Source organism: Otolemur garnettii, unplaced genomic scaffold (assembly GCF_000181295.1).
Source record: "Otolemur garnettii isolate 467f Iridium unplaced genomic scaffold, OtoGar3 scaffold00079, whole genome shotgun sequence".
Classification (NCBI taxonomy): domain Eukaryota; kingdom Metazoa; phylum Chordata; class Mammalia; order Primates; family Galagidae; genus Otolemur; species Otolemur garnettii.
Window position 1 is genome coordinate 258,635 of NW_003852474.1, and position 59,422 is coordinate 318,056.

General features: G+C 39.4%; 1 protein-coding gene across 2 annotated transcripts; it reads right to left on the bottom strand.

Annotated features, from left to right (window-relative positions):
* Positions 1-21,994: 21,994 nt before the first annotated feature.
* On the bottom strand, positions 21,995-46,498 carry SLC5A7 (solute carrier family 5 member 7). 2 transcript variants are annotated; one of them, XM_012807934.1, is made up of 8 exons: positions 46,275-46,498; positions 42,180-42,293; positions 41,214-41,369; positions 34,756-34,904; positions 30,220-30,326; positions 25,297-25,450; positions 24,042-24,259; positions 21,995-22,917 (listed from the first exon to the last, which is right to left on the bottom strand). In XM_012807934.1, exons 6-8 carry the CDS (start codon positions 25,448-25,450, stop codon positions 22,288-22,290), a joined length of 1,002 nt encoding a protein of 333 aa, XP_012663388.1. In that variant the 5' UTR covers positions 30,220-30,326; positions 34,756-34,904; positions 41,214-41,369; positions 42,180-42,293; positions 46,275-46,498; the 3' UTR covers positions 21,995-22,287. The 2 variants fall into 2 exon arrangements, with proteins under 2 accessions (XP_012663388.1, XP_003794355.1); XM_003794307.1 differs by having other exon boundaries at positions 30,220-30,363.
* Between the last annotated feature and the right edge of the window lie 12,924 nt (positions 46,499-59,422).

Here is a 59,422-nt window from a genome sequence, read left to right on the forward strand (position 1 = left end):
TTCAGCATAAGGTTATTTAGCTTCCATGTTTTTGTATGAGTATGCAGATTCTTGTTACTGAGTTCAACTTTTATTCCATGATGGTCTGAGAAGCTGCAAGGAATAATTTCTAGTCTTTTAAAATTGCTGAGGTTAGACTTGTGACCTAATATGTGATCCATTTTAGAGTATGTTCCATGGTCCAATGAGAAGAATGTGTATTCAGTTTTGTTAGGATGAAATGTTCTGTAATTATCTGTTAAATTCAAATGTTGAATGGTTAAGTTTAAATCTATATTTTTGTGCTCAGGTTCTTATTGGAGGAGCTATCCAACACTGCCAAAAAGTGTTAAAATCTCCGACTACTATGGAGTTGGAGGAAATCAAGTTGCTCATGCCTGTTAGAGTGTCTCTTATAAATTGGGTGCATAAATATTAATATTTGAAGTCTCATCATATTGAGTATTACCCTTAGGAAATATAAAATGTTGATCCTTATCCTTCCTTATTTTTGTTGGTTTAAAGCCTATTTTATCTGTGAATAAAAATTGCAATATCTGCTTTTTTCTGCTTTCCATTTGCCTGGAATGTAGATGATCATCCCTTCACCCTGAGTCTATATTTATCTTTTAAGGTAAGATGAGATTCTTCCTTGCGGCAGATATCTGGCCTGAATTTTTGTATCCAGTCAGCCAACCTGTGCCTCTTTAGAGGACAATGTAAACCATTCACATTAATTGGGAATATTGATAAGCCTGATAAATTTTGGCTATCAAGTTTTTCGAAAGTCCAGTGGACATTTTTAATCCTTTTCCCACTGTGGAAGTTGTAATTTGATCAAAAGTTTCTTAGTGAGTTTCCTTTTGTGGTGGAGGATTGCACTGGTCATTATGGAGGATAGGTCTGAGAATATCCCGGAGAGCTGGTTTAGTTATGTCAAATTTCTTTAACATGTTAGTGTCATTAAAGTATTTATGATGGAGAAATTCAACTGGGTTGAAACTCAGTTTAGCTGGATACAGGATCCTGGGTTGAAAGTTATTTTGTTTTAGGAGATTAAAAGTTGATGACCACCCTCTTCTAGCTTGAAGGGTTTCAGCAGAGAGATCTGCAGTCATTCTAATATTCTTCCCCTTGTAGGTTATTGTTTTCTTACGTCTGGCTGCTTTCAGAATTTTCTCCTTCATATTAACTTAAGTGAAGTTAATTATAATGTGCCTGGGGGATGTCTTGTTTGGGTTGAGTCATGCTGGGATTCTGAAACTGTCTGTTATCTGAATTTCAGAATCTCTTGGCATGTCTGGAAAGTTCTCTTTCATAATCTCATGAAAAAGAGCCTCTGCACTTTGTGAAGCAACTTTGTTACCTTCAGGGATTCCTATAAGGAGAATATTACTTTTCTTTGAATTATCCTAGAGCTCTCTGAGAGGATGGTTCATTTTTGCACTCCATTTCTCGTCCTCTTTGAGAGTTTGGGAGCATTCAAAACTTTGTCTTCAAAGTCAGAAATCCTTTCTTCTGCTTGCTCCATTCTGTTATTGAGGGATTCTACTGTATTTCTCAGATCTTTGTGAGCTGCAAAATCTTGTCTCAATGTGTCAGTCTTTGGTGATTTTGTCTGTGAATTCATTGAATTCTTGAGATAACTTTTGAAATGCTCCTTGAACTTCTAATTCCAACTTTGCCTCTATTCTCTTAATCTTATTTTCATTCCAAATTCTGAATTTGATTTTTGAAATCTCAGCCATCTGTTTATGAATGGAATCTTTCATTGTGTCTGCCATTTCCTTCCTTGAGAAAGGTGATGTACTCTGGTTATTCATGTTACCAGAGTTTTTCTGCTGATTCCACCCCATGATAATTTTACACCATTTGGCTAGATAAGAAGAAGTTGGTTTGGGGACTCTAGGAATAGTGTGATTAACCAACCAAAATCTGGGACTAGTATCTGTACCTTTTCCCCTAGAGTTTTTCCAAGGACCCGTACAGTGCTCTGGCCTGAGAAACTGGGGGCCTGCTTGGTGTGGTGGGGCTAAGTGGCTCTGTCTTATTTTCAACTGGTCTCTGTCCTACCCTAGTAAATCAGTTACTCTGGGTTGAATTCTCAGCTGTGGAGAAATACCAGAAATTAAGTAGGCAGGCAATAATTGGAAAAGGAAAATCAAACCTTCCCACAACCACACAACCACAGTACCACTTTGGATAGTCCTTGGGTGATCAGCCCAGTTCTAGAGGTCCAAATCAATTGTCCTAGTCATCACTGATCTCAGGTAGGAGAGTTCAAAAGGTCTCCGGTGACTAGATAGCAGGGGTCTGCTGGTAGTTTAAATATGACTCACTGCAGTGCTCCATAAGGTCAGAAGGAACCACCCAGCAAATAAATTAGTCTTGGAAGGTTGATGCCTCCTTCCCCACCTTGCACCTCTGTCACACCCAGTCACTGGTAACCCCACAGGGCTGTGACCCAGTTCCCTCCAATGAGCAGATGCTCAAGGGGTTTGTGCCTGCCTGAGTCACAGGGAAATCTATGTGTCCTGAGCCAAGCTGCTGCTCTCTGCCACTATCCAGCAGGGGGAGGTGGGATGTGACAACCTCAGGTGCTTAATGGAGGCTGGGGCGGTTCACTCAGTTCTAGCCCTGCCCCTGATTGATGTTGTTGGCAGAATAGAACAACTTCCCAGAATTTATTTCTGTCCCTGCTATATTCCCCTGCAGATCAGATAATGTTTGAGTTCACAGAAACTGCAACTCAGCCCCAGTCTGTACCGCTATTTGGTCTCACGGAGGGCATGGTTAGAGCTCACACTCAGCTGTCAGTTCAAGCCTCTGCCTGCCTGCCTTTGTCTCAGCTATGACTGCCTTAGGGCCAGGTGCATCTTCGGCTAAGTAAAGCAGTCCTCTGGCTCAGGCCCATCCTGGGAGTCTGCCATCTCTGCGCTGTGTATTCTAGTCCCCATACTCCGCCCATGCCAGTACTGCCTCAGGCATACCCTTTACTCACGGGGCCTGCATTTCCGTCCTGGATCTATTCCGCCAGTGTCTGCCACTGGAGAAGATGCCTGGCTTCCTCTGGTTGCCCAGAGGGACAGGGAGTGTCTGTTTGGAATATCCCTGGAGGGGATAGGGATAGGGATAGGGCATGAGCCCTATTGTTCCCTCCACTGTGACTGCTGCTTTTTGCCTCAGGGCACTGCTGCTTCTGTATGGTTCCCTCTCAGTTGATCATCTTCTCCTTACTCTTGTGCTGCAGAATCAGCACAGACTAGCAACAGCCCTTGCCCTGTCCACACCTCTGGAGAAAACACCCAAGAATCTGGACTCCAAGGGGGACAGGCTTCCAGACCTCAGGATGAGAGTGGAGGGGAATGCTGGGAGTTTAGAATTGCAAATAGAGAAAACATACAGTTTTATACAGTTTTATGCCTGGCAGGAGAGTGCCATGGCACCCTAGTAGGGGAAGAGGGTCCAGTTTTTAAAGTGTCTCTCCCATGGAATAAGATGGGAAGACATTTAAACTCTGTCCACTTGTTTATATGGAGTATACTGTGAGCCCATCTCATGGAGGAGAGGACTCCCATCTGCTTGGTGCTTGGTGATGCATTTTGTACCTTTTGTTTGTATCCTTGGGTTGCAGCTCGTCTCAGTAGGGTTGATGTGCATTCTTCAACCTTCTCTCTTTGCTCAGCTCCAAACCATTGGCTTAGTTGCTAAATTTCTGTCTTTTAACTCTCCTTCTGGATGGGAGCCTCTGTGGAAAGCTGGTTCCAGTTGGCCATCTTGCCTCCACCCCCCCCATTTAATCTAATTTTTAGTGGTTTTCTTCATTTACTTACTAGGAAGCTTTTTACATATAGAAAAATGTATATCAACAATAAGTAATAATCCATTATCCATATTAAGAAATAAAACAGATGGGAGCAATGGCTCATGTCTATAATCCTAGCACTCTGGGAGGCTGAGGCAGGTGGTTTGCTTGAGCTCATGAGTTTGAGACCAGTCTGAAGAAAGGAGAGACCTTGTCTCTAAAAAAACAGCCAGAGATTGTGGCAGGCACATGTAGTCCCAGCTGCTCAGGAGTCTGAGGCAAGAGAATCTCTTGAGCCCAACAGTTTGAGGTTGCTGTCACCTATGACACCATGACACTCTACCCAGGGGACAAAGTAAGACTCTTTCCAAAAAAGAAAAGTAATACTCTGTCCAAAAAAGTTAGAAAGAGAGAAAGAAAACACTATATGATTGATTCTTTTTATATGGATTATGCAGAAAAGCAAATGTACCTTAGAAGGTAGTTTGGTATTTGTCAGGAGCTGTGGTGGCAATTAGGGGCAAGTACAGTGCATCACAGGTGTCTTTCTGGAGTGATGAAACCATCCTAAAATTACATCATAATGATGGTTGGACAATTCTGCAAATATATTAAAAATCGCTGAATTGTACGTTTAAAATGAATGAAGGAAATTATTGGAATTATTACAGCAAAACAAATAATTTGAAAGTGGTAACCTTAAATTCTTTGAATCAGTAGCATATTACCAAGTGAAATTTTTCAAGAAAGAACACTTTAAAACCTTTCAACTCATCTCCTTGAACAGTATTACTGACCAAGCTTATCATAATTAATAACTACTTGTAATCTTCTTTAGAAATAGATCAGGAAGTGCAAAAGTTTCTGGTGCAAAAATATCAAGTAACATCTTCTCCATAGTTTCAGCCATTCTTATGCACCACAGGACTACTTAACAAAAAGAATCTAAGTTGTGGGTGGTGTCTGTAGCTCAGTGAGTAGAACACCAGCCCCATATACTGAGGGGGGTGGGTTTAAACCTGGCCCCGGCCAAACTGCAACAACAAAAAAATAGCCAGGCATTGTGGCAGGTACCTGTGGTCCCAGCTACTCAGGAGGCTGAGACAAGAGAATCCCCTAAGCCCAAGAGCTGGAGGTTGCTGTGAGCTATGATGTAATAGCACTCTACTGAGGGTGACAAAGTGAAACTCTGTCTCAAAAAAAAAAAAAAAAAGAAACTAAGTTGTTCAGTCTTATTTTAAAACAATATTTTAATGAAACTAATTTTTTAAACAGTTTTTCTTTCTTTTAGTGATTCAAACTTCTATGTTTATAAAATCACATTTATCACTGTTTCTGAGTGAACATTATTCAAGCAAACAAATTGTATATGTGAAAAATCACCCAAGAAGGACACAAACAATGCGATCATAATTGGAAGATAGTAAATTGAAAAATAATAGTCATTTTGTCTAGAGTGTTTTTTGTGATGTGCTTTACTAATAAAATCAGAAGTTTTTCAAAGAAATGAATAAATTAGAATTATATATAATTGATCTTTGGTTTCTACAATTAGCCAATAAAATTGTCAGCCATTCAAATTATATATGCTTGATCTTTGATTTCTACAAGTAGTCAATAAAATTTTCTCCCAGACTTATAAAATTGAAAAAATGATTCTTTTTGCAAATCCAGAAATTCTCTTAGTAACCTCAGGGGTCTTTTTCCTTGGCTGACCAAGTGTGCCCTGTGCTTATCAGATAGTACCTATAAGGATGGTTTCCACTTGTGAATTTATGAATATCCCACTGAGGAAAGAACCTGAAGTCCTCAAGTCTCTAAGCATCTGAAAGTTTTCTAAGGACTGCATTAACATGAGTGTGATGATGTCTTTAAGGTAGATGACTGCCTTCTTTCTGCTCACATCTGCCTCTGTATGATCAAGCCCCAGAGTGGCAGATGTGTTGTTCAGTTTTCTTTCTTTTTACCTCTAATTAGCTGAAATATGTCTAGTATGCAACTATAAATTAGGCAAAGGCAAGCAATCTGATGCTTTGCATCCACCTTTCTGTTCAATTCAATTTTTGACACATTTATAAGGATCATAAATTAGGACACTTCTCCGTGATGTCTGAAACCAATAGCTTTTTTCTACAGGCAAGAGGCCAGACAGGGTAAGTAGCCTCCTGATGAATGATGGATGAGTTCATGTATCCAGGAGGCTGTTGCCGCAGGCAGAAGGGAGGATAAGTGCACAGAGCATGGACTCCTGTAACTATGATGGTGATGACAGTAGTCAGTTGTGATAAACAATGCCTCTGTTTGGAAAATTAAAAGTATTCTCATTTTTTTTTCTGGATTATTCTATTAACTATTTGGGTTTTATAGCTGCAACTGAATGTGGTTTTAAGAGATGTTTTTAGGAGAGTTTTAACTGAATGTAGAAAATAAAAGAAAGTTGTGTTCTTAAAACATTAACAATGTTTGTGTACTCAGGTATTGGGAAACTGCATTTTGATGAAAATGCAAGTGTATATAACTTCCCCTTTCCTAAATTATAGAGTGAGCTTTTTATGAGTTTGTTCCATGCATCCTGCTGATCCAAGGTGAAGACACAAGATTGAGGATGATGGAAATTACCGGATTTTTTTCAGCCAGAGGACGAGCAGGTGAGGCAGACTCACAAAGAGAGGCTGGTCAGAAATTTTGAGAGGAAGAGACAGAGAAAGAGGATAGGACTGGGCCAGGCACTGTGGGATATCATGCACATATGTGGATACTGCTTGGCTTTATGTAGAGTGGAGTATAATTTTCTCTTTGAGTAAATACTAAGGAATTCAGTTGCTAGAACTTCCATTACTTTTTTTTTCAACCAGGATTGTGGGAAAGGGAGATTTAATTTTGCACTTTGCTTGTAAATAAAATTTTCATTTCATGTGGAAGATTTCTTTTACTGAAATCAGTATGGAGGAACTCTGTTGAATAGTAGGCACCTGAAGGACTGCTGATCATCCTGGACTGGTGTGTTCCTGTGTGGAGCAAGGACACTTGGAAAGTGGGAATAGGCTGGCATTATTTAGGGGCCCAGGAGATCACAGTTGTAAGTGACCATTCCAGGGCTCTCTTCCTGGGAGGAAACTGAGAAGAGGAAAGTAAATGCTACAAACTCCAGCCCCCACCACTGAACCTGGGTTCAGTTGACACTCACTGTCTCCCTCTTTGCTGTCAACACCCTTCACCCTCAGTTAACATGTCTGCTGGCTTTGGTGGCAAACTCAGTGATGTGCCCAGACCCTCATTCTGGGGGTGGGGGAGGTCGAAGAATGGGCCACCATGTCCTTGTCAGGCTTGTTTTTTGTAGTTGTTCCTATATTTTCACAAGAAAGCAAGCCAGTACCAAATGCAGGAAAGTAATCACTTGGGTGTCATACAGGTTTTCCCTGCCCTCCATGGATAGCAGCAGAATTACCTCTTCTGGAGACCAGCATCCATAACCCCAGTCAGGAGGGCAATAGCTCACTTGATAATAGTAGCTCCACATGCCCAGGTGGTGGTTGTGCTTTTTAGTTCAATGGGACTCTTGCTGTGTCCCTTGGCAGAAATGTCCCTGCCTTTGGAAATCAGGATTTCCAATTCTGAAGATCTCAGAGCTACAGAGATGGGAAGCAGGAATTCCTTGCCTAGTCAATAGGTGATTAGCATCGTCACCCCTGCTTCCCTTCCCTCCGATACCCACTCATTCTTCCTACTGGGAGCACAGCACCATATAAAGGTCTTTGACTCAAGGTATATACTATGTCCTGGAGGATGATACCTTGTCCTGCGTAAGGCATCTCTGAAGCAATGTTCAGCCATCCATCCTGTAGTTTGTTTCCACACTCTGCCAGGCAGGCAGCTCTGGGTGTATAATATAGAACATGGCCAGTGAATCCTATGGTCCTGGGCCCTCTCCCATACCTCCTTGATATAAAGTGAGTCTCATGGGGATTTCACAAGGGATCATTAGGACCTATTGTCAGTGTAACAAGTACTCAGTAAGACCTTGGGTAGTGTGTTGTCAAAAAGTCAAAGCATACCTAGGATAAATGTCTGGTTTTTTTTTTTAAGATAGTAATTAAGAATACAATTTTAGGTAAAATATCACATGCTTTCATAAATCTTCCAGCACAGTTTCCATAGTAAAGATTCTCTGTGCACACCATTTTCATTTATACGCAGTTGTATTATACATCATACTTGAGACTATTTCACTTCATCAACTATTAATATATACTGTAAGTAAATACCAAGCCAAAATTTAACTCCAATGATGACAAAATTTCAAAATTTTAAAAAATTCTTGAAAGCATGTACTGATTTGTTTAATTGCATATTAGGGACTATAAGCAGCAATGCTAAATTTATAGTACTCAAATGAATGTAGTTAGTCTAGTCACAGTCACTTTGATGTAAAAGTCTAAATAATGTCATTAGATTTTCTTAATGTTTGTAATTTGTACAATTGAAGGGACTATTCTTGGATTGCAGGGGTGATTGTCAATGCCTGCTGAGAAACTGTAGCTGAGTTAGGATCAAAATCCTTAGTTCTTGGCTACTTCTTTATTCTCTTTTTGCTAGGTAGTGCCATATAGTTCTATGACATTAAATACTACTTTTATTATTTTTTTATATAACACATTTATAAAAGTTGTCAAATATGCAGTTATTAGAATTATCTAAATATCAGTTACAAAAATCAGTACATGTCTGGGCCAGGCGCAGTGGCTAATGCCTGTAATCCTAAAACTCTGGGAAGCCGAGGCAGGTGGATTGCTTAAGCTTAGGAGTTCAAGACCAGCTTGAGTCAGAGTAAGTCCCTGTCTATAAATAATAGCCAGGCATTGTGTAGGGCATCTGTAATCCCAGCTACTGGGGAGGCTGAGGCAAGAGGATCACTTGAGCCCAGGAGCTGTGACACCAAGGCACTCTACCCAGGGTGATAAAGTTGAGTCTCTGTCTCAAAAAAAAAAAAAAAAATTCAGTACATGTCTGTTTTTACCAAAATGAACTGTTTGCTCTATAGAGTAGAAGAGGCCTGATGAAATCAACCTGCCAGCATGTTGCCTGTTTCCTCAAGGAATGATGCCATGTCAGGCCTCTGTGTTGGTCTTTGTTACCAGCAGATTAAGCATTTCTGAAGCATACTTAGATCAGCCTTGGTGGGAAGGAGCTTGTGTTGTGGGTTGTATCAGAGGCCTCTATCTGTTGCAGTGGCCACTTGATTCATGTGCTCAGTGTGTGTCCCTCAAAAGTTCCAATGTTGGAAAACTAATCCCCAGTACAACAGTGCTGGGATATTTGCCCTAATAAGTGGTGGCTGGGTCATGAGAATGGTGCCCTTGTGTATGGATTAATGTTGTTGCCACAGAAGCAAATTAGTTATGGAGAAAGTGAGTCTAGCTCCTGGTGCCTCTCTCTGCTTTGTGTGCTCACTCCAGCCATCTGCTTTCCACTACGATCCTCCCTAGATGCTGGCACCATGCTCTTGGACTACCCAACTTCCAGAACTAGGGTAGGGATAGTTCAGCTAAGGTCACTGTTACGTTATACTTCTTTATAAATTACCCAGGCTGTGGTATTCTGTTATAGCAGCAGAACATGCACTAAGGCAGGAAATTCACACTGACAAATGGGGCTGTTTCTGTAACAAATATTTTGAAGCCATTGAAGCAGCTTTTGAATCAGGCAATGTGTAGAGATTGGAAGAATCTGGAAGTGAAAGCTATCAACATCCTGTATTGCCATGATCAGAGAACTAAAGGGAAATTTTGGGAAGGTCTCAGGGGAAAAGTTGAACTGTAATGAAAGTGTGAATCTTTTTAGAGATGACTTAAGTGGTCATAACCACAATGTTGTTAGAAATATAAACAATGAAGGCTTTGTGATGAGATCTCAGGTGGAAAGGAGGAGCAAGGTATTAGAAACTGAGGAAAGGCCATTCTTGTCACAAAGTAACAGTGACCATAGCTGAACTATCACTACCCTAGGATTTTATGGAATGCAGAACTTAAGTAATAAACTAGAATATCTAGCAAAAGAAATATCTAAGTAGCAAAACGTTCAGGTTGATGCATGGCTACATTTAACTACAAAACGTGAGAGCAAACTAATGAATTAAAGAAGAAATATACAATTAGAAAGAAAGCAGAGTGGAAAAGTGGAAAATTTACAGGCTGACACCAGGTCAGCACTGGAGAAGCTGATGACAAAGGCTGGCTGGTATTACAGCTACTCTTTCCTTATGCCGCTTCCAGGGTGGAAGTTTTCTGATGAGGCACTACCTGGACAATGTGAACTCACTCTCACAACGGTTGCTAGAAACATGAACAAATAGTGGCCCAGAATTGCCATTTTAGACAGTAGAGGAAGGGAATAAGATGCTCTGTGAAACAGGCTTATTAGAGTGGATCCAAGTAGGGCTGGGAAGGCATCAGATGGTGTTTAAGGACGAGGTTCAGAAGATTGAAACCATAGAGAATATGTCATGAGAGCATCACTGGCACCACTGAAATGTTTATTCATGATTCCTTTTGTAGGTCTAAGCAGATGATTCATGATTCCATGATTCCCTTTGTAGGTAGCAAAGGCTCACTGGTCAGCAGATGCATGGAGGCAAGAAACTGGCTGAGTCCTAGGGTGTGGAGAATTCAGCCAAGATTCTGCCATTTTGTGACAAGAATGGCCTTTCCTCTTGTTTCTATACCTTGTTCCTCATTTCCACCTGAGACCTCATCAGAAGGCCTTTACTGTTTATATTTCTATCAACATTGTGGTCAAGATGTCCAGGTGGAGATGGCTCAACTGTCAGAAGGCAAAAGACACAATTCTTGTAAAAAGCTGCAAGACTGGGTGGCAATCAAAGGAGTTGACTCACAGAAAGGTACAGAGTTAGAGACCCAGTGTTCCTGTGTACTGGGCAGTCTGCAGAGGAGGGGTGAGGAAAAATGCTGTTCTTTGCTCGCAGAGGGGAAGGAGGTGTTCTCTTTACTGCTGGGTTTTCTAGGACAGGTAATGGGTGTGGGTCCTAATTTTGGTGCTTAAATGAAAACCCTCTGAAATTCAGATATCACTATGTGCCTTTTATGACCTCTCAGGTCATAAGGCTTCAGAATTCTGGGCCTTCATTCCTACTGAAATATAAACAGTAAGAAGATAACACTCTAGTCTCCCTCACATCCTTAGGCACAAACTAGGGCCCAGTCTGGGCTGCCGCCATCTGGTGTTCTCAGGAAGATGAGCAGGTTTATTACACTTTCAGATCAGATGGAATAACTAGAAAAATGGCGACAGAGCTAATTTGCATGGTTTGTGCAGTCTCAGAAAACCAGGTTTCACATAGGAATCTTGTCCAGGGAAGTTTTGTCTGCCCATAGAAATATGCAATTATATCTGATGTGCAGACTTGTGTAAACCGTGCTCCCAAGCAGTCAAGACCCAGAGCAGATCCATTGTGAGTTGCTCACCAGTGATTGCTCCATGTGGTTCTTCTTTGTCAAGACTGTTTTAACTGTTTTTGTGCCTGTGTTCTTTTTTCTGTGGATTACTTTGAACACTTCTAGAGTCGTATTTTGATTTGCTCATTGTGGTTTTGAGGATATCAATTTGTATGATTTTCTAACTGGGGTTCCGAGTGTTAGGATAGACATATACAGCTCATCCCTGCATATAGGCATTGATGTTTCACTACTTATACTGAAGTATAGAAACCTTCATTTAGGTCCCTTTGTCCTTTCCACTCAAATATATAATCATCTTACACATTTCTTCTCCACATAGTGGGCACTGCATCAGACAGTGTTACAAGTTTTGCTTTGACACTCAAACAAATAATCCTTCATTTGAAAATGTTTTTATTTCCTCTTCGTTCCTGAAGGATGTTTTCACCCTGTATAAAGCTCAGAGTTGATAGGTTTTTTCCAGGCACTGGAAATATATTGTGTCATTTTCTTCTGGCCTCCAGGCTTTCTGAGGAGAAAACAACTTACTTGAATTGGAGTTCCCTGTAGGTAGGGCACCATTTCTCTCCAGCTGTGCTTGGAACTCTCTTGTGTCTTCTGTTTTCAGAAGTTTAATCATGTTATGATTTAGCATGAGTTTCTTTGGGCTTACTGGTTGGGAATTTGTTTTGTTTCTTGAAACTTTACATTTGTATCATTTGACACATTTAGGAAATTTTCAGTCATTATTTCTTTGTATACTTTTTTGAACCACTCTTTTCTTCCTCTCTTTCTAGGTTCCAGGAATAGGAAGGGCAGATCTTTTGTTATTGTCCTATAGCCGTCTTATCCTCTGGTCATTTCTTTGTCTGTCTTTTCTCTCTGTTATGTAGTTTCAGTAATTTCCATTGTTTTGTCTTCAAGGTCATTGATTCTTTTCTCTGTTGCATTTACTCTACTATTGAGTTCATCAGTTTTTTATTTTGGTTATTACAATTTTTAGTTTGATATTGCCCATTTGGTTCTTCTGTTTCTTTGCAGACATTTTCTAATGCTTTTCATTTGTTCCCAAAATATTTGCATTTGCTATTTGGAGCCTGTTAGTCATTGAACGTGTGAATTTCCTGCTTCTTGATATGACAGACAATTTTTCTTTTATTTTGGACAGTACTATGTTTGCAGCCTCTGGGTTTTACTTTGGTCTGTTTTACCAGGAAGTCCCCTTTTGGGGTTTATAGTTTAGGGGGGTTTTACTTTATAGACAACTCCTATGGGCTGTGGATCCAATGACAATTTATTTTTCAGTTGCTGTTCTGCTTTATCAAACTGGTACAGCTGGTGATCTTGCTACCTGCGATCCTCGAGTGCTGATCCTGCACCTGGTACTGCTAGGTGGGGGGTAGGAGATGCCAGGCCCATGGGGTCTGAAGCTTTTGACCTAACAGTGCCATCCAGTGGGACATAATGCATTTCTCTGGCTTCCTTAGAAAAAGCCTGGCTGCCAGGTGGCAGGTGGGAGACACTCTCAAAGGACAGAGAGCCCACCTGCTGGCTTAGATGTCTTTTGACATGCTCTCAGCAGTATTTTTTTGCTATCTAGCATGAAAAGATGTTGCAGGCCCTATTTGATATTTCTTGCCATAGATTGGAATCACAGCCATCCCCCCCAAGGAGTCCTAATTTCCTCTAGTGGGAAATGATATTTAGAAACAATCTGAACAGTAGGCTTATGTGCCCTTATGATATGAATGGCATTTTATCACTTGAACGTGTTAAGCAGTTGAGGGCTTCCTTTCTTGAATCCACAGGACTTGGACTTGTTCACCTTCATAAGCACATGCCCCCCATGCTCCTATTGACAGCACTCCTCACCCTTATGATTCTTTGCTTAATATCTATTTTCTTTGCTAGATGACTCCTCTAATTTTGAGAATACATCTTTGGGACAAACATAGAAATAGGAAGCTACACTTTTGTTTGCAGTCTGGGTATCAGATTCGTGATTATGTAATAGTACTTCCTTAGCTCCCAGTGATACAGAGTTTAGATCAGTTATTCTGAACCCTGGCTATAGATTAAAGTAATCTGAGCACTTTTTGAAAAATACAGATGCTAGGCTCTACTTCCAGAGAGTCTTAGTAAATTGGACCAGGATAAATCCAATATGGTTCAAAAGCTTCCCAGCTATTACTAATATATACTCAGGACTGAGAAACTGAGACCCAGTGTTGTAGATTGACGAATTACTCCATGAAGGTGAATTTCATCTATAATAGCTTTAAGCACTTGAACTATATTTTCTAATAATTGCTAGATTCTACCACTTAGAAATTCCATAAACCCTTCAAACTGAGCATATAGAAAAGCAGATTAATATCTTTTCCTCGAAGTGGTTCCTTTCAGCTTTTTCATGCTGTTGATGGGCTCAGACCTGAAGAGGTATAAATCTTTGGATCTACAGCCTAAATCCACTAGAGACACTGCTGGGTGTCTCCCAAACAAGTGGATTCTTTATAGACCCACTGTCCCTGCCCTTGTTCTGACCTAGCTCCCTCTCTCTTGTCCATTTTATAATTGTTTCCTAGCAGTACTCTGCTTCCATTTTCTTCCCCCATATACATTCTTATAATTTCATAATGCATTTTCTCAAATTTCTTCTCCTGCCATCTGAATTGACTCCAGGCATTTAAATTTAGACCAAAGAACTGGAGATAGAGGAAGAAAATGGGGAACCCCAAGGATGCAGGTATGCAGATTATAAGCATAAGGTTTGGCAACTATAACTATTGTAAGAAAGCTTGGCCAAAGACACATCTACTCAGAATCCAGGGGTCACCAACTACAGAACCACTGGACCAGTTGCAAGAAGTGGTTGGGAAGTGATTCTCCATTCCATCTCCTGTAGCAGCCGTGCTTCCTGCTTCTTGGCCCTCCCAGACTGTGTGACTCTTCCTGCTCCATCGTCCAAGTTGCATTTCCAACTCAGTTCTTCCTGGAAGCTTTCTCTGCTCCCCTAAATTAAATTTCCATCCCCCCCCCCAGCCATGAGACTCCACTTATTTTCTTTGTTAGTAACAATCATTCCCTGTAACTAACATTTTATCATCTCTCTCTCGGCCCTTCCTGCTCCTAACTGGGATGTAACATGAGAATAAGGACCTAGACTTTCTTTTTTATTTGTATATTTTCAGTTCCTAGAATGGCACATAACAAATGTTCAACAAAATTTATCAAATAATTAATAAATAAGTGGATAAAACTCACATAGAAAATAACCCAATTTGTCAAAGGTTTAGATAGCTCCACATAAGGTGGGAGACAGATATTCTAGAGACTACTAGGATAGGCCAGTGAGTACAAGGAGTACCTGTTGGTAAGCTAGATTTGTTTTATACCTTACATTTTTGCCAACTAACTGTATAAAGTGGAGGATATATTTATAGAAGACCTAATTGTATGTTGTTATCATTAAAATAAGCTGAATGTACAAACACACACAAATGGACCATCTCTGAAGGAAAAATAATGGGTGTGGAGGGGGTGAATTAGTATTATTTTCCTTGTAAAGAAAGAAGTATTGCTCCATACTGTTTGATGTCACAATCCCATTTCTAAGTATCTACCTTGAAGAAAAAAATAATTTTACCATAAGGACATTCGAACTAGAATGTTTGTTGCTGCTCAATTCACAACCACCACGATGTGGAATCGATCCAAGTGCCCATTGACCCATGAATGGATTAATAAACTGTGGTATATGTATACCGTGGAATACTATTCAGACATAAAAAGATGGAGATTTCACATCTTTTGTATTTACCTGGATGGAATTGAAGCATACTCTGCTAAGTAAAGTATCATAAGAATGGAAAAGCAAGTATCCAGTATACACAACACTAATGTGAAACCAATAGGTAAATAACTACACACCCATACCAAAGAAAAACACAATTAAATTTAAGGAGGGAAAAAAGGGTTGGGAGGATATTAGGGGATTAGTAACCTTTCACCTAATGTGCACCATGTAAGGGTATATAGCACGTCCCCTAGGTGAAGAGCTCAACTACAACTTGAACTGGACTTTACATAAGAAAGGCAAGCAATATAACCTAATCACTTATACTTTCATATTAATCTAAAAAATTGACCACCTCCATCCCTATGTCCTAAGAGCAGAAAACAGAAAGATACCTAGGGAAGGTGTTATCATGGGATTAATTACCAGCTGCAATGGTAGGAAACTTCAAGTCACAGGAATGACTAAATTTGAGACCTTGGAATAATTCCCATGATTCCAGTATGAGTTAGGAACTATGTCTGGTCTGATATGCAGGAGCTGAAAGCCAACATAGTTGTTAGGTGCCAAGCCAGAGAGAGGCCTTAAAGATAGTTTGTAGGAAGTTTATATCATTTACAGAAAATGATTTGAGATCAAATCAACAAAAAGGTTAGTTAATTCCAAAATGAAACAGGAGGAAAACCAGGCCTGAAGGTGATGTCTCCTAACACCAAGGTTCAGAAGAAAGCAGAATCTCTACAGTAAACTTCAATGGGCCATATATGGGAATCCTGAAAGCTTGCTTTTACCGCAGGTATTATTGTTTAAAACTTCTTTATTTCTTTTTTAAATTAGGAGGTAGACTAGACCAAAATTATTTTAAGGATATTTTTTAGGCCACATTTCTACATAACTGTCATCTCAGAGTTTTTTAGATAATAGATGTAAAAAGAATAGGAGGCTGAACCAAATGTGTCCAGGGAAATAATCAGGTGTTTTTATTTTATATTATTTCTTTAATCTTTAGTTTTCAAAACTTATTTTCTGAGACTTTGTAGTTCTCTCTAAAAAATGAAATACTTAGTGTTGCTATTTAATAGAAATTTTATAGTTAAAACTAAACTAAAATGAAATGGAAGTTGTTTGCAAAATAGAATCCTATGTAGGTTAGATTTTTTTTCTTTTCTCAAGGCTAAATTTGGACTTAATGATGATTAACAGAAACTGGAACATGGGGAATCTATTGTGTGTATTCAGGCTCTGTGAACACGAACAAATGTGTTTGGGGCGGCAATTGCTTTGTGTGGATTGAACCCAGATGGCTCCCTGCACTTAAGCCATAGCTCACATTTTGTGCCTGTGGCCATCTCTGCCTGGGACATTTTAATCTATATAGAGTAATGTGGTTTGTAATACTTTCTTGCCCTTGATGTTTTCAAATTCATGTTAATCTTTATTGGTGTCCATCAGCAGTTATCTCCTACCCCACCCCCAACATGCACACTTGTGAGCTTTGTAGCCCAACTTTGGGTGGTTTTCAAAGTTTTAAAAATTTACTTTTTCAATATCCTATTGTTATTATCTCTTTAGGGATTGTTTGAATCATGCAGTCAAACTAAATAAAATGTTCACTGACTTTTCCAAGCATAAAAATCTATCACGGACTTTTTCCTTTCTATTCCTTACTCTCAGCATAAAGTGACAGAGCCTGGAACTTCTAACACAAATAAGGAGGTAATATTTACTATGGGTTTAGTCATTCCTTGTTAAATTGATGGTCATACATGGGGCATCATTTGGATGCATGCAATGTGGCATGAAAATTCTGCTATGTCCTGGAAAAGCCAAGTAATGCAAAATGATTTGTATAGCTCAATGTATTTTATTTATTTATTTATTTTTTGAGACAGGAGCCTCAAGCTGTCCCCCTGGGTAGAGTGCCGTGGCATCTCAGCTCATAGCAACCTCCAACTCCCGGGCTCAAGCAAGTCTCCTGCCTCTGCCTCCCAAGTAGCTGGGACCACAGGCACCCACCACAACGCCTGGCTATTTTTTGGTTGCAGCCGTCATTGTTGTTTGGCAGGTCCGGGGTGGATTCGAATCCGCCACCTTGGGTGTACATGGCCAGCACCTTAGCCACTTGAGCCACAGGCGCCGCCTCTCAATGTATTTTAAAGCATAACTCTTCTTCATTCCTAAGGTAGAATCCATTCTGATACTCGTTTGAATACAAGATAAGATTAAAAGTCTAAATAATTTCCCAAATAGATATTAATATATTTTGTAACAATTTTCCCAGTTTGAGATCTGATTATAGTTCCATATCTCTATGCCTTTTCTGTGTGTTCTTCTAGGCAACCTTGCATACATCATATAATTTACTGATAACAGATAAATACCATCCCCATCTGGGTTACTGAGGCCTACAGAGGTTAAATGCCTTGCCAAGACCACACAACTCTCCAGTCCCTCAATTTGAAACCCAGTGGCTGTCTAAGAGGTGGTCTGCAGTAGATGCATAGATAAAATAGATCCAGGAGTTTCAGTAATTCTCCCAGGACCCAAAGCTAGTAAGTCCTAGCTCCATTCTTGCCCCCTCAGCTGCCTCTGCATCACTTTCAGGGTCTGTCTACAATGATTTCTTTCAATAATCCATACTACTTTAAATTTTATTGTTGGGCTTTTAGTCTTGTTCTTGTTTTTAACTGATAAATCAGCACAGCAGTTTGGCTCCAAAATACATAATGCAGTCTTTTAAATAACTAGCCTTAGTTTCCCAATTAAAAATAAAAATGGAATTGCCATATACTCTGATTTTAGAGAATTTAAACAATACAACTGTTTTTGACCATTTCAGAGCTCTTCCTTAGGTGATTGTACTGAAAATGTAGACATAATCATTACCATTACCCCGTAGCTCCCTTTATCTCTCTCAAGAGTGTCTGTCCTACAGGAATGCTAATGATCAAACGTAAATTCTCTACATAGAATGGTTACAATGAAGGTAACGTACACAGGCTCCATTATTATATTCTAGTACCTTCCCTTTTCTAGCTCCTAATAATTTCTCTATGGAATCTATGTGGTGTTTGTGACAAATTAGAAATGCATGCTCCCCCAAGTGTGTCTATCAATGTGGCATCAACTCTCAGGCTCACCTTCCTTCTTCCTTACACTTATTCCAGGGCTCTCCACCATACAGACATCTAAAGGCATTGATGTTTAATATGATTAAGGTGTGAGAAGCCAAAGTTCTTCTGAGAATGTATATAATTACATGTTTAGAGACAGCTTGAATCAGGAAAGAGATGCAGGGCATAAATGAGACCCAGGTTGTCACGTAGTGACTGGCTGCATGTCTGAAATCAACAACCAGCAGATAGCTATTTAATTTTGTAGACCTTCTTCATGCTAATGAATGGATATAGCGGGCTGCTCAGCTAGCTCCATCTGTAGCCTGTGAGACTTAATGGACAGGTAACGGGTATTGTGTCTATTCGTTTCTTTGATTCATAAAAGGCCTGTGTATGGTGGTAGAACATCTTTTCCAAGACAAATAATTTATATTTTCTTTTGAAATATGGTCTTATATATTGCCCCAAGAGTGATGCAAAATGTAACATTGCTGCTGGGCATTTGCATATCCTCCAGTAATGAGATGGTTTATTTCGATTTCACTGCATGATTCCCTTGAAGCACCATACATATTTATTTTAAGGAAGGGTCCCAAAAAGCCAAACCTAGACAATGATATCCTAAATTGCACCAGCACAATTTAATACAATACCACTACATTTAAAACATTTACACCTATAGTTGCAAATCTACTTCTTTTAAGCATAATTTTATATAATATTTTGACAGACAAAAATATATATTTTAGAACCACTATATGCATCTGTCTGTTCAGTAACAAACTTACAATAAATTATCCACTATAACAAACTTACAATGTTATACGTTATACCAGAGTAAACTTCATGAAGACTAAAAAATGAAAATTCATAATTTATGTTTAAAATATAATGGTAATTAATCATTTCCAAATAAAAAAGCCAATAACTTTTATATTAGATTCACTATTTCAAACTTACATTCATTAAATATTCACATAAAATTCATCACTAATAAGTGTAGCAATGAAGTTGGATTTTGACACTGAGTGTTTGAAAGCTTGGTGTTGCAGTCCAGCTACGTGCTTGAGGTTTTGAATAATCTATGAGAACAAAAAACATTCAAATTACCCAAGAAACATGTCACAATTATATTAAAAGTATGAAAATAAAATGCTTTATTTTAATACTTTATCTACATATATTTCCTCCCATGATTAATATAGCCAGCGTCTATGTTTCTGTTGTTTTATTTTAACTGAGGATAGGTTTGAGAAATCAGTTCAACTGGGTGAAGCTGGATACAAAGCCGGCTGCATTACTCGTGATGCCAAAAGAGCTGGTGATGGACATAAAACATCCTCTTCTACATTTCACAGCTGGATGTCTTCCTTGGAAATTGGGGGGACATTTACACACAGATGTAAATCTCCATAAATAAAACCTTGTGATCATTGTTTCATTTCTTTTGATTTGAACTTTTTTTTTTTAATCATCTTGCTAATAGCACATTTACTTGTGGATTTAATAATAAACTTGTTTTTAATATATCTCATTTGAAAGTAGGTAGAATTATTTATGTTGTCTAGTTGTAATATTTTGGATAGGGCAAACTTTTTTTCCCCCTGTATCTCTTGTTAGAAAATGAATGGAATGGAAGAAATTTTTACTATTAATACTTATTCTTTTTCATTGGACTTCAGGGTGGTCACTTGTTTGGACAATTGTTGCCCACCACAATCATAAAATATAATATCTGTAAAGAAATGATCCTTCCTCTTGTAGTCTATTGTAGTGTGAGTGATGTGTTTTATGATGCATAGTGCTTCAACAGGTTGAGACAAAAGCTTATGCTGATGGAACAGAGGAAACTCATCATTCAGGAAGTGTGATGGATGGCAGGGTGCACCTGAAACATCCTATCCCCTGGGAACCTGGGTCTCTATCAATTAGTTACTCTCACTTGTCAAAGGTTTTGATCTCTGTGGTCTTTCTTTAATACATTTTCTGTACTTGGCTCTTTTCTCGACCCATCTCTGAGAATCTCAGATTCTCATCCTTACTGCTTCCAAAAATATACTCTTTCCAAGTACACAGGGCACTGAATAGATTCTGGGCAAACAGGTGACTAAATAGAATTATTTTTCTATTTAGGTGTATATGACGTAAGGTGAAGATTTCAAATGAAATGAAACATTCACTGTCACTTTTTGATGAAGTATGCAACATAGGAGACATTACAACATGCAAAATTATTTAATTTCCTATTTTAAAAACGACCCTGAATTTTAATTCATGGGTCGTTTTTAAGAACTATTTCATGGAGGCAATATTTGATGCTTTGAGACAGCAATTAAAACTTATGAAAAAGCCAAAACACAGCTTTTATACTTAATTCTGAACACTGGGTCAGAGTATATAAAAAAAAATTTCTGGAAAAATTGCTTTAGTTTTGACAATTCAGATTGGCTTGCTTTATTGGATTAAATTCCCAAATGATCTTCAGCTTGTCAGTTCACTTTGCTTTTGTAGACACAGCTCCTGTTGTCTCTATGATGTGTGAGTGGTGGGAGAGCATTTGAAATTCTATATTAAATACAAACCATGATATATACAAATATATTTTTTTAACTCCAGGAAAAGAGCAAAATAATATTTACTGACCAATATAATAAAAGTTATGTAGACATCAGATGCTACAATTGATGGCTTCTTTCCTTTAGAACTTATTTTTACTTACTTTCTGCTTTCTTCCATATTTTAAAATTCACTATACATTTTTCATAATGGTGATTTGTCCAGTCCCTAAAGCTAGCATATGTGAAAAACTGCCACAGAGCAGATCCCTTCCTGCTAAATCATCCCCATTAATATATTTCCAAACGTGAGTGTTTTTTTGGTTTTGGTTTTAAATGTTATTACTGTCAGGGGGTGACATGGGAGCTTCCCTGGTAATCAATATTCAATGAAATACATGCTAATTTAGCCTTTTGTCTCTTGTTAACCATAACTGGTGCCACGTAGCTACTTCTCCTTACGTAAGGCTCAATATCATTTATATTCTTAATTTAAATACTGATTGAGATATTACATTTTTAACGTGAGGCAAAACTTTAAATACTTCAGATAAAAATAAAATTTCACTGTTTCTCCTATTTCTGCTTAATGCCATCTTTATTTATTGCTTAAAGGTTTCCCAGTGATTTTTCTATGCTCCAGCTACTACCCCCTATGCATACAGTTATTAGAGAAATAAACAAGTAGCCTAGTGCCCCTTAACAAAGATGGACTATTTTCCTATAACCTTGCACAGAAAGCGATGCAGTATTTCTTGTGTGTTTGTTTTGCCTCAGTTCAAAATATTATATGCCATGACTAAAGGAATAACAGATTACATATTCAGCAAATGTTATAGTTCAAAACATAAAAGAAGAAGAATCAGCTGGCTACTTCATTGCACCATTCTTTGGAGTGACTGTGAGTTATTCTCATAGTTTCAGTGCACTAATTAAACTAGACTTACCAGTGCATTAGCAAACCATGTTTCTATCAAGACTTTTGTCTTAAGCTCTTTCATATCTTTCATTCTTGTAATAAAGATAAATACTCTGGGGTGGCACCTGTGGCTCAGTGAGTAGGGTGCTGGCCCCGTATACCGAGAGTGGTGGGTTCAAACCTGGCCCCAGCCAAATTGCAACAAAAAAATAGCCAGGCATTGTGGCCGGCACCTGTGGTCCTAGCTACTTGGGAGGCTGAGGCAAGAGAATTGCCTAAGCCCAAGAGCTGGAGGTTGCTGTGAGCTGTGATGCCACAGCATTCTACCAAGGGCGACAAACTGAGACTTTGTCTCTTAAAAAAAAAAAAAAAAGATAAATACTCTGTTTGGCCCTCTGTTCTCTGAGCGGGGCTTCATTCACTTTTTATACCTAACGAAACTATCTAGCATCAACATCTATTATGGATGAGCCTAAAGGGTATTGTTGCTTTCATAGGTGCTTCCTTTTAGACTGGTTTGTATTTTTATAGTTGGACTTTATATAGATTTTTGTCCCTCTTACCATTGTTTATACTTTTAATAAATTTGTATAAGTTGCAAACCATCTTTCCAGGACTACCCTATTACAGTGCTCTGAGAAAGCAGCATCTGACTGAGATGGGTCATTGCAGATTATCTTCAGTCCCAGACCCTTCTGGACTGGAATCGATGTCAAGCAAGGCCTCTTTGTTGGTGAAAGTGGAGCTGAGAGTTATGCTCTGTCGAGGCTTCACAGGTGCAAGTTCATCTAACTTAATATTTTCATTTCTGACCAGGATTGTCTTATCCATGTTTTCTTCACTGTGCCTGGCAACAACAGCATCGAATACATCTAATTTGGGTGGCAACCTTCCGCTTTCAAACAGGTATTTGGCTAGATAAGAGATGCAAATGTTGGCTAGGAATGAGGTCACCATGGCCAGAGTTTTAAATGGGAATCTCTGGTTATAGATGCCGTTCTTATCAGGGTAGTATCCAGGGTAGAAGATCAAGGGCTGCAGGTACAGGTATGGCTCCCCTCCAGTAATTCTCAGGAAAAGGCCAGAAACATAGCCTGCCATGGCCCCGTAGGTGTTGGTCCCCTTGACAAAGAGCACACACAGCAGCTGGGGGAAGATGATGATGTACACAAGGTCGGAGCTGAGGTACCACAGGCCATACACGGTCTTGGTCAGCAAGGCCATGGCTGTCGCAGATGCTCCAAACACAAGCACTGTGATCCGCATCACCCAAACGATCTCTCTGTCGGATGCCTGGAAGAAATCACCACAAGGTCAGCTTTCCACACAACGTGTTGGCTCCTGTAGTCCAAGGATGAAGTACATTTTGGACGTTAAAACTGGTCTAAAGCATTCCTCTGGTTCGAATGGCTCAATCAGTGGGCAAATCTAATCTAAATGAAGGCATCTGTAGCAAACAAATCTAGGCGGCCTTGTAGGTAGACCTTTGGAAGGGGTTTCTGTGTGCCTTAGTGGAAGCATAGCCCACCCGAGCCTTTCTCTGAGTGCACCAGGGGAGGGTGGGGAAGGCTGAGCTAATGTGGTATCACAGAGGATAGTAAAACAAGGGAGGATTTCACTAATTTTACATATTCAAGTACATTCCTGGAGAGAGCATAGACCATCCCTACCTCCCCTCTTCACAGAAGTGCTACCATCTTTAAGGCTAACCACCTTCCAGTGCCCTTGAAAAGGGCTTGTTTAAAGAGATCCCTTGATAAAAAACTAAACAAACAAACACAAAGAACTCAAATAAACAAACAAGTCACTGGGACCATTTTGTTAACTATGACCTACAAAAACTAGAGAGAGGCAAAGCTTTAATCAGGCAGGAAGGTGGAAAGGGACTCTTGGTCGCTAGTGACCACAATAGTGTGCTGTTTTGCAACAACTTGATTCAATAAGGAAAATCGAATTGAGAGGCTATTTTGGATTTGGAGGTTCAAGTGAAGAACAGTCCAGATGTTACACAGATACGTGTAAAATAGCTTTCCACTTCCTGCTTCCACCATGGTTTTACGGTCTTCTGGTGCATTTAATTAGACTGAAAGTTTTGCTGAGATATTTTAGGTTTCATTACTCTTTTATCAGACAGAAAAGAAGTTTCAATTATATCAATTACGACTGTACCTCTTGGGAAATAGTTTTATCGATCTGTTTCCTTCATTATTAACATGAGTGATGACATGTATGGATAACATCCACTTACGGCAGATATATTATTCATTGTTATTTAACCTTGTATGCTTAAGCCAAGGAGGGTCAGGTTTTTACATAGAATATTAGTAAATACACAACACTGTGTGTGTATACACGAACATAAATGACAGCAGCAGCAGCAACAACAATAAACACAAGTTACAAATAACTGTTCTTACATTTTGCCTGAAGGAAAGCTGGTAAATGTTCCGAGCAAACATTGAACTTGCCGACAAGATGGAAGAATCTGCCGATGACATAACAGCAGCAGAAACTGCACCAAGGCCAAAGAAAGAAATATACACAGGGCAGAGATACTGCAGAACAATTGGTAAAATCATGTCTGCTTTTTTATCACTCTTGGGATCTGGAAACCCATATGCAGTCTGGTTCCAGTCTGTTGAATAGAAACAACAACCATAACAAGCAATGAGCCACACGTTCTTTATCCATCTGGGGTCATCTTCTCTACCAGGTAGTTTTGAAATAAACTCAAAATCACATTATGTTAGTCCACGTAGGCAGAAAGTCCACGGACTGATCCAGTGAAAATGTCTCATATGTCCTGACTTCTAGTGAGTATTGGTTGTGGTCAGGCTAATTTATAACACCTCTGCAGATTGTGGTGGCGAGGTATTTATTCCTTGTCTGTAAATGGTGGTTGTTACCTTGCTTTTAAACTGAATCATAGAGCTTTCAGCCACTTGCAAATGTGACAGGATACTCACTGTTTCTTCCTAGGGCTCACTTATCCATATGTAAAGAGAGAAAGACATCAGTGGAGCTGCGCTCAACCACCGTACTCTTGTATGCATTTTACTTCTCCCAACTAACTCCATCTTGCACAGAACTTGACTAGATTAAGGACAGTCCCGTCTTATTAAATAAAAAGTAGTCACAGTCACAGCCTGAAATTGTCCTGAGGTCTTTAAATGTAACAAGGGAACAGGACTTAAAACAATAGCTTATCTTTGAGTAACCTTTAGTTTTGTACTCTTCAGTAACAGCATGTGTTAAAGATACAGTAGCGCCTTTACAGGTACATCAGCATAGTTTATTTTGTATTTGCTGAACTTCTTTAATAGCATGATCACATGACCAAGTAGGAGTGGTTGCCTTTGGATCCTACCTTTTTTTTGTGTGTGTGTGTATCCTACCATTTTTTCTCCCCCATTTCCATCAAAATTGGTATCAAAGTCATACTTAGATGAAGCTAATTTTATAGCCATGACTGAGCTGTTATTAACACAGAAACAATAATCAAGCATACTTAGTCCAAGGAAAGAAATTCGTCCTATGTGTCTGGTATCCTACAACACACACCGCATACACACAACACACACACCTACACACACCCACATATAAAACAACATCCAGATCTATTTCTGCTTGCTAAATAACGTGGCACCTGTGGTGTAGCTGCAAGAAGTTTACCTGTTGATGCCCCAACAGCCCCGATGAGTATGGCTGGGAGAGCCATCACCAGGCACCCGAAAGCAGCCAGGAAGGACAGCACCTGTGCGTAGGTGGCCGAGGATGAAGAGAGGACCCTCTGGAAGTAGGCTTGCCACGGGATTCCACCCATCATCTGCATGGGAACCATAGCACCCAGAGTAAACTCAAGGCAAGGAATATCAATCACGTTTTGTTGTTTTTCTTAAGAGGTTTATTACAAACACATTTAGAGTAGTATTAAGTAAGGATTTGAGAAATAGAAAATGTTCTACATGCCATAGATCTGGAATTGCTATCATTCTATTTACTGCAGTGGGAAGTTTATGTCCCCTCCAAATTCATACATTGAAATTCTAGTCCCCAAAGTGATGGTATCAGGTATTAGGTGAGCAACTCTGGGGATGATGAGGTCTTGGGGGTTCAAGCCCTCTTGAGTGCCTTATGAAAGATGCCCAAGGGAGCTTGTTTCCTGTCTGCTCTGTGAAGACACAGCAAGAAGTCACCTTCTATGAGGAAGGAGTCCTCACCAGACACTGAATTCTGACAGTGCCTTGATTTGGGAATTTCTAGCCTTCAGAACTATGAAAATAAGAGTATGTTGTTCACTTGCTACTCCTTTCCTGGCTTTTCTTTTCTTACTTTTTTGAGACAGTGTCTCACTCTGTTACCCTGGGTAGAGTGCCCTAGCATCATAGCTTACAGCAACCTCAAACTCTTGGGCTTAAGTGATCCTTTTGCCTCAGCCTCCCGAGTAGCTAGGACTACAAGCATCTGCGACAATGTCCAGCTAGTATTGTTATATTTAGTAGAGATGGGGTCTCACTCTTGCTCAGGCTGGTCTCAAACTCCTGAGTTCAGGTGATCCACTTGCCTTGGTCTCCCAAAGGGCTAGGATTATAGGTGTGCACCACCTACCCTGGCTACCAGGCATTTTGTTAAGCAGCCCACAAGGACCCAGACAACATTACTATCATCCTTTCAATTATGCAACACTTCCTTAAATTATTTTCCTTCATAATTACATAGAGCAGTCCTTTCGTTTCCTTAATTTACATTAAAAACTACCCAGAAACCTTAAATTTTCATTAACACTACCCAGAAGCCTTAAATTTGTTCTTATCTGGAGGTTGTAAGCATCATAAAATGTTCTGAAAAATGATTAAGATTCTGAAAGAGTGAAGATTGATCTAAATTGATACAAACCAATAAATGTTTAAAGATTCCAATCCTGTGCCCGGCAATGTAATAGCTATACAGGCACAAGGATGAATGAGGCCTGGCTCTCGCCCTGTCACGGCTCTCTGCTGAGAGAGTCATTGTACTTTGGTGCTCTCCAGAGTGGGGTGTGCAGAGCGATCAGGGCAATACAGTGGGGATCAAAGAAAACATTACAACTCTTCTATTTATTCTCATTCATACCTTAAGTCTAAATGTTATGAATTTTTTTTTTTTTGCAGTTTTTGGCCGGGGCTGGGTTTGAACCCACCACCCCTGGCATATGGGGCTGACGCCCTACTCCTTTGAGCCACAGGTGCTGCCCATTATATATATTTTAAATATGATTTTTGGTCAGGCACAGTGGTTCATGCCTGTGCATTGGGAAAGCCAGATCAGGAGGATCACTTGAGGCAAGGAGTTCAAGACCAGCCTGGACAATAGTGAGATTCTGGCCTCTACAAAAAAAGAAATAAACAAATAAAACAAAAAAATAGCCAGGCGTGGGACCTGGGTATCTGTAGTTCCAGCTCCTTGGAAGGCTGAGACAGGAGGAAGGAGGATTAGCTGAGCCCAGGAGTTTGAAGTTCTGGTGAGCTGTGATGACCCCACTACACTTTTTTTTTTGCAGTTTTTGGCGGGGGCCGGATTTGAACCCACCACCTCTGGCATATGGGGCCAGTGCCCTACTCCTTTAAGCCATAGGCACTGCCCCCACTACACTTTCAGTTCCAGGCAACAGAGACCCTGCTATATCCTCAATAAAGGTCCAAATAACAAATTATTTTCTTGGATCTTCTTTCTTCTTTTCTTAGTTAATCTAATGAGGGGTATACTAAAAGCCCAGAATTCATCATAAAAGATTTATGTCACATGTTAGTATAACACATATAATTGATAGGTACACATACCTACATTGGGGGTGCGTTTAAGTTTCTTATTGAGGATATACAATCAAAGATTTGGACTATAATGGAACCTGTGACATGATCTAAAGAGGTTGTATGGGAACAAAAATGAAAAACAATTAATTATTTGGGGTGAAAGGGAAGGCCCTGGGAGGGAGGAAGGGCAGCTGCATGGTGATCAGGAAAACCTACAGAAATGATATCGTTTTAGTCCCTGATCACTGAGAGGGTATCCTTAGGGGAGGGGAAGGAGGATGAAGAGTGCCAGAGAGAGAAACTAATGGAAGAAAAAAGAAATAAAACACAATACTTAGACAGCTATGAGTTCACTGGGTATTTGGTGTGATTAAAGGCCAGGGTATGTGGCTATGGTTAGAAAGAAAGCTAGAAAGATGCTTTCACCTGAATTACTGTATACTATGTCTGTAATAGAGTCCATGTTCAGTAAATATTTCTTATGCAAGTGGATGAACTTATGAATGAGCTCAAAGTAAGTATCACACAGTTGCCTGCCTCTCCACAGGGCTCGGATTTCTGGGGTGGCTGTCTTATTTATCATTGACTCACCTGTGCCAAGCAGAGTGCCTATCACATACTGATTCTTGAACAATTTCTTATAAAAGCCATACTTGTTTAAAAGTCAAAAAACAAAGCTTGAAGAAGAAATTTAAAATTCAAAATCCCATTCCTCAAGTCTATGTTCTTTTCCTTTTATTTTGTAACCTTTTAATCAATAGAGCATTACCATCATCTGTGGTAATTAATTACACGACTTGATACATCATAAATTTTGTACCCACCACCCTGGGCATTTAGGTCATGAGAGGTTTTCCAGCAAGGTAAAATCTGACCTTCTTTACAAACAGAAGCTCTTAAGGGGCAATGACTGAATGTCTGTTCCCAAAATTCACACATTGAAAATCTAATCCCTATGTGGTGGTATTCAGAGGTAGGGCTTCTGGGAGGTAATCAGCTCATGAGGGTGGGACCCTCATGACTGGATTAGTGCCTTTTTTAGAAGAAACCAGAGAGCTCTCTTGCCCTCTTTCCATCATGTGAGGATAAAGTGAGAAGTCAGCAGTCTGCAGTCTGGAAGAGGGCTTTCCCCAGAGCCCGACCATACTGAGGACCTGATCATAGCTTTACAGCTTCCAGAACTGCAAAAAATAAATTCTACTGTTTATATGCTACCCAGCGTATGGTGCTTTATTGTAACAGCTCCAGCTGGCTAAAATATGGGGCAGTCTGGAGAGCTTGGGGGAGTACTAGGTAAGCAGGCTGCCATCAGGAAGACCATGGGGGGTTCTCATTTGGGTCAGGTGAGGAATGTGGTCAGCTTAATATAGGCTAATAGAGGGACAGCTGGCAGATTCTGACTGAGACTGGGAGTTACTTAGTGTTATAAGCAGGACTTTTCAAGTCACTCTCCTATAGAGGACATTTGAGAAAAAACTGGAATATCAGAGACCATTGGGGAAATGGTTTGAGGCTTATTTCTGTAGTTCATTCATTCATTCATTCTTTCAACATGTATTATTGCATCTCAACTTCTCTTAGAATTTGAATCGTGAATTTGACTTTGTCACATATGTTTCAGGGCTGGAAGGAATTTAGCAATCACCAGATATAATGTCTTATATCAAGGGTAAGTAGTCTGGGGAATAAAGTGTGGAGTGAGGAAAAGGACTTTGAGGCTTTAGGTTCTATATCAATCCTTAACTCAGTGCTGTGATCATCAAACAAGTGGCCTAAATTTTCCAAGTTCCATTATCTCCTCAATGTAACCACGAACAGAATTAGCAGGTGTAATTACATGTACATATACCTTCTTATTGCTTCAATTTGTAATTATAAACCACTTCAGAAAAATGAAAGCCAAAGTATTTCTTAACAATCCTTAAGGAAAAAAACCCCTCCAATCCACTAATGTAAATATCTTTTCCCCCCTCCCCCAATTCTGCTTCCTTACTAGAAAGTGTTTTTTACTGGTAAAGGCACACTCACTTTGAGTGTTGAGGCAATGTTAAAATTTAGCAAAGTGCCATGCACACAAAGTCATAAAATACCATCAGCTCTCTAAAGAGAAAACAAACATAACCAATTTTTTCTTAATGTTTACATAAAAAGTATCTGATTTCTTACGCGGAAATCAAATACAATTATTTTCACATGTAACCTCTCTAATTAGCAAAATTGTCAAATCTAGTTGGTTCCCCTGGTGTTCCTCTTTTCAATCTGCGATCTGCTATTATTTCTTCCACGTCTTCTTGCCTCACAGTCCTGTCTGTGTGTTTTCAGGCTGCCTCTGGCGTTCAAGAGCTTCTCTCTTGGCATCTTTCCTGAGTGACACCTCCCTTCCCAGTGCATTTTATGCACTTAGGGCCTGTGGCACCACTAACTTATTTACTCTGTAGTTCATGACTGCTTGAGTTACTTATTTCAGAACACACTGGCTTTCATGCCTTAATTAAAAACATCAAGTAGAACTTTTTGGTGGCTTGGCTTTCAGACTGTGGGAGATCCCTGGGAGGTGGCCTGGTATTCCCAGACTCATGTCATGCCAGGCAGTGGTCACAGCAGACATAACACCAGCATGCTGCCCCTTGGGCCTCATTCCCTCATTCCTCTCCACCTCGACACTATCAGCCACAAAGTCAGGATATAGCTCCACCCTCCTAGTATAGAAATTGCCATTATTAGCATAAATATGAAAATCTTGGAAACACATTTTATTTTTGGAGCCATTGCATCACATTCCTCAGATAAGAGCATTACTTACCAACAACAGAAAACTATCGAGCCAAGTGTAGACGTCATCTGACTCAATGGTTCCCAGCCAGGGCTCCTGGTATTTTGCGTGCACAGCAGTGAATCCGATGTCTGTGACTGCAGGGTGTGACAGTGCAAAGGGGACACTGATCCACTGTGAAAGGAAGCGACATTGGCTCCCTTTAATTGTCTAGTGTATGCAGGGTTTATGCACCTCCCAGGCTGGAGAGGTCAGTAATTCCTCTTCATCCATCAGAGAAGGAGCTCAAACCATCTTCTCTTTGGAACACCATTAAATATTAATTTAGGAAAACTAAAACAACATACTGTCTACTTCTGTGCTTGACTATACCATATAATATGAACTATAGAAGCAATTATAAGAAACCTTTGGGAAGGAAACTACATTTGACATCCAGACAGATATTGATATGCATATATACAGACACAAAGACACACATACTTTTTATATGTTAATTGAATTAGGGGAAAAAAATCTATGCAATATGGTGGCTAGAAAAGATCTGATTGAGAAATGTGTGTGAAGTGATACATGCCTTAGGCCCAGGGTGGGGAATCTGCACCCCTAAGGAAACATGAGGCCTCCCTGGTACTTAAGTGAAGACTTTTAACTCAATCCAATTTTTTTTATTAAATCATAGCTGTGTATATTAATGCAATCATGGGGTACAGTGTGCTGGTTTTATATACAATTTGAAATATTTTCACCAAACTGGTTAACATAGCCTTCATGGCATTTTCTTAGTTATTGTGTTAAGATATTTATATTCTACATTTAGAAAGATTCATATGTACCCTTCTAAGATGGATCATAAGTGTGGTCCCACCAATTACCTTCCCTCCACCTTTCCCTCCCCTCCCTGTCCCCCTTCCCCATATTCTTGGGCTATAATTGGGCTATAGCTTTCATACGAAAGCTATAAATTAGTTTCATAGTAGGACTGAGTACATTGTATACTTTTTCTTCCATTCTTGAGATACTTTGCTAAGAAGAATATGTTCTAGCTCCATCCGTGTAAACATGAAGGAGGTAAAGTCTCCATCTTTCTTTAAGGCTGCATAATATTCCATGGTATACATATACCACAATTTATTGATCCATTCGTGGATCGATGGGCACTTGGACTTCTTCCATGATTTAGCAACTATGAATTGAGCTGCAATAAACATTCTGGTACAGATATCTTTGTTGTAATGTGATTTTTGGTCCAATCCAAATTTTATATAATAAATTCTTCCAATAAAAGGGGTGCAGCAGAGAATGATGAAGATTTTCTTACCTCCTTTGATGGTTAAAAAAGAACAATCTTGAAATCAAAAGTCCTCAGGTTCTCCACCCCTGGATGGAGGGAGGCAAAGGGTAGAGCCCTGTGTATGTGGGCGTGTGTGTGTATATGGGGGAATGTATGTGTGTGGGGTGTATGTGTGGTGTTTGTATGCACATGTACTTGCACCCACATCTATTGGGTGATAGGGTTTGCTGGAATGAGAGTGGCTTAGGGCAATGGAAAGGATAAAGATGGATGTGTGGAAAGAACTTAGAATTGCAAGCTAAGGAATTTGCATTTTGTTTTGCAGGTAACTGGGAGCTAGAGAAGTTTCTTTTGAGTCTTTAAAAAGATTTCAATTTTATTTCTTCCGAATTTTTGGACCATAGAGGTGGGCAGTGAGGCAGTGAGAAGTCAGGGAGAGCAGCAGGTGTTCCCTATACCACTGGAGGAAGGCCTGAAGCACAGCAGCGACGCTGGGAATGGAAAGATACTGGTACTAAAAAGGTTTATGAAGAGGGAGCCAGAACTCATCCATGATAAGAAGGAGAGGTCAGAGAGAGTGAAAACCAACAGAGCGACCTCAAAATTACAGTTTTAGAGTTCTAACATTTAGAAGAAAGTCAACAAAATTAGGGAAATTAAGATAAGAAGATGGTTTAAGATGTAAGTAATTATGTATAATGTATAGCAATTAAAGTCTGGGAAACAAGCATGTTATGTCTTCTACTTAGGTTACTACCAAAGTTTTGAGACATACTGTGTCATGGTCCATCATTTCACTTCCAAAAACACAGTCAAGGGCAGCGCCTGTTGTTCAGTGGGTAGGGCACCAGCCCCATATATCAAGGGTGGCTGTTTAAACCCGGCCCCAGGCAAACTGCAACAACAACAACAAAAAATAGCGGGGCATTGTGACAGGTGCCTGTAGTCCCAGCTACTTGGGAGGCTAAGGCAAGAGAATCACCTAAGCCCAGGAGGTGGAGGTTTCTGTGAGCTGTGACAGCACGACACTCTACCGAGGGCAACAAAGTAAGACTCTGTCTCAAAATAAAAAATAAAATAAAATAAAGAAATAAAATGCAAAAACACAGTCAATAGCATCCTTTCTGATTTATCCATGTAAGTTTCAACTTGCTTGGCTTATTGGTGTGGCTGGGAGGGCTTCGCTTGCTTCCATCTGCCAGGATTTTACCATTTCATTCTTTGTGTATCTCAAAACTTTCATAATGACCCACCTACTCAGCTAATTTGATAAGGTCTTCACTACTAACCGACAGAACTTCACTCTTTATCAATTTTGCTACCTTTTTTTTTTTTTTTTTTTTTGACAGAGCCTCAAGCTGTCCCCCTGGGTAGAGTGCTGTGACATTACAGCTCACAGCAACCTCCAACTCCTGGGCTCAAGCGAGTCTCCTGCCTCAGCCTCCCAAGTAGCTGAGACCACAGGCGCCCACCACAACACCCAGCTATTTTTTGGTTTCAGTCGTCATTGTTGTTTTGGTGGGCCTGGGCTGGATTCGAACCTGCCACCTTAGGTGTATGTGGCTGGTGCCTTAGCTACTTGAGCCACAGGTGCCGAGCACAATTTTGCTACATTTTTTGTAGCAGAACACCATTCTAACATATTTGCCCTAACATCTTTTCACTTGCACTTGATTTATGTACCTGTATATTTTAAGCTATGGTCTCATACAAACCAATGAGAAATCACATATATCATCAATAATAGATTCATCACCTGGGCTTGGGTTTCTTACAATACCCAATACATCAGTTACCAGACCTGTCATTTCCAAACTAACCTAGCTTCCAATGTTCTGAGAGAAATTTATTTCTGTGTTCTCTGTTTCATTTCTGGAAGTTTATAATGATGCTAAGGAAAAAGAAAAATTTCAGTACTGTCCACTTGACTTTAGTACTTTAAAGATAAAAAGTCCTCAGTCAAATTAAATATTCAATCAAATAATAAATTCAATTAAAATTATTAAAATGTCTAGAAGAAAGGAGGAAATATTATCATCTTCCTTGCATGTGTAAATATACAGTTAAATTATAAGTCTAATTATAGTCCCATCTTTTAAATTTTCCTCTAGGATGTTATTAGAGATAATACAAAATTTAAACAAAGAGGTGGAGCATGAGATTCCTTCTTCGTCTTTCCTTTTTCCCATCCAAATGCTAACCAGGCTCAGCTCTGCTTAGTTTCCAAGATTAGACAAGGAGATGGGTGTGTTCAGGGTGGGGCTTGGCTATGGACATCTTCTTTCATTTCTAAGTGTCTAATGTAAAAACTAACATAGAGGAAATATCTGTCCATTATAACATAAAGTAAAGGAAAACGAGGAGAACCAAAGGTTCTTTGACTATTCTTGGGAAGACGAGTCATGATCTGCAGTGTTCACTGATCTGTCCACTGCTTCTGGACAAGGGCATTGACCCTCCAGGATCTACACCGAGACGATGTGTGTAAGAGGAGAGAATGCGTGTGAATCCACAACAGCCCTAGCACAGGGTGGGCATGACATTTTCTTTATACTCCTTTTGCTGCTTCTTAGATATTGGATGTTAGTATATGCATGAGTGTAGTCTTCATGTTTTAAGATGTGAGTTTGTGAAGAATCAACATTGACTAAAGTGTGTTCAAGAAACACGAAGGTGCATTTAATGGAATACTAATAAGACTCATGTCTCATAAGCACCTAGCACATTTTACCTAATATAACATTAAAGCATAGATAATCTTTCTACTGCCCTTATACAAGTAAGCCTTTTCTTTGTTCTTTGTTTTTAAACTCCAAAATAATAATGATTAATATTTGAAATCCACAGTTTCTCAATGGGATGATTTCTATAAGCAGCTGGATGGTTAACCAAACTGACAGAGGGGAGGATAAGAGACTGCACAGGCTACCACCAAGATTTACATTTTCTTAACTTTGTGGAAAGTGTTGCCTTCAATACTCAAGGGAGATTACATAAATTTCCATCAAATCTAGGCATGAAGAAAAGGAAGAGCCAGACCTTTCTAACAATAAATCTGAGAGCACACTTTTTCATCAAAATCTAACAAGATGACTAGAGTTTTTCATCTAACCAATTCACAGAGAAATGTAAAATTTTATATAGTATGTGATTTCTTGTGTATTATTCACAGTGGAAGAGAAAAATTTCTACAATTTTTGCTGAGTTAGTATAAAATACCACATTATCTTACAGAAAAGAATGAAGTCAAAGCTTTGCATGACCCCACTTACCAGTCCTACGAAAATGCAAAAGAGCTGGACGACATCCGTGTAGGCCACCGAGTAGAGCCCGCCCACTAGAGTGTATAGGGTGGCGATGAGCGCAGAGACGATGACAGAAGCATGCACATCCACGTCAATGATCACGCTGATGGTGGCTCCTGAGAAAGACAAACAAGGCTGTGATTAGGGCACCCACAGGGATTCTGTTTTCTGTGCAAGAATGTCCCGAAAGTCCAATGGTACCTGGTATTTCCCCCTGCATCATTTGAAAACTATTGGTCAATAATAGCTAATATGAATTTTCATATGGAAATTTTGGTGTCTTTTTTTTTTATTTGAGACAAAGTCTCACTCTGTCCTCCTGAGTAGCATGCTGTGATGTCATCATAATTCATAGCAACCTCAATCACTTGGGCTCAGGCCATCCTCTATACTCAGCCTTCTGAATAGCTGGGACTATAGGCATCTGCCGCTGCCGCAATGCCTGGCTAGTTTTTCTATTTTGGGTAGAGATAGGGTCTCACTCTTGCTCAAGCTGGTCTGAAATTCCTGAGATCAAGCAATCCACCTCCCTCAACCTTCCAGAGTGTTAGGATTATAGGCATGAGCCACTGTGCCTGGCCAAAATTTTTGTATCCTAATCATTTGAGTGAGCTATTACTTTCTTGCTTTTTGAAATTAGTGCTTTGTTAACCTCCTTATGTGAAGAGTGCCTGAAATTTGTAACATGATTACAGAACACCCTGAATTACTCATAAATTTAATCTTATTATAAGGACTTGCCGTGGTTTCACTATCTGAAACTCTGGCTTAATTAAATACAGTCATATGTTGCTTGATGACAAAGGTATGTTCTGAAAAATGCATCATCACCCTATGAACATCGTAGAGTGCACCTACTCAAACCTAGATGGTACAACCCACCACACACCCACACCCACACCCAGGCTACATGGGACAGCCCACTGTTCCTAGCCCACAAACCCGTCTAGCATCTTACCACACCGAATACTGTAGGCAACTGGAGCACAACAGTAAGGATTTGTACATCTAGACATAGCTAAACATAGAAAAGGTACGATAAAAAATGCTATTATAATCCTATAGGACCACTGTCATGCATATGCATTCTGTTCTTGACTGAACAGTCATACCATGCTGCATTATCATATATGCAATGTACTTATTCACATTCATGAGAAAAATAAAGCTTTCTGAGAAGCATGATCTCCCATTTTCTCATTTTCCAATTAACATCTATTTGTTATTTTGTATTCACTATTTCTTGTTAGCATTTGGTAGCTGACAAACAATGTACCAAAGGGTTGAGAAAAATTTGTAGAAGAAAAATCATAAAATTAGTATAATAACTTGTATCTATTAACTTTTCCTTCTGCAAATTCTTAAAAGATCATTTTATTTAATTGAATTGGTATCATAGGAGCATGCCGGTCCTGCTCCTATGATACCAATATACTGAAGAGCTTAGGTTTAAATATCTCATGGTAAGTAACTCGCATCATCAAAATTTTATACAGGTATTTTCTTAGAAATAAAATTTATGGTTTTCTTCTCTTATAACATTGTTTATTAACATGTGTGCTAGTGCCTATATTTCCACTGAGAATATTGTGGTATGAACAGTTAGGACCACAGTAGTTCTGGAAGTGACAGTTCATAACTCATTTCTTGCTTTATAAGGCCTTTCCCTATTTTTCTCAAAAATACACAGTTTATACATCGCACTATAAATGCAACAATGATAGGTGTTCTGGCACACGTGCTACAATTCTGAGATTTTCTGTATCATCAATGGCGGCCAACTGTCTGAATTCTCTACAAAACCCACCAGGGATGAAAACCCATTATCACAAAGAGCCATATAAGATATTTTGATCTAAAATATGAATACAAAATATTTTAAATATTTATTTAAATATTAAATATGTTGAATGCTTTTGCTATGGTAATAAATTTTTTTCAAGTAAAAATTCAAAGGAAAAATCTAATAAGGAGTTGGAGGATGGAGACAAAGGAAAGAGGTCAATTGTAAGTTTCTTACATCACTGAGTTATTGTTGCATAATTTAAAAGCGGCTTTTCCCCTGAAATCATTTATTTTACATGTTGAACCTTCACTTGCATCTCTGTCATTCTTCTTTCAATGTCGTTCTCCATGACACTGAACATTTCTAAGTTATATCCCATGAATTATGAAAAGCTCAATTATAAAAGAAAGCCTGCTGGACTAAGACCCTAAAGATTTTTGGTCTTTGTAGATGCTGTCGTCTGATTGTAACTCAGTGAATTTGGAGATGTCAACCACTCCTTTATTACTATTGAGAATATGATAAATTTCTCTCTAAAACATTTTCTGATTAATTAAAACAATCACAGCAAGTGAAACAAAGATACTCCCTGAGATGCTGTGAAAGACATAGTGTCCATAAAGTTTGTGTGCAATTCACTGTGTTCAACTATATTAAATTGCACATGAACTTTATGTTCACCCTGTATTAGTCTGCTTAGGAAGCTATAAAAATAAATACACTGTAAACAAAATTATGAAAATCGACTGAATTTGAGCTTGTGTAAGTATAAACAGACATTTCTTTCAAAAGTTAAGAAGATGTCCATTTATACCAGGAAAATAGTTTTAAGATTTTTTCCCCCACCTTTCAGGGATGAACTATGCACATTCACAGTAAGGTGGGAATAGATATTGTACTTGTAAATGCTTAAGTATCCCAAGTTATTTTTTTTTTTTTTTGAGACGGAGCCTCAAGCTATCCCCCTGGGTAGAGTGCCATGGCATCACGCTCACAGCAACCTCCAACTCCTGGGCTCAAGCGAGTCTCCTGCCTCAGCCTCCCAAGTAGCTGGGACTACAGGTAGCTGGGACTACAGGCATCCGCCACAACGCCTGGCCATTTTTTGGTTGCAGCCATCATTGTTGTTTGGTGGGCCCAGGCTGGGGATTTGAACCCGCCACCTTAGGTGTATGTGGCTGGTGTCCTAGCCGCTTGAGCCACAGGCGCCGAGCCTCCCAAGTTATTTTTAATAGACACCAACTTTGCATTGTGTCCAAGTGTTATTTATGATGAAAATATAGGTATTAATTTAAAAAATATATGCTATGAATTCCAAGCAATGGCAGTAACTTTTTTTTTTTTTTTAAGTTTTTGGCCAGGGCTGGGTTTGAACCCACCACCTCTGGCATATGGGGCTGGCACCCTACTCCTTTGAGCCACAGGCACCGCCCAATGGCAGTAACGTTTTCACATGCACTGTTTGATAGAGTTTGTGAGAGTGTACTGAAACACAGTCGATAACATATTTTACCTATGTAGTCTTGCCCGCCATAATAACGTTACCCTCAGTGACAGACTCCTTATATATGTAGTCCCACAAGATTATAATAGAAATGAAAAATTCCTATCATCACAGCCATTGTGTTACAATTACCCATAGTATTCAGTGCAGTAATATGCTGTATAAGTTTATAGCCATATAGGTGTGTATTAGGCTGTACCACTCGGGTCTGTGTAAGTACACTCTATGATGGTCCTACAAAGATGAAATCTTCTAATGGCAGGTTTTCAGAACACATAGCCATCATTAAGGGATACATGACTGTGTATTGAAACATACACACATAGAGACACACACTCATATACAACAAATTTTAACATAGTTCAGAGTTCAGCTACTATGTTCTATACTTTCCAAAATACTTTAGAAACATTAGCTTACTAATTCTTTGCCCTCAGTAGAGTGCTGTGGCATCACAGCTCACAGAAACCTCAAACTCTTGGGCTTAAGTGATTCTTTTGCCTCAGCCTCCCAAGTAGCTGGGACTATAGGCGCCCACCAGAACGCCTGGCTATTTTTGGTTGCAGTTGTCATTGTTGTTTAGCAGGCCTGGGCTGGGCTCAAACCCGTCAGTTGCAGTGTATGTGGCCAGTACCCTACTCACTGAGCTACGGGTGCCGAGCCTAGCTTACTAATTCTATCCTCTCTTTAGGTCTCTGCCATATAAATTTACCTTTATTCAATGAGAATGAACCTTTTGTATTTTGTTAGATATTCAGCCCACTCCTTTTTGATACTATAAAACCAATTTTTTAAAACCATTTTTTTCTTAAAACCTATTTTTTTCTGGTGTCTACACTCCCATGATTTCACAGTTAATGAGAGCCAGGTGGGAAGGGAGGAGTATTTTTACACCTAATTCCATTAGGGTGTGAGGGCAGCAATCCAGCATTACGGAAGTGCAACACTGTCCGCAGAGTTATTACTATATTTTACAACTATCAATTTCTCTTCTTTTCCACATCAAGTAGCTCCATTCATTTTACTGTTGGGGATCAACAAAATAATGTAAAGTTATATATGTGAAGATTATATGGGCGTTCGAGAGAGAAAGCAGCAAAAGGGAGTATAAAATAAGATTTGGTATTACAGAGGTCACATACAAGGACAATACTGAAGTCAGAAGACAAGACTGTAGTCCAGAATATATAACACAGAAGGAGGAAATTTATCTTGTCTTACTCTTATTCTGACCACTTCCTTGTACTTCCATTTGTCCAAAAAAAAAAAAAAAAAAAAAAAAAGATAAAGAGTGATATACCCGTAAGCCTAGATGCCAAAAATTGATGTGGCTCAGTGAGGAAGGTTGTGAACTTCCAACACATCAGTAGGATGGTTTAGATTTCCCGCTGATTAAAAAGCAGGGCATTGCAGCTGAAGATCTCCCATAATCTCACAGAAATCTCTTGTTTCCTAAGACTTACAAGTGGCCTGGGAATCCAAAGGTCAATGAGAGTTTCTGGTTGGCATTACCTGATCTGGGTAGTAAATTAGGCCTTAAGGAGTCTAAGTTCAGTTTCTGGATCCCCAAAGTGTCTACAACCCACTATTTTATAATGTGAGGCAATTACATTGAGGAGAAAAAAAGCAACATTGTTATTCCTTTTCTCTTTTGAAGAAAGTTTAGCCATATAGGACTCATTCATTCCTTCATTTGTTTGTGATAGGATTATACCAGGTAACTATAAATAAGTCACAAATCTTGCCTTCAAGAAACTTCTAATCTATTTTGTAGATTTGAAATTGGGCATGAAATAGGTAAACAGGCAAATAATCAGACACAATGATAAATCCAATGACTACAGAACTCTAGGCACCTAAGGAGGCCAATAGGAAAGGGATACGAAAGTTCAGCAGGACTGCTCTGAGGAAGTGACATCGCTGTGAAGATCTGGAGGACACTGTGGCTGGCCAGGCAGATGGAGAGGAGGGAAGAGTGGAACTGAGTCCACCGCACAGGCTCTTGGGCTGGCAAAGTCTAAGTGGCAGGAGAAGAAGACCACAGTTCTGGCAGAGGGAAGAGGGCAAGGGATACAGGGGAAGGAGCTAGAATCATGACAGGAGACCATCAAGGTCAGGGTCATACTTAGGAGCCCTATTAAAAAGTCTGGTTCTAAGCAGGAAAGGGACTTGATGAGTTTTGAACTTAGAAGATTCTGTCTAGCTGCCATGTGGAGATGATGGAAGGAAGGACACCTTCTTACCTGAGTTACTAAGAGGACATGTAAACTAGAGAGGAAATCCTTGTTGTGGTCGACCATGCTTAATTTTTCTCTTAATAACCTGTACCATTGTGCTTTTTAAAATATCAATTTTTTGAACTATTTCAAGTTCGGGAGTTTTGCTGTGTGACCTCTGTTACTAACCTGTTCCATCAGCATGGGGCTGGTGAAATCTCATCTCTCTAGGAATGTTCTCCACTATTGAGACTCATACGGAGTTTTATATTTGTTTTTAATTAGACACATCGTATTTAAATCCCAAGAGCTCTAGAAATATTAATGCTTTAAACATGGCATGTGAGACTGTTATTTGAAAAATTTAAGTGTCTTTGTTATTTATTTTTATATCAATTAACACAATAGTTATTAGAAAGAAAACAGTGGGAGGTAAAAAGATCTCAGTTAACAGAAATGAGATTTATTAGGATAAATTAAGATCTAAACCATTGACTTACGTATATTCAGCACCAAGAATATATATTAGTGTTCTTTCTAACCATTGGCTCATGAACCCTTGATTTGAAAATTCTTTTTAAATAAATTGCACTTCTCAGATACAGGTAATCATGCTTTGTTCAGAGTCACATGTGAATAAAAGCAACTCTTGACCATTACTACATCATAAGATAACCCATGTTATCACTCTAATGATGTAATTCAAATTTAAGAAATACAGTTGAGGCTTTATTTAACCTCTTCAGCCACATGGTAAGCAAATAGAGAATTTCTGTTAAGCTTTTATGAATAGAAATGTGATTTTAATATGGTTGAACAAAAATCTCCTTAGAAATCAAGGCTGAAGAAAGTAAGTTTGTGTATCTCATGTTCAGCTGAGAGATGCCACCATCTTAAGTAACACTTAGTTGGTCCTTACCCAGTGCCGAGAAAATTGCTGCAGCCCAGAACATCTCTCCCATTAGTGCAGGGATAAACAGGAGCCCACCCATACGTTTTCCATAGATCTGCTGAAATGGGTCTAACATGGTCACATACCCCTTGGAACGCATAGGTTTTGCAAAGAACAGACCACCTAAAAGAAATTAAACAAATGTTCATGAGAAAATTTTAAAAAATTGTAATTTAATAGTCTTTGCCAACTGCTTACTATACTATGATTTCTCAAATGAAATGGTGTTTTAAGCACATCTATAGTGTATTAAGAAACCAATCTGAAATATCCTGTGAGTACAGTACCCAGCAATATTTAGCAAACTAACATAAGTTCATTAGCATGGTTAACATTGTTAGGTGCCCAAAGGACAACTGGATGATATAATTGAAGCATGTGAATTAAAATGCCTGGGCCAGCACAATGCTCACTAAAACCCCTTGATACCTTTGTACCACCCACTGCAGCCTTTAGACATTTTGAATAAGCTGGAGAGCCAATAAAAGCACATTGAGTGCATGAGGAACTCTCTGTTACATAATACGTTTTACCTTTTACTAGTTTGGTTTATAAAAAGAAACTCAGGTACAATTCAAGTTGATTCATTTTTAATGATATATTCATACTATTTTTTGAAAGAAATAAAACATGATTAGGTTAAGAACGTCACTATACTCATAGCTATAGGATGAAAGGAATTATTTATTTATTTTTAAGTTTTGTTTATTTTTTTTTAATTTTATTTATTTATTTTTACTTACTCCAAAATCAAGAGATCCAATCGTGTTCCTCCATTTGCCAGTTTCTAGCAACCGCTACCTTAGAGATTTCCGGGTGATGTTTTTTTCCACAATAGTCATTCCCATTGTTTGATTTCCTATTTTACTTTATTTATACTCCTATTCTTTACCCTTTACTGAGTGAGTCACTGAGATTTATACTTTCACTTACCTAAAATCAGACTAAGAGAGTATCCAATTGGTGCCTGCGCCCACGCTAGACCATAATCTGGTACATAAACCGCTTCAGCTGTGCCATTGATATACCCTCCTCCAACCCAGGTGGCTGAAATAGAATGAAAAGTGGAGAAGTAACACCATCCTGTCTGCTGTACCTTCCACCTGCCTGTCCAATCCTGTGGCCACCAGCCACTTGCGGCTACCGACCACCTGATCATGTGCCTGGAATGTGGCTGGTGTGAATTGAGATGTTGTAGGAGCATAAAATCCACATAGATTTCCAACGTATTTTTTATATTGATCATCTGTTAAAATAGAAGCATTTTTAATATACTGAGTTAAGTAAATAACATTATTATTGTTAAAATTAATTCACCTATTTCTTTTTGGTTTTAAATGAGGCTTTGTAGAAAATTTAACGTCACATTTGTGATTCACATTCTATTTCTACCAGACAGTGTGCCCTGGATATTTTCTAAATGCATTTGGTCATCGAACTTTCTAGTGATATCACATATAATAAATCTGAGTTCATACACAATATGTCCAATGAATATTTCTGTTCTCAATAATTCTATGTACAGACCCCACTGTCTCCATTGAAAGCCCCTTCCATTTTAATTATATTAATCTTTTTTACATTTATCATGGCTTGCCCTCAAGAAGTGGTGCACGCGTGTGTGTGTGTGCGTGTGTGCACGTGTGCCTGCATGTAGGTGGGTGTGTGCATTTGCATGTGTGCAGGGTGCTTCCTTGCTTAAATACTCTGAGGACACAGGATCTGGCTAATCTAATCTGCATTGCAACTAAGTTGTACTTATTACCTTAAATTGTTAGAAGAGTAAAAAAAGGAGAGAGATGACACTTCTACTCCATGGTGCTTTACAGTGAGTTTATAGCCCCCCCTACAAGTACCCAACTTATACTCTGCATCTAGATCAGCACTCAGAAGAACGTGAAATGTTAAATATAACTTAAAGAGCACTAAGCACTTTGAAGTTTATACTCTTTTAAAGGTACCATATAGTTAAAAATACTTAAAATGATCCTTATATAGAATTTGTGTAAAATTATGAGGGTCACAGGTTAAGATTGAATTCTAGGCAGTACTATCCCACTGGGAATAAAATTTAGCTCTAGAGAATTCTCTAAAATCTCATGGTCAGAACGTAAGTAAATAAAATAATATGTATACAAAACTATTTAAGGAAAGTGTCTTTGTTGTGTTTATACCAGAATTTTATCTGGCTTTCAATCCAACACAGGAAAGACGAGGGAGTATATTAGGATTAATAGTAATTTTTGAAAGACTAATATGAAAAGATGTTCTTGTATAGGAATTTTAAGTACATTTAAATGGAAAGTTTATACCCAAAACCTTGAAGTAGACAAGTACATATTTAACAACCACTCCCACCCTCACAGTCCCTTTTATACCAGGTGTTAACAAATGGCAAATGCCATCATTTGCTTTTCTCATCCTAAGTTCTCTTGAATTTTTTTTTTTGTTTTGAGACAGAGCCTTACTCTATGGCCCTGGGTAGAGTGCTGTGACATCATAGCTCACAGCAACCTCAAAGCCTTGGGCTTGAGCAATCTTCCTGACTCAGCCTCCTGAGTATGTGGGAGTACAGGCATGCACCCGGCTGGTTTTTCTATATTTAGTAGAGACAGGGTCTCATTCTTGCTCAGGCTGGTCTTGAACACCTGAGCTCAAGCAGTTCACCTGCCTCAGCCTTCCAGAGTGCTAAGATTATAGGCATGAGCCACTGTGCCTAACCTTCTAAAATTTTTAAAGAGCATTTTTACACTTGGTATTTAATAAGGGTCCAAATAAATGAATTCTTACAGGCATAGAACCTAAGACTTCATCTCCCTGTTAGGTTACTGGAACTGTCAACAAACCAGCAATGTTTCACCATGTATAGTAAATGGTCTGATGGTCTTACAAGCACAAAGCTTATTAGTGATCATTTTTCATTGTGTAGGTCTCTTGTCCCTTGTCCAAAAAGAAAATTGGTGTCTGAATGATTGCAACTATTATAATGTAAAAGTGCAGATGTCATTACTTATTATGATTAAACAAGTCCTTCCATTTTTAATTAAACCAATGCCTTCTATGGCAGATTTCCTATCTGCGATTATTGTGTATTTTGTGTCAAATTCATGAGCAAGAACATGGGCTCTTTTAAGATATATTCATTTTAAAAAGCATCAACATTTTCAACCTCCACTGTTTATAAAATACAGTAGAACCTCCATAGTTGACCCCTCCCTACCTTGACCACATCCTTAAGCTGACCTAATTTTCACAGGCCGAACATGCACCACATGTCCGTGTCACCACTGTAGGCCTAGTTCCTTATGTTGCTCATCTCCGTATGTTGACCAGTTTGTTACTGTCTCTTGGATGGTCAACTTACGGAGATTTCACTGTCTAAATCAATTAATTAGAAAAGATTAGGTAATATAGTTTAGCCTTTAAATGAATTATTATATTGACCAAGGTTCTTTTGAATTCTGAGAAAGAGAAAAAAAAAGCTTTGAAAACTGAACTAGATTGATAGCATTTTATAAGAAATAGCATCAAATATTCTTTATATACTTCAACAGCCTATAATATTGAAAATAACCACTCATAAAAATACATTCTAAAATATTATCATTGTGACCATATTAAATACAGTATTAGACTAGAGTGATGAAAGACATGTACAATAAACAAAATATTTTGATAGGCAGCAGCTCCTGTATACCCTTCCACAGTTATTACAAACTCCGTACCTTTATAAAGAAAGAAAGTGAGGCCAGTTATAGGGCTGCCTGTGGCACAGCATGGAAGGCCCCCACATGGCTGTCTGAAGGCTGGGGTTTGGTTCTAACTCTGGTCCTAGTTAATCACATAACCCTAGAGCTTCACTCTTCCCCAGAATTCTGGCTATTTATAAACCCCAATGAATCCATGTTTAGTTGGCAAAGAGTTAAACAAACATAAAAAAGTGAGTGTCTGAAAGGTAAAACCTACAGTCTGCATGGAACATTGTAGGTTTCAGATGACAATATTGACGCATTCAGAGACACCTCCTCCCCAGACTGGTTTGGTAAACTATTTTATATACACAGTGAATCATTTTTATGTAGCACTTTAAGACTAAAACTGGACATCATTTGGATTTGAATTCCAATGGGATATTTATCCAATGAGCACTCAGAGTTCCTGTTAGTTATGAATTATGTTGCTAATGTTTAAAAACCTAGTAACATTCTGAAATGAAATATGCGTTGCCAGTGAAAGTGTATCTAATATTAAAGATATGATTTTAAGTTGTTTCAGTGACGAAGGGGAATACATAAAAGAAACAAAACACCCTTTAAAGAGAACCACCTCAGGCTGGAAACAATAACACAAAGAAGGTTGGAAGGACTGAGAGCTGCATACTGCCGCTCTGGGATTCCTGGGAGGACACACCCTAGCTTTCTTTCTTCTGTAAGAAGCTTTCTGGAAAACTCTTTTTTAGTGTTGTAGAATGATAAAGTGATTGATTTCCTGCAAGGAATTGGTTACTAAGTGGGAGACTCAAAAATAGGGCCGTGAGTTTGGAGTTGCATTGTCCCAAATTTATTTATTCAGGTTAAAAACCATGACTAGTTAGTATTCATTGACATTTATCACTTAAGACTACTCAAAGTCACAACTTTATGCATGTATTGGTGGACAGGTCCCGATGAGCCATCACATTAACAGTTACTTAACTTGTAAGGCTAAGCCATCTCTTTGTTCACCCACCTTTTTTTTAAAATCCTGTTTCCATCCACTCAACAGCTCCCAGAGCTCAGGTTTGTTTCCCTGGTATTCAGTTGGTTGATTTATTTTAAAATCATTTCATTTAAGTACTACGGAGTTGCCGACATAATTTTAAGTTTTTAATGAATGCAAAATTATTTAAAGAATGCATAAGTAGTGAACATAAAGAATCCCCACAGGACAAAGAGCAAGGTTTGCTTTGTCACTCTGAGGTCACTTGGTGTACACTGACAGAAGCCAAGCAAGGGCGGACTGCGTGGAGCAGACAGCACCTGCACCTACCTGTCATAGTGAATCCACCAACCAGCAACCCGATGTCTCGGCCCCCGACTATTATGGCTTCACTGCGCTCGTCTGCGCTGCCGGTGTTTTTCGTTCTCCAGGCAGCCCATATTCCAACCAGCAGTATAAGAAGATAGAACACGATGATAGCTATCAATCCTTCCACGTGGAAAGCCATTGTTTATCTTCAGATTCTTCTGCAGTTGGCTACTTCATTAAGACTTCTGAAGAAAATACAGTAAAGCATTAGCCAAGCCCCGTGCGCACGCAGGCACCCGGGAACGAACCAGCTGGCTCCTGAGAGATCTGTGCTGCTTAAAGAACAAATGTAACACCGCAATTGCAGGTGAAACTGGTCGTTACCAACAAGTGTCCACTGTCTTACCCTACTTCTTTTATATTGCTTTGCATTTTTAAGAAGCAGGAAAAAAAGGCCTGGAAATGTAGTTTAACAAATGGAATCATAATCTTTTTTGTGTTCATTAAATTCTTTCAATTTAAAATTGACCTTGTCATGTATCTTAACTCAGTAACTCTGTCAATAAATCATCTACAAAGAATATGGCTACATTTGCTTGGTGGAACAAAGTTCCTGTTGTAAAATTATTCAGTAATGTAAGTGTATCAGGAAGGACTACTCTGCATATTCCAAAATATTATTTCATGCAGTCATTCTTCTGTTCTGTTCTACCCGACAGTTTTAGGTAATAGTTTCAAAAGTAATCTGATGTAAAAATATCTGGGGGAAAAAGCTTTAGGAAAAACCATTTCAAAAACACATCAACTGCACATTTTCAACAAGTTTCTTATCAACTAAATATGCTTTTTCTTGTGTGTGTAAAAGATCCTCCTTCACCTTCCTCATCCCCTTGTCCTTCATTTCACCCCACGCCCACATGAACAGTATATAGTATAAGGCAGGAGTTAAAGGCACGGATTGCCTAAAAACATAACAGAGGGGCAAGGGAATTCAAAGCAAGATTCTTAGAAGACAGACACCAAATTCTAAAGCCTTCCCCTTCTGGAATTCTTTTTCTTTTAATTTTTCCTCTCGTGGCCACGGTAACTTGATGAACCCCAATTCACGCACGCAAGTTTCTGGGGGAAACTCAGATATGTGTGCACGCAGGTGGCTGATCAGACCTCAGAGAAAGAAGTAGCCTTGGTCTTCCTCGGATTCCGGGGAAGGAAAAGGTGCGCCCGCGGCTGGGTGGCCTCTGCCTTTGTGAGCAACCAAGCCAGCAAGTTCTCCGCAGCAGCAGCCCTGCGCCCCTCGCCCCCCCGCTGTCCTTCCTCGGCCCCCCTCTGTCCGTCTTCGCCCCCAGACTCTGCAAGCGTTCCCGCCCCGGGGGTCCCTGGTGCCCGACCGCCGCTGACCCGCCGGCTCATCCCCGGGGAGAGGCAAAGGCGCCCCGCGTCCCTCCCCTCTAACACCGCCCGGGCACGGTGCGCACAGGGTCCCCGAGGGCTCGGGCGCCGGGGCCTTGGGACTGCCCGCTCCGGTCCTACCTGGAGTGGTCGCTGCGAGCGCTGGGAAGAGCTCGGACCGCTGCCGCCACTGCCCGGAGCCGCGGGGGTGCCGATGCGGGGGGCAGCTGGGCAGGGCGGGGTGAGGGGTTCTGTGCGGTGGGCAGGGCGGGGGACTGGGGCGGCTGGTCCGGTCGGGTCCTGACCCAGCGTGGCCAAGACCCTGGGAGCGCGTGGAGTCGACAGGTGCGGGCGCTGGCGGAGGTGTGCTGCGCGGGGTGAGGTGGCGATCGATCCGAGTATTGGGAAAAGTCCCCTTTATAAGGACGGCCGGCGGGGGCGATCGTCAGAGCTCGGCGAGCGGACGTCAGAGGAAAGTGGTGTCGAGGCGTGTGCCGTGGACGCTGCCCTCGCGAGGAGGGTGGCTGTGTGGGGTGCGAAGGGAACAGGGCCCTGGGAGTCCGGGCCGAGCCTGGGCTTCCGGCCAGCGCTGCCGGCCGCTGTGTCCCCATCTTCTGGAGAGTCCCTGCCACTCCCTTTCCCTCATCAAGGAAAGGGGGCCGTGATTCCATAAGGTCGTTCCCGATTCTAACTTCTCATGACTCCGATTAAAGCAGGAAATGGGGTGACTGGGAGGGTCTGAGAATTCCATCTGCAGGGGGAGGGTGGGAACCAACAGAGAAGCGTGGGTTCTTGTCTTCCCAGACCACAGCCATGAGTGGTTTCTTGAGTCTTCTCTCTCAGAGCTGAGGGATACTCTCTGCTGCCTTTGGGAGCTGATTCTGGCGTCCCAGGTGATGGTTCCCTGAAGGAGACATTTCTGGAAGGTTTATGAAGTCCTTTCTACATCCCTACCCTTTCCACTTCAGAGTAGGGCTACAGGGAAAGACTCTAGGAGTTTGAGGTTATCACATAAGCCAGAAAAGAGCTATCCTTGGAGAGCCAACTGGGTTGCTTGCCTGCTACAATATCCTATTCCAGAGTTATAAAAAATTTGCTACATTACTTTAAATTATATCTATATTTATATACCTAAATATCTGTATCTTTATACCTGGATAATATACCTCTGGATAGAAATACATATTGTAGAAGTATTTGTACATCGAGGTATATAGAGGGAGGAGATAAAGGTGCATTGTGTATTCAGATGCGTGTGTGGGAAGAGAGACGGGCAGAGGGTTCCTGCCACTTTCTTCTGTCTGTGTTCCACCATGACTGCGCATTAAAACAGTGGAATATGCAAAGCTGAGAACTAGTGGAATGAGGAAGAGCAATTCTGAACCACTGTTTACTTCTCCCAAGACCATGCTCCTGCATAACTCGTATTTTTTTTTCTTACATTGGATTTTGAAATGAATTTTCAAATTTGTATTGTTACCCCTTTTCTTTGTTCTCTGTGTAGCTGCATCCAGCTGCCTTGTTTGAGATGAGAACACCGGTGGGGTTAAAACAGACCCGAAGATGGGGCAAAGGGGCCTGTGTGGGGAAGTTACCTTGTCTGTGTAGTGTGCTTACTTCACTGCTTTTCTGGAAAAGACTTAGATGGCTTTTCAATATTAACCCATGGAAGGGTTATGAATTCAAGCAATTTTAAGGAACTGAAAGGGGATAACAGAGATGGGATTTCATATAATTACCCAAGTATCTTAAAAGATCCACCCTCCCTCCCTCCCTCCCTCCTCCTTCCTTCCTTCCTTCCTTCCTTCCTTCCTTCCTCACTGCTTTTGTATTTAAGTGTTGTAAATTAATTTCTGATTCTGGGCCTTAGCCACAGCTTAATTTGTGTATTGCCTGTAAGAATATACCTAAGGTGATGGTGAGAGAAAGTTGATGTTTTAGCGGGAAGGCATGGGCAAGGGCAGTGTCTGAAATAGTGGATGGGCTAAGGTTAGGGAGTGTGACTCAGACTCAAAGAGCAACTGAAGAGGCAACTGTCCTCAGAGGACATCGCCAGGCTTTTGTGTATGGGAATTGGGAGTGCCGCCAGGGCACACGGGCTCCAAGGGCCACCTAATCCACTCTCAGAAGCCAGGCTTGCCAGACTCTGGACACAGCACCACATCTGAGAAGGGACAATGACCTTGAAAACAGCCAAATTCTGGCTTGACAGAGTGGCTGTCCTCCACGACAAAGAAAACAAAACAAAACAAAAACACCAGTTGAAAATGACAACTGCTGATGTATTGAGTCTAGTTCTGGGGAGACATTTCCTCATTTGCCGAGACTCTTGAGCTCCTGTGTCTGATCTAAGGATGATGCTGCATGTGGATTTCTGTCCCAGGCTGCACCCTCCAAGACAACCTGTTTTTCTTTTGTCTTCAATATGCATCTTTTCCTCCACTCTCCTGGGAGTATGTGATCACACTTAGAGCTAAGAAAATACACAGCAGTGGGACCTCAATTCTAGTCCTGGGGAATAAAAAGCAGGTTTTACATTTACAAAGTCTTCATTTATTTAAAACACATTACCTACATGCCTTTTACATCCCAGACACTGTCGTATGTATTGAGAATACATGTAGAAAATGATGTAGCCCTTTCCCTTCAAGCAGAGTGTCATTTGAGAAAGGAAACAAAGAAAAATAAGCGAAATGTCCACTTCAGTATACTGTTGTAAGTGCTGGGAAAGCACAAACAAAAGGTCTTCATCAGACTCAGGTGTTTTTGGAAGAGGGAGACATTAGATTCAAGAGGGGGGAGGTTTGGTAAGTTCCCACTCAGTGGGTACAATGTAGGGGTATATGGCATACCTGGATGAATGGTGCAACTGTAGCTTGGACTTTACCTTACAAATGCAAACAATGTACCCTAATCACCATGTACCCTCATATTAAACAGAATTCTTTTTTTTTTTCTTAAAGGACATATGATAAATCTGGCAGTTCAGGGAAAAATTAAGCTTAATTTAACAAAATATATATAAAGAAGTATCTGTGCTGAACACATACCAACTTTTCTTCTTGTCATTATTCCCTAAACCGCACAACCATTTACATAACATTTACATTATATTAAGTATTCTATTTAATCTAGAGATGATTTAAAGTATCCAAAGGATGTGCATAGGTTGTATGCAACAATGAAGTTGTTTTTTTGGTTAGGATAGAAAAGTCTATTTTATATTAGAGAAAGGAAAGAGAGTGGGGAGAAGAGATGAGAACAAGAGAGAGAAGGGAGCAGAGAGCAGGGAGTGAGAAATGGGAGGATGGATCGACTAAGTAATTTTATACCAGTCGCTTGAGCATTGTTGGGTTTGGTAAGCAAGGGTGGTCATGGAACCAATTTCCTACTGATACTGTTTCAAACATTTGGTGCAACATGGGTTCTCCATTGGTGCTCAATATGTGCTAGCAATTGCTGCGGCAGCGGCTTCTGTTGTTTTGATTCATTGTTGGAGCCTGCTGATGCTCTGGCCTCTAGTGGTGGTTAATTACACAGCTGGTGCTGTGGATAAATGTCCCTGTCTGTTCCTTATAACCTAAGGTGTGCTGCAGGAGTTCGTATATTCTGTGAACCACATCATAGACTAAGATCTAGACTCTACTTCTTGCCCATTTTTAACTAAATTCAGTTTATGCCTTTGTAGGTAGGGTGGGAGTAGGGGCAAAAATCCATGTTCATAGAGGTAGAAGAATTATCCACTTTTTTTTTTTTTTTTTTGAGACAGAGTCTCACTTTGTCACTCAAATAGAGTGCAGAGACACCATCATAGCTTCTGTGTTAAGTAATCATTTTGCCTCATCCTCCCAAGTAGCTGGGACTACAGGTGCCCGCCATGATGGCTGGCTAGTTTAAATGGGGTTTCATTCTTATTCAGGGTGACCTTGAGCTCCTGGGCTCAAGGGATCCAACTGCCTCGGCCTCCCAGAGTGCTGGGATTACAAGGAGTAAGCCACTGTGCTCAGCTGCTATCTTATTTCTCAGCGTCTTCTGCTTCTGTCGGATACTCAGTTCTTATCAATGGCTCCTTTTGAGGCTCACCCATGTCACCTTTGTTATCTCTTATGAGTCTCTTAGACTAGAGTCAGATGAGGATCCTAGAGAAACTTCCATGAGCTCTGTCTTTACCCAGACTGGGTGATGTATTCCTCTCTGAGTCTGTTCTCTCATGGCACTTACTGCTACTTACTAATTGTCTACAGGTTACATATCTGTTTCTCTATTAGTCTGTGAACACTGTGAAGGGGAAGATCATATTCCATTCATCATTATGTACTTAGAATTTAGTGCTATTCTTGTGATATGACCACACAAAAACTTAATTGAACTGAACTGCATTATTTTTACAGAAGAAAAAAATAAGACTAAAAATTAAAGATCTGAGCATTAAATTAAAAGCTGAAGTAGAAACCTCAGATTTGGAAGAGGCAAAAGTGGCCATTCTGGTGGATATGTGTGTGTGCATGTATGTATGTATACACACATATGTAAATTCAGGGTTTAATTTGCATTAATTTACATAAAGCCTCACAACCATTTAATGGTGGATATACCGGCAAAACAGACTTCTCTGCCTCTCAAATCAATACCCTTCAACTTTGAGCAAACTGTGCTTCTATAGTCAATTTGATATTTCCCCATCTCAAAATTGTACATATATTTTTTAAAAAAATCTTTATATTTGCCCTCATTTTTGTAATCATTGTAATTTTTTAAAAAATGCTTATAAAAAGATGGAAAAGAAAGAGCTCAGGGGTTAGAGTTAGTAGGGGGAAAATCAACACTATTGGTAAAGATCCTAATAACCCAATCTGAGCACATTAGAATAGACCTCCATGTGCTGACTTTATCAGTGACAGGAGAGTTAATCACTTGGGTACAAATCAATTTAATTCAAAGGCAATTGCCCAGCAAATGCCAAGTTTTTTCTTTGTCCTTATGATAAATAGCATATGATGACTAAAACGTCATACTTTTAAAATAAGCAGTTACATAAGAATTATACAGTAGTATACCTTCAACATTATTAAAAAAAAACATAACGGTGATGACTAATGTATTATAGGGTTCATTTTTCCATGTTTTTGGTATCAGAGTCATTCTGTGTGACCATTGCTATAGTTCTTGGTAGCAGCAAAAGATGTTTTTCCTTCTGGTTATTTTTCTAAAACTTTATTATGAAAATATGTGAACAAATCTCAGGGTAGAATATGTATCAAAGTTAACATTTGTATGCTCACTACCTAGATTCTGCTATTAATATTTTCTTATCTCATATCTGTCTATCTTTCTATCAATTCATCAATTCATCTCATTTCAAAGTAAACAGCATAAGGACAATTACCCTAAATACTTAAACATGCATATAATGCACTAGACATCAATAATATATACAATTTTTTCCCTATTGAAATAAAATTTGTATGGAATAAAAATCCATTCACCTTGAGTGTATTGATAAAAGCAAGCACCAGTGTAACTCAAATCCTGATCAAGATATAGAACATTATTTTTGCCCCAGATATTCCCTTGTACCACTTCTGAGTTAAGCCCTGCCATTACAATGTTATGATTTTTATTTCACTATAGAATAGTTTTACCTATTCTGGAACTTCAGATAAAGTGAATCATACAATGCTTATTTTCACTTAGCATAGTATTTTTAAGATTTGTCCATACTATTGAGTGTATAAAAAACTTGTTGTTTTCTTGCTCTTATAATGCATTAATGTGAATACACAACAGTTGATTATCTAAGTTAACTGATGGACACCTGAGGTGTGTCCAAGTTTTACTTATTATGTATAATAATAGAAACTATGGTGAACAAGTATTTTTGTGGAATGGACTTTTATTTCTTCATATCTTTCACAGTATTTAGTGTTAGTCTTATTTTAAAATAATTTATATATAAATGTTTAATTCTGGTCATTCTGGCTGTGTTCAGAAAATTATTAAGGATTTATTTTGCATTTGCCTGATGACTAATTAGGTTAAGCACTTTTTCATGTGCTTAATTATCTAGGTCTTATTTTTTTGAAGAATATATTCACAATTTTTCATATGTGTGGATACTTGCTTGTCTCCATGTTATAGATTTGTAGACATTATTTATATAACTTGGATATCTATATTATATATATGTTTGTGAATATTTTCTGTCTGCAGCTTGCCTGTCCATTCTCTTAATGAGGATTAGAAGCTTTTAATTTTGAACAGATATAATTATTTTCCTTGGTTTCAGTGTTCTAAGAAAACTTTGTTTATAAAAGTCAAAATATATTTTTTAATGTTTTCTTTTAAAATGTTATAATTTTAGCTTTAGCATTTTTCCTGAGATCTATCTCAGATTAGGTGTATTATATAAGGAAATATTACATTAATTTTCTAAAATATTTTTCTGTCCTTTTCTCTTTCTCCTTCTCTTCTGTGTCTTGACGTATATGCATTTACTGGCCAGAGCAGTGGCTTACACCTGTAAACCTAGCACTTTGGGAGGCTGAGGCAGGTGGATTGCTTGAGCTCAGGAGTTCAAGACCAGCCCAAGCAAGAGTGAAAACCCATCTCTACTAAAACTAGAAAAGTAGCTGGGCATTGTGTAAGGTGCCTGTTGTTTCAGCTACTACTTGCCATTTGACCATGTAATTCCACTCCTATGTATATACCAAGGAATTGGTAGGGTGAGGAAAAAGAATTTCTTGATCCCAAGAGTTTGAGGTTGTTGCTGTGAGCTATGTCTCTATGGTAATATACCCAGGGTGACCCAGTGAGATTATCTTAAAAAAATATGCATATGAGGTTTCTTATATTTTTCCCACAGATTCTTAGTGTTCTGTTTTTTGAGTCACTTTAAGAATGTTTTTCTGGCTGGGCATGGTGGCTGATGCCTGCAATCCTAGCACTCTGGGAGGCTGAGACAGGTCGATTGCATAAGTTCACAGGTTTGAGACTGCCTGAGCAATAGTGAGACCCCAGCTCTAAAAATAGCTGTGGGTGTTATGGCAGGTACCTGTAGTCCCAGCTACTTGGGAGGCTGAGGCAAGAGAATCACTTGAGAAGGGGCAAGATGGCTGACAGGCACCAGCCTCTGACAGAAGCTCCCATCCAGAGGGAAGGATAATGTCCAGAAATTACCCAAAGTTGAAGACTGGGAGCTCAGCCGAGAGACAAGAGCGATATCTGCAGGACACTTCTGCTGAGGAAAGTTGCGACTACAAGAAAGTAATCTACACGTAGATGATTCATCCCAAAGGAAAAGTGTCCATCCCCTCCCTTAAGAAAGTTGTGTTTTTCTCTTTATTTTCTCTTTGTCTGCTCCTGTAAGTTTTCTACAGGCAAGTGGTGAACTGAAGACCTATTATCTTACCCCATGTGTGAGAGCTACAGGAAGTGGGGTCTACTCCCCTAGAGGGACTCTGCTGAGATTCCGAACACTCTCTTGCCAGGCAGAAAAATCCAACTAATGTTTTCACTGCTGTTTTGAATTTCCAGTTCACCCTTCCCTCCTTGTATACAGAGACAGTGAAGGGAGGCCCAACAGTAGTGTGTCTCCACCCCTGCAGGACCAAGTGCCCTGTCCTGGCTCTGAAGCTAGAGAACTGCTAGAGCCCCACATTCCCCCAGTGGCAGGGGGATTCCCTGCTGCTGTCACCACCTTTGCTGGGCCCGGGCTGCTGGAGAACTGCGAGAGGAAGGTTAGTTGAGAGGAAACCATACTAGAGCAGTGGTACCCCGAGGAGAAGAGCAACAGCTGCAGCAGTGGGAATAATAAGGCTCATACCCCTGAAGCTTTTCCAGACAGACATGCCCTATCTCTCTGGACATCCAGAGGAAGCTGGCATCTTCTCTGGTGGCAGCCACCGGAGGAATGGTTCTGGAACAGATTCCAAATGGTGTAAATTCAGCATGGGGTGAAATCAGTGGAAAAACTCAGGCAACATGAATAACCAGAGTAGATCAACTCTCCCAAGGAAAAATGGGGCAGATGCAGTTGAAGATCCCATCCACAAACAGATGGCTGAAATGTCAGAAATTGAGTTCAGAATTTGGATAGCAAATAAGATTAACAGAATGAAAGAAAGAAGGGAATTAGAATTTCAAGAAATTATTCAAAAGATGGCTCAAGAATTCAACAATTTCAAAGATAAAGTGACCAAAGATTGTGAAACATTGAGACATGAGTTTGCAGCCCTCAAAGATCTGAAAAATACAGTAGAATCCCTCAATAACAGAATGCAACTGGCAGAAGAAAGGATCTCTGACATTAAAGACAAAGCTTTTGAATGATCCCAAGTTCTCAAAGATGAAGAGAAATGGAAAGGAAAAATGTATCTTTCTCTCAGAAAGCTCTGGGATAATTCAAAGAAAACTAATATTTGACTTATAAGAATCCCTGAAGGTGATGAAGTTGCTTCACAAAACACAGAGGCGCTTCCTCATGAAAATATGAAAGAGAACTTTCCAGACAGGCCAAGATATTCTGAAATTCAGATAGCAGACAGTTTCAGAACCCCAGCACGACTCAACCTGAACAACACATCCCCCAGGCATATCATCATTAACTTCACTAAAGTTAATATGAAAGGGAAAATTCTGAGAGCAGTTAGATGTAAGAAAACTGTAACCTACAAGGGGAAGAGCATTAGAATGACTACAGATCTCTCTGTTGAAACCTTTCAGGCTAGAAGAGGATGGTCATTGATTTTTAAACTCCTAAAACAAAATAACTTTCAACCCAGGATCCTATATCCACCTAAAAAGAGTTTCATTTATGATGGAGAAATTAAATACTTTAATGACATTCACATGTGGAAGAAATTTGCCATAACTAAACCAGCTCTCCAGAAAATTCTCAGACTGATCCTCCATAATGACCAGTGCAATCCTCCACCACAAAAGTAAACTCACTCAGAAATTTTTGATCAAATTACAACTTTCACAGTGGTGAAAGGATTAAAAATGTCCAACGGATTACCGAAAAACTCAATACCCAAAATCTTACCAGGCTTATCAATATTCTCAATTAATGTGAATGGCTTAAATTGTGCTCTAAAGAGGCACAGGCTGGCTGACTGGATACAAAAACTCAGGCCAGCAGATATCTGCTGCATACAAGAATCTCATCTTACCTTAAAAGATAAATATAGACTCAGGGTGAAGGGATGGTCATCTATAATCCAGGCAAATGGAAAGCAGAAAAAAGCAGGTATTGCAATTTTATTTGCAGATACAATTGGTTTTAAACCAACAAAAGTAAGCAAGGATAAGGATGGTCACCTTATTTTTGTTAAGGGTAATACTCAATATAATGAGATTTCAATTATCAATATTTTTGCACCACCGGAATGTACCTCAATTTATAAAAGAGAATCTAACTGGCATGAGCAACTGGATTTCTTCTAGCTCCACCATAGTCAGAAATTTCAATACTCCTTTGGCAGTGTTGGATAAGTCTTCCAACAAGAAGCTTAGCAAAAAAATTGTAGATTTAAACATAACTATTCAGCATTTGGATTTAACTGACATCTACAGAACATTTCATCCTAACAAAACTGAATACACATTCTTCTAATCAGCCCATGGAATATACTCCTAAATTGACACATCTTAGGTCACAAATCTAACCTCAGCAAATTTAAAAGAATAGGAATTATTCCATGCATCTTCTCAGACCATCATGGAATAAAAGTTGAACTCAGTAACAAAAGGAATCTGCAGACTCATACAAAAACATGGAAGCTAAATAACCTTATGCTGAATAAAGGTTAGTCAGAGACGAGATCAAGAAAGAAATTACCAAATTTTTGGAACAAAATGACAATGAAGACACGAGTTACCAGAACCTCTGGGATACTGCAAAGGCAGTCCTAAGAGGAAAATTTATAGCACTGCAAGCCTTCCTCAAGAAAACGGAAAGAGAGGACGTTAACAACTTAATGGGACATCTCAAGGAACTGGAAAAGAAAGACCATTCCCATCCGAAACCCAGTAGAAGAAAAGAAATAACCAAAATTAGAGCAGAACTAAATGAAATTGAAAACAAAAGGATTATACAACAGATCAGTAAATCAAAAAGTTGGTTTTTTGAAAAGTTCAATAAAATAGATAAAACTTTGGCCAACCTAACCAAGAAAAAAAGAGTAAACTCTCTAATCTCATCAATCAGAAATGGTAAAGACAAAATAACGACAGACCTCAAAAATCCAAAAAATCCTTAATGAATATTACAAGAAACTTTATTCTCAGAAATATGACCATCTGAAGGAAATCGACCAATACTTGGAAGCATACCACCTTCCAAGACTTAGCCAGAAGGAAGTGGAAATGTTGAACAGGCCTATATCAAGTTCTGAAATCGCATCAACTATACAAAATCTCCCTAAAAAGAAAAGCCTGGGACTAGACGGCTTCACATCAGAATTCTACCAAATCTTTAAAGAGGAACTAGCACCTATGTTACTTAACCTCTTCTAAATTATAGAAGAAGACGGAATACTACCCAACACATTCTATGAAACAAACCTCACCTTGATCCCCAAACCAGGAAAAGACCCAACAAGAAAAGAAAATTATAGACCAATATCACTAATGAATATTGATGAGAAAATATTCAACAAGATCCTAACAAGCAGAATCCAGCAACACATCAAATAAATTATATACCACAACCAAGTGAGTTTTATTCCAGGATCTCAAGGATGGTTCAACATACGTAAATCTATAGATGTAATCCATCACATAAATAAATTAAAAAACAAAGACCGTGATTCTCTCAATTGATGCAGAAAAAACTTTAGATAATATCCAGCATCCCTTCATGACCTGAACACTTAAGAAAATTGGTATAGAAGGGACATTTCTTAAACTGATAGGGGCCATCTACAGCAAACCTACAGCCAATATTGTATTGAATGGAGTTAAATTGAAATCATTTCCATTCAGATCAGGAGTGAGGCACTTTGCTCATTGTCTCCATTGCTCTTTAACATCATAATGGAAGTTTTAGCCATCGCAATTAGGGAAGAAAAGGCAATCAAGTGTATCCATATAGGGTCAGAAGAGATCAAACTTTCACTCTTTGCAGATGATATGATTGTATATCTGGAAAACACCAGGGAATCTACTACAAAACTCTTAGAAGTGATCAAGGAATATGGAAGCATCTCAGGCTTCAAAATCAACATTCATATATTGGTAGCCTTTATTGGTAGCCAACAGCAGCCAAGTTGAAAAAAATAGTCAAGGACTCTATTCCGTTCACAGTAGTGCCAAAGAAGATGAAATATTGGGAGTTTACCTAAAAAAGGACATGAAAGATCTCTATAAAGAGAACTATGAAACTCTAAGAAACGAAATAGCTGAAAATGTTAACAAATGTAAAAACATACCATGCTCATGGCTAGGAAGAATCAACATTGTCAAAATGTCCATACTACTCAAAGAAATCTATAATTTTAATGCAATCCCTATTAAAGCCCCACTGTCCTACTTTAAAGATCTCAAAAAATAATACTTCATTTTATATGGAATCAGAAAAAAACCACGAACAGCCAAGACATTACTCAGAAATAAAAACAAAGCAGGAGGAATCATGCTACAAGATATCAGACTATACTATAAATAGATAGTGATCAAAATGGCATGGTACTGGCACAAAAACAGAGAGGTAGATGTATGGAACAGAATAGAGAGCCAAGAGATGAATCTAGCTACTTACTGTTATCTGATCTTTGACAAGC

Excerpts from the sequence above, each read along its gene's own strand:
- SLC5A7 (XM_003794307.1), bottom strand. The coding sequence starts at position 46,452 with ATGGCTTTCCACGTGGAAGGATTGATAGCTATCATCGTGTTCTATCTT. Across the intron at positions 41,370-42,179 it reads CTCTCTTAGTCTGATTTTAG|GTGGTCTGTTCTTTGCAAAA; the intron begins GTAAGTGAAAGT and ends AATTTCTTTTAG. Across the intron at positions 24,260-25,296 it reads GGCTGTTGGGGCATCAACAG|ACTGGAACCAGACTGCATAT; the intron begins GTAAACTTCTTG and ends TCTATTCAACAG.